Below are 54381 nucleotides of genomic sequence, written 5' to 3' on the forward strand. Positions count from 1 at the left end.
GGGCGATTTCAATTCCCTCCCCGCTCTGCCCATTCACGCCCTGCCGGTGGAAAACCACCTAAACAGGGGGCGCAGGGTATGCGTCCCCAGGCGCAGCTATCCCCTCCACAATCCACTCAGCGCTTAACTTACGAGCCGCTACTTCTATCTATTTCTTGTATTTATTCACTCCGCCATTCTATCGCAGCGCTACAAGTACATGTCGGCGGCCGCGAGTTCGCGGCCCATTCACTGGTGACGACCTTCGCGCGGTGCTATAAAATTCAATGTCGGCTGCTCGCGTACGGTCCGTTTGTTAATGTAAGAATTAAGAATGGCGGCATTTTGTGAATATCAAAGGAGTGAGCCTTCTGTACTTGTGCTATTATATATTCTGTGGCGACACATTGGCTCAGGAGCGCATTTGCTCGAAGTCTAGTGTGTGAAGGCCAAAATCTTCTTCTGGTCGCTGAGCCAGCGCAGAAAGTAAGTCATTATTTTTTTTTGAAAAGACCATTGTCAGACAGAAAACACCTGTAACATGTATTACGACACAGGTCTTCTTGCAGTCACATAAAGCAGGTCTGTGCTGGAATGCTGGGTCTTTGGAACACTCGCTACTCTCACTTGTGCAAAATTGTCGCCGATGGGGAATATCTGTGGACAAAGACACCAAGTTTTAATCTTTTCAACACCTAAAATCGTCATTATTTGTCTTGAACTCAGCACCAAGGAGGTTTTTCAATTATACCTGGTAGACTACTTGTAACAGAATATAGTGTAAATATTTTACCTCTGCCACACACTCGACGAGCGACGTGGGAAGTAGGCAGAGGCGTGGACGCGCTACTCATCATGCCGCTCGTCATGCTCCTCGTCATGCTCACCGCTCCCTATTTTGTCGGTTTCTTGGCGCGAGTCAAAGGACCGGCAACAGCCTAGTGCGATAATCGCGCGAGTAGGGCAGTGTGTGGCCGAAGAAGGCAACATCGCGGCAGCGCGAGGAGCATATTAGTATGACAATAGTACGATAGTACTCTTTATTATATTGTGGAATGCTGCCAGCGTATCATGCTACCAATTTTATCAGTTATCCACGTGGATAAAGCATCCGTTACGCTTTAGCAAGTATGTCAGTGTGAGAGTGACAGATGTCTTATCCACGTGGATAAGTGATAAAATTGGCAGCATGATACGCCGGCGTATTTAGCCTACAAGACTAATTTATGTTCATAATAACGATAATTCAGTAAACATCAAATAGTTTACAGCTACTTTTGCCGTTAAATAAGTTATTGGTCGTAAAAACAAAAGCCAAAAAAGCCCTGTTATAGACTCAAGAATTAATTTATGACCTCATGGGTTTTCGAGGTGTTTCCAGTACACTTGGAGTTGCCACTATCATTTGATCTCTAACAATAAATAATTAAAAATAGAACTAAGGTACAGCGGGGCAAATCTCGACTGGGGGCAATTGTAACTGATATTTTTTTCCATTATTACACTATAATGTACATTCTACATGTATCCACTGAACACGCCTACCATATATTTTAACCGGTGGACACTATTTAATAATGCAAACATTGTAAAACATGGAAAGAATGGACCAGTTACATTTGCTCCCCTAGTCGAGATTTGACCCGCTGTACCTTACCTCATTTGATGCAGGTACAATTTCAATGTATCATGTATGAATCAGCAATTCACATAGATATGTTTATTAGAAAATTGCCTGTGATACGGATAAAAGGGTCCAATCACGACCCTATAGGGCCCTAACCGCAGGCTTGCGCAACCGAGCCAGTGGGTCAAGGGACGAAGGGCTAGGATCAAAATAACGTGCGCAGTTGACACATAGGTAGGCATATACCTACTATTTATGCTGTACCATATGTTATAGAAATCATTAAAGGATTAGGTGTAGCTTTTACCCAGTTTTAAATCTTCAGGAGATTTAAAAACATTTTAAGCGGGTTACTCACGTATTAAGTCGATAGATTTAGATTTAGATTTCTTTATTTCATGATAAAAATTTACACTATAAATTTGTTACATGCCAAAGATATGTTTATCTTCTCATCATGATCGTCGAAAATTACATTATAAATTGAAAATAATAAAATGAATATTTTCTCCCAATAAGGATCGTCATTTACAAATAGAAATACACAAAACACAATAAAATTAAGAAATGAAATAAAATCCGAAGTCAGTGTAATCGAATGCATGCTATCACAAATTCAATTCCATGTACTCATTTACAGAGTACAGAGGGTTATCTAACAAAAGGTTTCTCAATTTGCGCTTAAATGCTTCGTCACATGGCTCATTCCTAAGATCGGCAGGTAAGTGTTCGTAGTAAGTAGGGCCGATGACATAGCGATGATATAGCGTTCGACCAGGCATGTACCCATTTCCTAGAAAAAAATATCTGGACCTGAACCCTCTATCGAATATCATCGAAGACCTTTTTGAAGAATTGATGTATTCAGCGAAGGACCAATGGTAAAGGTTCTTTGAAAAAAGTAAAAAAAATAATACTTACTGCAAACAGAACTGTTACCACTCCAACAACCATCCCCGCAGCGACATCCCACCAATGATGCCTGTGGTCCGTAATTCTGGACAGGGAGCATACAGCAGCGTAACCGATGCAGCAGATCTGGACCAGAGGGACGAGGAAGATGCTCCGAGAAGACCAGGAGAACGCGCGCCGTTGGAGGTACCACTGAAAGTGAGATAAATCAATTTAAGACACTTGAAAGACCGCCAAGATGAGAATAATTCACTCTCTGACCCGTTGTGATATCTACGGTAGCCATAGTCATTCTTCCTTGCGTTATCCCGGCATTTGCCACGGCTGATTGGAAGCCTGGGGTCCGCTTTGACAACTAATCCCAAGATTTGGCGTAGGCACTAGTTTTTACGGAAGCGACTGCCATCTGACCTTCCAACCCGAGGGGTAAACTAGACCTTATTGGAATTAGACCGGTTTCCTCACGATGTTTTCTGCGACTGGCAATTATCAAATGATATTTTGGACATAAATTCCGAAAAAGTCATTGGTGCGAGCCGGGGTTCGAACCCGCGACCTCCGGAACGAAAGTCGCACGTACTGACAGCTACGGTAGTATCTCTTCCATATTAGTACAACAGAGGCATTGGCACTTTGTGAGTTTTATGATTAAGCCGATTGATGAAATTAATATTGTATTTTTTTGGACATTGGATTTTTCCTAGAAATATTCTAGACATGTATTTTTATATATACATATACCTAATTATATATTTTTTGTTTAACGATTATTTTTATATGAAATTGTATATTATAGACTCAATATTATTATTATGAACAATAATTTACAACAATAAATTGCTCTGATAATTAGGTTAGATTAAGATCATAATATATATGTAATGAACTATTCATAAGAGCTTGTAACTAGGCCTACATGAATAAAGATATTTTGAATTGAATTGAATTGAATTGAATAAGCCAAAACCTCGGCAGGATTAGCCTTGAGCATTTAACAAACACTTGGAGATATTTTGGGAAATCTAGAATATGTCCCTTTGGAGTTGGTTCTCTATATCTGAGGATCATAGTTATTATCAGGATTTCATCAGTAGCAGTTTAACCATCTCCAATTTCTGTGTATTTTTGAAGACCGTCTAGACAGTACAGGAAGACGAGTCTTTATGATTCTGCCTTCGGTATTTCCAATCACAATCAGTTTTAAAACTTTTGTAGATTCTACATATACACTCATGGAAGCGGTCCGTCTAGAAATAATGAAGGTGCCTTAGTATTACAAGTATTACAATAACAACAACATACATACATTGTGTAATAAGTACTTACTGCGATAAAAAGTCCACAGTAGACCGACATAGAAGTGTGACCAGATGGGAAGCTGTGGTATGAGTCGTACTGCTTCCACCAGGAGTAGGATGACGTGCACTCGAAGGTATCAATATACTCGCCCCTAGAACATAGAGAAAAAATATATTCTTGATTTTTGAACCAGTAGAACTAGAACGTAGGTACAGAGGGCTTAGATTTAGTTTTGAGGAGAAACTCATTCTAACAGTACTACTGTTCTCATCATTGGGTCATTTCGGTCGGTCCTCAATCCTCCATTAAAGTCCTCATTATTTTATTAATTTTGAAGATACCCTCTAGTACAGAGAACTAAGAATGAGGAGAGGAGGAAAAGAGAAAGAAATAAAAGGAGGAGAAGACTAGAGAATCGATTACAGTTTCAGTAGGGATTAATATACTTACCATATCAAGAATTGGAGCAGCATGCAGCATGAAAAAGATACATCTACGACGCGTCAAAGAGTCATTCCGATTGAAAATTTGGCACTCGATAATTCAATTAAATTTTATAAAGGAGGCGTTGTCTATTTTGCAGGTAAAATACTGTAACATCCATCATGTGTTTACCCTGCAGCAGTGATACTTAGTAACCTTGAAAAAAAGTGCAAACAACTGACGTGGTACAATTAACACCAGTATCCTGCTTACACATATCAAAGAATATCGGCCTCGGCATCCCACTGAGACCCTTCAGGATCTCCACAACGAGTATATAGTTCCTGTACAGCAGACCGCGACTCCTGAGAGACTCTAGCGGCAGAGACCGAAGGTTCAGAGTCTAGGACGATGAGTTCCATAATGAAAACTGGAAGGAATAATCAAATATATGTAAAATTACTTACGTGGTACAATTAACCCCAGTGTCCGGCTTGCACATATCAAAGAATATCGGCCTCGGCATCCCGCTGAGGCCCTTCAGGATCTCCACAACGAGTAGGTTGAAGATGAAACCGTAGATATAGTTCCGGTACAGCAGACCGGTCCTCTTGAGAGCTTCTAGTGGCCGAGACCGGAGGTAGTTGGAGTCCAGGAGGATGATTTCGGTTATGAAGAACTGGAAGGAATAAATGAATTAATTGTTATCAAGCAGAAACTGTTTGTCAAAAAAATGTCCAAAATATAAAAATATTTATACTTAATTATTGACTGATTAAATGGACGTAGTTACGCAATAACGTTCCAATCCACATTAAATTGTCATTAAGTTTTAGACCTTGTATGAAAAGCAAAAGTCATTCATTTCAATGACAATTTCAGATGGGTTGGAACGTTTCTGCGTAACTACGTCCAAATAATGATCGAAATGTAAATGATAATATATTATTATAAATTTAAGTGTTTACGGGATTAAATCCCGTTTAGTTCTAAAATTATTAGTGCAAATCGTGTTATTTAGTTTAAAGCAATATATGATCAAAGGTAATAATTTCATTTTAGAAGACAAAATGTCTTTCGTATATCGGGGCGGGGTTTACGGAGCAGCATGAATCTCCGTTTCAAGTTAAAAAATAATTTAAAAACGTGTCCAAAGTAGTAATTATGAACATGTGTAGATAAGCATGTGTTCAGCGACGACGACGCTTTAGTCTTCATACCAACGAGCGATTTTTGGTCGGCGAAAGCCGATTCCGCGTCGATAGGTTTGGGGACACCCAGGGATACCCTAACGAAATGTCAGGTCAGATGAAAAACTTAAGTGTAAACTTTTAGTCACAGAACGTAGGGTATTAAGGAGGATTCTAGGACCCGTTAAAAGAGACGACGGCAGTTTGTTGGAGGATCCGCAAAAATGCCGAAATTGAAAAACTGGTAGCCGAGTCAATAGGTGATACCAAAGCACACCGTCTCTGTTGACTAGGTCACCTTGAGAGAATGGAAGAAGATCGGGCAGTCAAAAGGGCCTACTTGCGGAGACCGATTGGACGCCGTCCTGCTGGACACCCAAAATATCGTTGGGCGGATAGAGTGGAGGTAGACCTCCGTGAGCTCGGCGTCGGCGAAAGCTGGCGCGATACCGCTCAAGACCGAGTCAAATGGCGTGCTCTTGTGTTGGTGGCCAAAACTCATTTTGGGTTATCGCGCCAGCCAAGTAGTAGTAAGTAGTACAATACATATGTATAGTTATAAGCTTGTGTAACTTACAGCTATTAAAGGCATGAAGAAGACAGTAGTGACCAGCACCACTTCGTTGACAGTGTCTCCCTTGAACTGGAAGCTCAGCTTCGGGTCGTTGCAGAAGAACCCGCTTTTGTGGGAGGGGATGATGGCGAACTCGTACAGACCGACCACGATGACAACTAGAAGAGAAAGAAAATTGATTTCAATAAATGATTTTTATTTCACCCTGTACCTATTATTCAAAATATAATTTGATATTTGCCAGTCGCTTTTCGGTGAAGGAAAACATCGTGAGGAAACCGGACTAATTCCAATGAGGTCTAGTTTACCCTTCGGGTTGGAAGGTCAGATGGCAGTCGCTTTCGTAAAAACTAGTGCCTACGCTAAATCTTGGGATTAGTTGTCAACGCGGACCCCAGGCTCCCATGAGCCGTGGCAAATGCCGGGATAACGCAAGGAGGATGATGACCTATTATTCAATTTTTTTTTAATTAGATACTGGGTGAAATAAAAAGGACCAGATCAGTCATACTTTGCACAGTAACTTTTGCGGTCATAATGAGCAATTTTTATTATGGGACCAACGTTGAGACCACAAAAAAAAATTGGCTAATCCCACAGAACTAAATTTAGATAGAAGAAACAAGTTCATATATTTGTATAGGGGCCGAGCGTGTCAAATTTTGTACTGAAGTTGTTTCTTGCCTATAATTTTAAATATGTCTCAGGCTCTTGATTGTTCATAATTTTTGTGTTGTTGCAATTGAATATCACGTAACGAGACATTTTTTTATGTTTTGATTGACTTCAACTTACAAAAATTGACGCCCGAAAGCAGCAAGCTGCGATTAAAGACGGACAACTCAGTGGATTTCACTGAGTTCATTTGACACGCTAAGTAGATACGTTTGCTTGATCTATGGTATATATGACATCTGTGGCTAATCCATAAATTCCAACTGACGCGATGTCGCTTATTTCTACTCCTATGGAACAGCCAAAATTTTTTTTAGCTATGTAGTTCAGCATTGTTCCCATAATAAAAGATATTCACCTTCTAAAGTCACACACGCCCAAGTATGGCTGGTCCTTTTTATTTCAGTAATTTTTTTTTATTTGACACTTGGAGAGACTTTACAACTCCAAATCTAATTAGTTTTAGTATTCTGACATCGGGGACAATTTACATCCCTAAATTTTATTTTCATTATTAGCTTAACTTGCTGTGCCCTGCCCTGCAGGGTTCATGTGTGAACCTACCTTATTGTAACACCTGCTTGTACCACATGATTATTATGCAATAAATTATGAATTATGAAGCTACAGAGACTTTACACCTTTGTTATTTAGAAATGAAGCAATGTTCATTACAGTATTGTATCAAATCTCATGCAATTGCTTGCTCTCACACAAGTTTGTTTCTCTCATTTTATCAACATCACCGTTTCCTGTTTCGTCGAAAACAACTTCATCACCAAGTCAGATTTATTCACGTTAAACCGGCGCAATCATTTTTATAGATAAATCACTTGTCACTTCACAATCACTTGTAATTTTACAATTTTGAGTCGTTGCCCCTTCTCCTCGGGTCGCCTCGAGGTCGTTCTTATCGATTGAGTCGGACTTTTCTTTGATTCGTCTGTTTTGAAAATATTCTGAGTTATTAAGTGGATTAATACGATTAAGTGCTTAAGATTTTCAGAGGTTTGAACCTTGAATATTGTGCGCGCCGAAATATACGACATCGTGAATTCACTAGGCATTCAATATTTATTTAGAGGTAATTTTGTTTCGAGTAAAAGTTTTTTTTAGGGTTCCGTAGCAAAAAGGTACAAAAGGAACCCTTATGGCGCCGCTCTGTCCGTCTGTCATCAAAAGCTGTTTCTCTAAGAAACGTTACTTAAATGATACACACGACACCTTAAATATCCTTACGAAAAAGTTTTCCATGAAATGATTTTAAAAATGGTCGCTTGAGCTATTGGAGATATTTTTTAAAAATACGTGATTTTCTTTCCTTAAGAAACCCACTAACTAACCATTCTCCGGAAGGCAAAACTATTAGTCAGTAGACCCCTTTATGCGTGGTCCGACTCGCATTTGGCCAGCTATTACTGCTCTAGTGTGTCATAACACACCAATTTACCGCCCTAGTGACATTGACTTTGAACCCGCTTGTAAAATGGCAAAATGACACATCAATTGACTATTTGCTTCCCCGTTCTTAAAGAAAGGCTGAATTCATTTGGGGGAGGAAACACCTTGATTATATGGCCTTTTGCTGATTGAAATATTAGACAAGTGCCATATAAATTTTGCCGAAATAGTACAGGAAGAAGCTCGTTTTGAGTTTGGCAAGTAGGTTTGGATTGGCTTTACTACTGGTAATAAAAACAATTTTGGCTACCTTTATTTGACCAGCTCCTTCGGCAAATTGGTACTCCAGCGATAAATCATCAGGCCGTCCCAATCGCACTATTTGTAAGTACGATAGGGACGGCCCGATGTTTTATCATTTATCGCGCGACCATGATTGCCCTGCGGTGTAGCGATGTAGGTATAATGTACTGCTGACTGTGCGTCGCCCGGAGTTTTGACAAGTTGCGATGCTGATACAATCGCTTTGGATGCGAACCCAAGTCCATCGGCTTATCAAGCAATCATTATCCACTAGACCAGACTGGTCGTCAACGAGAAGGTGGAAAATTTCGCTGACTATTAAATCAAGCCAATCAAGGGTGAACAGGCATCTTCTGGGCGAGCTCACCCCATCGTAAGCCACGTCTTTGCCTTTGGCTAGTCTGTGGCCAAGAGTAGGCCCATTTATAATTTAAAAAAAACTATTAGGCATGAAGTATTGGTGGCTCAGTTGGCAGAGCGCTGAACCTAATATCGATCTGATTAAGAGTATAATAAAATATATAATACTTAAGCGTTTTGGTAAGAAAACTAATTTACAGAGTACCTAAAGCAGTCTAGATGCTTATTACTTATTTTCTCAATGATCTAGTCAACAAAACAAGTGGTAACCAAAGGACATACAATTTTTCTATCAATGTTTGACCAAGATTGAATTATATTGAAACCTATGGGTTTCGTGGATGGAATTTAAAATCAGACATTAAAAGTTTCCGACTATTACAATAAAATGTGTGCAATGATACTAATGATGCCGTACTTATTCGAATAGTGCTTGAAGTGCTTCTAAGATGTGGGTAAGATTAATTTGCGATATGATGAAGTCTGACAGATTTAAGTTGGCAAAGATTTTTATAGCCGCTCCTCCTCCGGAAGGGTAAATTAAATTCATTATTTACGCTATCTTTGACGTTTAAAATAACACTAAACAAGAGAGCCTCAACTCAGTTTGGTATGACGCTGCTGACCTGTCATTTGAAAGTAACGTTTTTAGGGTTCCGTAGTCAACTAGGAACCCTTATAGTTTCGCCATGTCTGTCTGTCTGTCCGTCCGTCCGTCCGTCCGTCCGTCCGCGGATAATCTCAGTAACCGTTAGCACTAGAAAGCTGAAATTTGGTAACAATATGTATATCAATTACGCCAACAAAGTGCAAAAATAAAAAATGGAAAAAAATGTTTTATTAGGGTACCCCCCCTACATGTAAAGTGGGGGCTGATATTTTTTTTTCATTCCAACCCCAACGTGTGATATATTTTTGGATAGGTATTTAAAAATGAATAAGGGTTTACTAAGATCATTTTTCGATAATATTAATATTTTCGGAAATAATCGCTCCTAAATAAAGGAAAAAAAAGTGCGTCCCCCCCCTCTAACTTTTGAACCATATGTTTAAAAAATATGAAAAAAATCACAAAAGTAAAACTTTATAAAGACTTTCTAGGAAAATTGTTTTGAACTTGATAGGTTCAGTAGTTTTTGAGAAAAATACGGAAAACTACGGAACCCTACACTGAGCGTGGCCCGACACGCTCTTGGCCGGTTTTTTTTTCAAACAAATCGTAACTTTTGACACTGACATCCGATCAATCGTATCTGGAGCTAATATTTGACTTATTAAAGATGGAATCACAAAGATGGAACATTCGATTTCGTGAATTTCGTTCAATGATATCTCCTACTCGCGATTTAAAGTCTACTAACAGAATCGAAAACGAGTGATCATTACCACTACATTTAAAATCGTTATTCAGAGACTTTCGAACGGCGAATTCGTGCGTTCGAAATTCAAAATCGGTCCCCAGTAATCTTTATCAAACGGATCCCTAAAATCCCTACATGACATAACTCCTATGCCGCTTCTAGAGCCGATCAGATCCACTTATGCAATCCTAGTACACACACGTCAAAACAGTCATATATTTGTATGGGACAGTATGACATACGACATTTTTCCGTACGAGTATTATAATGGTCTGTATCCTCACGTTGCGCCCCACATGCTCTAGTACACGTGTTCCGATGCATGGTAGAAAATTTATATAATTTAGAACTTTATATAGTTGGGATACGTAGTGTTAAATGAAAGGGGATAGACCAGAATATCCGTAAATGCAGTGTGAAAATTGACTTCTGTCGATAGATTCAATTGAACTTGATAGAAAAATCTCTAACGAGAACTATTTTAAATTACTGAAATGAGCATTTCTTTTTTTTTTGCCACTTTTATGAAGTGTGATATTTTCGAAAAAAATATGCTATTTCTACTCAGAATTACTAGCTCTTTTCAATCTTAGTAGTTAAAAAAATTGTCCCATACGATTTTTTCTTATTTTGTTACCATTTTCCGTACATGTTGTATGGGGTAACAAAAGAGGAAAGTAACAAAAATGTATGGAAATTCTGAGACACTTTTTGTCTCCCAGTGAGATTGAAAGTACTCGTGATTCTGAGTACAATTGACCTAAAATTCCCTAAAACAATAAAAAAAAAAATATTGGCAAAAAAAAAAGAAATGCTCAAATAATAAATTAGTAAATAATGATAAAATTGAGACCGCCTGAGTTGATTCAATCCCTTTTTAAAATTCTACCGTCAACGTATCCAGACCAAAAACTACGAAATTAAAATATTATGAGACGCGGCATAACATAAATAACAAAACAAAAAGATCCCGACGAATTGAGAACCTCCTCCTTTTTTTGAAGTCGGTTAATAATAATTAAAGTCGGAGAATGAGACCGAAGACACCTAGCAAGAATGTTGCAGCTACCACTGTACAGTCGACTACAAAGAGATTACAATGCAATAAGGTGAAAAAGTGGATACATTTCTTTGCAGTCGACTGTACAATTTTCCTGCATGTATTATTTTGTGCAAAAGTCACAAAGTGTTACATTTACAACTATGTATTTACTTAGTTACGTCAACAAGTTTGGTTTCGCTACTCGCCACTAGATGGCGTCAACAAGCACAGAATTAAAATAGTTTGCACGTGGTTTGCACTAAAGTTACAGTTCATCAGGGTAAGTATATTGAAATATAAGAAATATCGCGATGTTTTTTCAAACCAAGGTTCTTTATTGCGTAAGGTTTAAATAATAAAATATTTACGATACTCAGTAAACTTCGCTGTGTAAAAGTACCTATTATAATTCCTGTGTTGTAATCGATTAAACTATTTATGGATAGCAATTAACGTCCTTTAGTCACGTTGTCGGTGATGGATTGAGTCCGGCAATTATCAATTTGCCGGTTGAACAATGCAGGCCCACAGATAATTTCATTAGGGCATAAACGCAGCGAGCTTTTTTTATCTATGCAAGTTGCTGACAAGTTTTTTTTTTACTTTGGTATTCTTATGTGGATACAAGTGCAAATCTGCATAAAAATCATAATTATAGTTTTTTTATAGGTATGATGTAAATGCGATTATTTTGAGCCGTAAACGCAATGGTAAGCAATGGCCAAAAGATATTGTTATTCATGAGCCGGCAACAGAGTTTTAAAATTCAATCTGTAAACATCATAATCTTACAAAAATCAGATCGAATGCACGGAGTTCCGTACAATTTCGCGACTGTCCACACGCACTCTTGTTTTTAAAGATTATGAATTTTCAGATTGATCTGACAGATTGCATACAAGTCTTTTTTAAGATTATGAATTTTAAGACTGTGTGTGGCGTGCCTTATCCAGGATTCCATCTTTTTTCACCCATCTTTGAGATATATTTAGGTAAATTAATTAAGCATCCCGGCTAAATCTTTTACAGACCATACTATTTCAAACCAAGCTTAAGACTGTTCCAAGAATGCTGTGAAATAACCTAGATATTTAATTATACCTCTGGAATTCAAAATATTGTTTTGCAGCAAATTGAGATCGGAATGTCTGAAATGAAACTAAAATATAACTTTTCGCAGTTCCTTTGCGCCTTTCGCCAAGCATTGTAAAAAGAGACGATAATTTAACGAATAAAATACTTTGAACTCTTGGGGGTAAAAAACTGTGAAGGGAATGCTTTGGCTGGATGGTAGAGATTCTTTAAAGGAGCAAAACAACTCTGGAAATGAGAAATATTTGGCTTAGAATAAAAAGGAAGCCCTTGAACATTACGGTCTAGGTATTTTATAAATGAATTATTTTGGTGGAACGCTTCGCGATTAAGTGATGAAGTTTTTTATAACAGCTCTTGCCTGGATGCGAGTATTTTGAGCCAACATGTAAAGTTTTTTTTAAAACAATTGAGCTCAATCACGGACCGGTGTTTGGGATTGGCAATGCGCTTAAACACCTTTGAAGTTGCAAGCGAGTCTGCTTTTTTGTAACGACGAAATTTCACACAAGTGTTGTTGTTAACGAGTGGTTGTTAAAAGTGCCCATCGTGGCTTTTCATAAATTAAAGGCCAAAATATATAAAGCATGTCACCATTACCATTATAAATATAAGATTTATTTTTCAAACCAGTACGTTTGGAAAGTTCATTGCCTCGATTTACATTTAAAAAAGAGAGACTGCGATTGCGTGCATTCTGCCACATGCAGCGCCCCACGTGTGCCATAAACATTTTTTTCTTTTGTTTTAATGCGCTTCATGTTTTTTTTTTTAATTACTACAGTATGACTTCAGCGGCACGGCAAATGATAAAAATATTTAGGTCGATGCTAATGCTAAGTTATGTTTTATGTAGGTAGTTTATTATTTATTTATTTTTAGTATTATGTCCGTGTGAAAATGATTATTGTCGTGACTTTAAACTGTACAAACATAAAACGAAAAATGGTAAAAATAAGTCAAATTAATCTTAAAGAGACAACATATTTGGTATATTCAAAGAAGATAAGTTCTTACTTACTTAATATATACCAGTCTATTTTTGTATAATCACCATTAATCAAAATTTCATATTATTTACAAAATAGCATCAAGGCACTGGTCCCACTGCGAGCTAGTCAACTATGAGCTATCGGCTATAAAAACGAACAAAAGATAATTCACTCCCGCGTTAATAAAAGAGACACGGCGATTTTTATAGTTACTCGCCCAGCGGTGAGCTATCAATATCGCCGTGTCTCTTTTATTTACACGGGTGCTTATCTTTTGTTCGTTTTAATAGCCAATAGCTCATAGCTTACTAGCTCGCGGTGGGACCAGTGCCTAAAACACAACAATTTATAGCATTCCAAAGAGCTCACAATACAATACAATACAAATACTCTTTATTGCACACCTTGATAAAATACTACAATACAAACAACGAAGCAACACGAACATACGTAAACAACAGGCGGTCTTATAGCTAAAGAGCGATTTCTTCCAGACAACCTTAAGGTAGCTCACCATAGCTTTTCATAATAAAATCAACATAAAATTTTATTATCAACATGACTTTTAAAAAATAACCTTTGTTGTCAAACGAATAAAGTATAAAATTCCAATTGCATGTCAAGATTACATCTTTTCAGTCATATATTATGATACCAAGAACCAATTAAGTCGGTTCGATGAAACGATAATATTTTGGGAAGATATTAATTTTAAATTGATATTATAATGAGTGAAATATGTGTTTGGGTATATCGTCTCATAGGAATTTTAAAAATGAAACACTTCTGAGAAATAAAATTAAAGTTATTCAAGTTTTTTTCTTTAATGCTGCGTAAACTATGTAAACGAAATAAAATAATAGGTATAGTTACCTACTCTGTAGCACATTCACCAGCAGTAGCAATTACAGTGGAAACTGGTTAAGTGGAACCTGGGTAAGTGGAAAACCTCTTTAAGTGGACCCAAGTTCTCGGTCCCAGTCCCTTAGCAACGAATTACCTCTATAAGTGAAATTTTGGGACCTCTATAAGCGGAATCCATTTTTTCGTAAATTTCTTATTTTTACCTCTGCAACTGGAAGCAGTCGTCTCCGAAACCTCTATGAGTGGAAAAGCTTGGCGTTATAAAATTTGTATTTTTAATAAACTGCCACAATTAAGGAGGGTAGTTGGTTTCGTTAACATTATGGTTTATGTTTTAACTATATTTCAGAGTTCAGTTTGGTTTTAGCTGCGGTGCGGTGCCGTGCTGTTAGATAAGCAATTCATAAGCACCAATCAAGTGTATTCGGGATAAATTAAAAATTATAGGATTTTTTTCATTTAAGTACAATCGGTATATTGATTTATTTAACCATACTGGTTGCTCTTGCATAAATAAATATTAGGAGTGATTTTGTTTATATATAAGTTACTTCATAACAAAGCAAAGATATTGTTTTTGTATAAGTATTGTGGATTATTTACGGTATTGCTTTTTGAAGTCAGGATTACATACCTATTTTTTGTTAATGTACATCTACATGCATATTAAATAAAAGATACATATTTATTTGTTCATTATACGTGACCTCTATAAGCGACATTACTAGCATCGACAACCTCTATTAGCGAGAGCCTCTGTAAGTGAGAAAACGTTTTAATTGAACCTGGTTAAGTGGAAAACTGGATAAATGGAAAACCTGGATAAGCGAAACTAAACTGCCGGTCCCTTGCGATTCCACTTGTACAGTTTTCACTGTAATAGTCGGCAAAAAAGGTTTTTTTCGCAAAAAAATCAGTTTTGGTTCAAGCTAATAGACTCCAAGAAGTCTAATAGTATCCAAGACGATTCTAAAATCTTACTCGATGGGAGCACGACACTGACGATGGCCTTTCTGCTCCATCATCAGATCAGCTCCGTGAAACCATAATGGGTTACCCTCATTTGGCAGAATAATTTTAGTCCGAAACACACTTCGCATAACATGTTTCGCAGAGACACTTTCGGTCGAATGGTAATCTTGTAGAAAACTTAGTTGGCATTATTACTACCACGCATAAGATACATTTGGCAGAATATTGTTTTACAGAACATTACTTTGGTCGACTTTGGTTTAACATAATTGTATGTACCATAATAATCTTATAGCATAATACTACATTACCAGAATTATTACTCGCTATCAGAAAAGAAAAACTGCCCCAGAGTCACAGGACAGACAGGAGGAGTGTTAGGTATCTTGCATCCCCAGCACATCCAACTCGCTATCAAAAAGCAAATTACAACTTTATGCCGCCTAAATATTATGCACAAATATTATCTGAAAACGTACTCACTACTCATCAACATTAGGTATGACAACAGACTATTCGGTATTACAAAATTCTGCGAAATGATTTGTGCCAAAAGCATATTCTGCGTAAGGTGTTTCTGCCAAACGTGACTTCTGCCAAGAAGAATTATACGAATCAAATATATGTGTAAAAAGTTTCTGCCAGATAATAGTGAATCTACCATAATATTGCATTGTCACGTGATCTACATATGTGGGAAAAATTTCAGCTCAAACGTTTAAAGACATGTGCTTCAAAATTTAGTCGCAAGATTTCACCCTAAGGCCGTTTTCACATTATCCGATCCGATATCGGATGTGGATTCAATAGAAGAAATCCAAGATGGCGCTTGTAATGTATGGGATATCGGTCCTACATCCGATATCGGATCGGATAATATGAAGACGCACGAACACTGAAATAAAAGCTTGTAATAATAATAAAAAGAGCGACGGTTGTCCCCTATAAATTGAATTTCGCACCATCTTATACTTATCACCTACTCAAAGGTTAGAAGAAATCTCTTAAAGAGATAAGTTCGCCTTTACACTGTTTATACTGTGTCACATTTATGTTTTGTGTTTTTTACAATAAAGAGTTTATACATACATACATACATACTTATACCACAGTATAATCACTCGTAGGTATGCTTATTAATTAGGTGCGCCAATAATTATAAGGTATCGTAACCCTGGGCCCCTGGATCTTTTGCTTAAAATGTAATAAAAGGGGAGCAAGTGGTTTTCTGAAGCCAGAGCAATATGTTTTTAACTGTATCAGAATACATATTTTGCTTTTCTTGATTTTGTTATTTTTATTTTTAAAAGTTCGTCAAAAATTTCTAAAAAACGGCCTTAGTGCCAAATAATTTCTACTTGAATTCGGTACAAACACTTACCGGCTGCAATGATGGGAATGTCGAGGAACACATTCCACCAAAGGCTGTGTTTTCTCTCTGTTGAGTTAGAGGTACATTGGGACTCCAAGTCTCGTCTCTGAAAAAAAGGAAAACAAACACGTTAGTTTCTGATTTTAATTAGCACGTAGGAGTTCAGTTAAGTACTGACAAGTAATACATTCTAAGATTATTGTAATATTTATAATTATGATCAATAAAATTAATTAATTTATTTTATTTATTTAAAGTTTATTGCACAAATTATCAATAAAACGTACAAATGGCGGACTTAACGCCTTAAGGCATTCTCTACTAGTCAACCATTGGGCAACCATTGGACAAATGCGTAGTTAGTCATAAAATAAATTACATTTTGTTTTATAAAGTTTTCATATTTTTAGAAGCATACCAAAAGTGCCAAAACTAATAAATAAAAGTATTTCATTTGTGAGCGTTGTTTTCTGAAAGCAAAGTTCGGATGACAATATTCTTGATTTATGGTCTCACATTCGACAAGGAAACAACCCTTAAAAGCAAAAGAAAACTCATCAGAAAAAGTAATAAATCACAAAAGATAACCTTCGAATGTTTTCCCTACAGCGATCGATCCAAGGTCAGCCCGACCTTGGATTTACATTTGACCTTCGCCGGCAGTGACCTTTAGGCACGCAGCCGAAAACTCCGAAGGACTGATATCCCTTACTATTGGCACTTGGATTGACTTCAATTTTCAATAAATTGTCAACGTAAACAAATAAATATTTGTGTAAGTTTTTTTTTTATCGTTAAGCGTAGCGTAGCTCGGATGATGCAAAACTGGGCTAGTGACTCACTCACTCAATGTGTAATTTAAAGGTTTAGGTACCTACTTAATTCACAATTTAAAATATATTACTTTCATCATTGCAGCTGAAAATCTAATTTTTTTTTTGCATTTGGGGCAGCACTGTTTTAATATTTCAAACAGCATTTTGGCATAATGCATTATGCATTAACATTATGGTGTAATTTAATTAACTTTGTATGGATTTTGTGGTCCGATTTTTTTTTATGAAACAAAACATTCGATATTTTTTATTCGTTCTCATTGCCTATGTAACACTGTGGATATCGACTTAGTAAGTATCTAACTTAAATTTTAGTAAAACACTTTGTAAAAGTTAGACTGTAAGTTTTAATACATATATAAGGAATGATAATAAAACAATGTACTTTTTCACATCTGACATCTAACTAAAATCCCCGTGAGACCTGAGTAATAGTTATAAATGTTTAATGTACCTATAAATTAAATCTAGGTATTGCATTAAAACAAATGATAAATTAATATTAAGTAATGTCCCGGTAACAAAGTCAGGGGATTATTGCAATTACATACATATTTTAGTCATTAAAGTGCACCTCCATTGTTTATTTCGGAATAAACATGAACGTCATTTAATGTTTTTATTCTCCGGTTCAATGCTATTGAGCTACTGGAAGCATGTGAGTGGATAGGAAAACTTGGTAATTTTTTCCTGTTTATTTGCAAAAACCATGGCAGGCTCAGTAAGAATGATTATTTTGACGGCCGGTCTGGCTCAGTCGGTAGTGACCCTGCCTGCTAAGCCGCGGTCCTGGGTTCGAATCCCGGTAAGGGAATTTATTTGTGTGATGAGCACAGATATTTGTTCCTGAGTCATGGATGTTTTCTATATATGTAAGTATGTATTTATCTATTTAAGTATATCGTCGCTTAGCACCCAGAGTACAAGCTTTGCTTAGTTTGGGGCTGATCCGTGTAAGGTGTCCCCAATATTTATTTATTTATTTATTTTGTAGTGTAGTAATTCAAGCCTATTTTGTAGTGAGATGATTCCAGATTTACGTTAAAAAATAGCTAAGTCCGTTACAAGAATGTAACATATAATACGAGACTGACATAGCCCATACAAAAAAGCTTACCCCTAAAATATATGGGCTTTTTAGGCTTAAAACTAGGTGGCGCTGTTTTGCAGCTTGGAAGTGGTCAAAATCATACTGTCCCCGATTATTTTTGCTTGTTTTTATTTTTTACAAGAACAAATGACATATTTTTTTTTAGTATCATAATAATCACGTCAATACACATTTAAAAAAAAATGTTTGCATCATCAGTGTAGTTTATAATAGTATTTAACAGGTGACGCTAAAAATGGAGGTACGAAGATTGTACATCCTATTATAAATAATCCTTGGTCCGTTATTAGTGAATCCTCCACTTTTTTACACTGACATATCCGTATTTATGTCGTATCCCGGGTTAATTTCCATCTGCATCTAAGTTTGAATAGGGCATTTATTTTAGGCATGTTTGATAAAATGTCTCTCCATTTAAAGTGAGAAACGTTGGTAAAAACTGAAAGTTAAGTGCTTAAAATGTTGACCTCGGCCGCAGCCTAACGAGCTCCAAGTTCCGCCAGCCCTTTAAGTGCTTATCTATTATGTAGAACCACAGAATATATAATAGTACAAGTACAGAAGGCCCACTGCTTTGATGTTCACGAAATGCCGCCTTTTATATGCCTACAAAATTCTAACAAAGAAACGAGCCGCACGTGCGCAGCGTCGGACGATAGGGTTGTCTATGGATTAAAACGAATTAATACTCAGATAAAATGTTATACAATTATATTCCAGTCTTGGGTACTTTCTAGGTATGTATACAGTATTTATATTTTTTATTTAAGTCCCAACATCACAAGCCTTATTGAACTTTTCCGTGGGACTTAATCAATAGTAGATCTGTGTAAGATTCTCCTATTTTATTCATGATGTCTATTTAACTAAGCATTAGCCATTCACATGCGGACATCGCATATAAAACTTTAAAAAAACTCGCAACGTAAAGTAACAATAGAAAGTGCAAACGTGCGTTCCGTGAGAACGCGCGCCACCCCTGAATAGGCCGCGAACTCGCGGCCGCCAGCATTTACTTGTAGCGCGGCGATAGAATCGCCGAGTGAGCCGCCCCTGGTAGAACATAATGGGTACTGTAACTACTGTACCAACAACACTTGACTAGTCTTCGACTCTCTACGGGAGCGACTATAATTTTAACCCCCGACGCAAAAACGAAGGGGTGTTATAAGTTTGACATGTCTGTCTGTCTGTCTGTGTGTGTGTCTGTCTGTGGCATCGTAGCTCAAGAACGGATGAACCGATTTGGATTTAGTTTTTATCTGAAAGCTGAGTAAGTCGGGAGTGTTCTTAGCCATGTCTCATGAAAATCGGTCTACTACACTGAGAGAAATTTGCATTGTGAATTTAACAAGTTCGACTTGTTGCGGTTTATCCGTTTGAATCAGCCAAACGTAACGTAAAACAATAAATGTGTCAGGTTGTTTTTATAAAATCGACTTGTTGATTCAAATATATTGCCGATTCAAATGACAAGTAGCTTGTTGTTGAACCAAAGAGCACGTAGGCGCTATTTTAACCAAAAAACTTGTTGAACGAACATGAAAACTGGTTGTATTTTCTCTCAGTGTATGACGCGGCCGGGGGTTTTTTCAAAATTTTAATTTTGTGGTTAGGTTAGTTACTTTTCTATCGCCGATAGTTCATCGCTTACTTGGTTTCGGTGGAACCAGTGCCTTATCAGCACTCTCCAATTCTCCATATGTTTGATAACGAGGCTTATTTACTATTCTGAATTCCTTTGGTTTCATGTAGCCTTTTCCCGTTCTTTAATCTTTGAGATTTTCTATTATCTTTGCTTTACAGATTCTTAAGTTAAGCATTGAGAGATCATTCTAAACTGGTTCTTATGGGCTCACAAAGTTGTCACAATCACTCGAGCAACTGGACTCTTATGAATTATTCTTTGTGATTTTGTTCCTTTATAATTATTTATTTTCGTCCACGAATGTTTGTTACACTCGTTAATTCTTTAATTATTTATTGGTTTATTTAAGTATTTAAGTCGCAAAAGTTCCTAAGTTATTTCGTATTAAATAGTAGTTGAAGTTTTTAGAACTTATTTGAGTAGGAATTAGTAATGTATAATAAAGAGTTCCTAAGTTATGTTGGTATTAAATAGTAGTTGAACTTTCTAGAACTTATTTGAGTAGGAATTAGTAATGTCTTTACGTGCGTCATGTAAATGATTGTGAGGTGTATTCGGGTAGTTTCGAAAATTATTTAATCCCAATATTTATTAAAAGTCAAAGCCGTTATGATAATAATTAAAAAATATACATATGTTCCGTGATTATGCGCGATCATAATTATAATATATCTTACTCACAGAACACCCCACTAGAAGCCAAATGCAAGCGATATTGTTCGAGACGCAAATCACCAATCCTTGCGGGGTGAGGCGGGCGCGCACGGTGCTGCCATTGGTCGTTTCAAATAATGGCGCGCCTTTATGATTAGCAGTAGGGATGGGAATGGGACATGTCTATTATAGACAATGGTACCGGTACCAGTACTGTGGTGAATTTGTTTTGCAACAAATTATAATATTATAATTAAATTATAATAAGGCCTAGTTACCCTTCGGGTTGGAAGGTCAGATGGCAGTCGCTTTCATAAAACTAGTGCCTACGCCAAATCTTGGTAGTAGTTTCCAAAGCGGACCCCAGGCTCCCATGAGCCGTGGCGAATGCCGATGCCGGGATAACGCAAGGAGGATGATAATTGTGATAGCATCTCAATAAAAATCATTCTAGTAACTAATAACTAAACTGTGCATTTTTACTTACGTTTACTAAGTTAAATAACCAACTAAATATTCTAAACTAATCAATGAACTAAATACCACTACAGACTCTACAGATTCTAGATAATTATTCACTATTACAAATCTGCTTTCTTTTATATTTCATAAAATGGTAGCACATGGTACGAACGGCAGTACGAAGTTCCCGCAACAGACATAAACTAACATGGCCCCATGCCTAGTCGTTTACGTGAAAGGGATAGCATATCACATTGTTAACTCGGTAAAGAGGGACGGACGCGCCTCGGCGCCGCTCAGCACAACCATATTGACCAGTATAAATGAACTCCGCGGACAATAAACAATATTCAACAAAATAATTAATTTGACTTAACTGTGGAATGTTGTTCCATCTTTTTTACATGTAGAAGTGTTAGAAGACTTGCCACACCACTTTATGCTGTAAGAGACCATTGTTTGCAACCAAAATTGATTATTTAAGATTTTTTCCCGAGCGGACACGGACACTGTTAGCGGGTCGTATACTTGGGCGCTACTGATCGGTGTCGCACGCGTTCAAACTTTTATAAACCTGATTTGTCGTATGCTTGGTGACCGCGAGTCGCCCTGTAAGGGCCATCTTGTTGTATTGATCTGTGATCTTACTATACTTACTAGCAGGCAGTCTTCGGAGCGAACAAGGCAATTCTCCAGTCGAAGAAAATCACCCAACATCTAAAAACCAAAGTCTTTAAGAGCGCTATGACAAAAAAAGGCGATATATTGTAAAATGCACAATATTTATCGACAAAATTGTACACTTTACTCATACTAAAAGACAGTGAAAGTACTTGTTTCAGTTAGAACATCTTATTAACTGTCGGTTAAATAAAAAACATATGAAAAAAAAAGCTTTTTCAATTAGTAATGATTGTTTTTCTGATGCTCGTTTAGGAAAAACCGCGTGAAGCACAGAATTCGGAGCTCTTATTATGTACAATTTGATAAGATCACTCTCATAAATGAGGTAAATTTAAGTTCCAAATATCTTGTACTTAAGGCCCATTAAACAATATTTATCATTTAATCCTTTGAAATTGAGAAATTTAAAGTAAAACGAACTCAATTTTGTCTTGAAAATACATCGAAACAAGTGATCATTTCTCCGAAAATCTACATGTTATCGAAGTTATTTTAGTATATAAATAATCTGCACAATGTGCTTAAACTGCTGTTATCCATTTGTCGTTATAATATTTTATCATGATTTTTTGCCAATTTTTTTAAAACTAGCCTTCCTGTCGCTATTTTACCGGCGACGGACGCCTGCGATTTCAGTGCCGCGCCGGAGCTCGAGCAGGTAAGACGTATGTCGCTTTGGTCTCCGAGTTTTCATCGCAAACGTCGAGAATATTTATTGTTGTGTGGGTCGGACGCCTTGTTTCTACACGGGCTATCCTCGCATTGTGTGTGTGTAAACAGCGACCAACGAATTTGATCCTACATCCGTAAATATTTGCTTTTGTAATACTTTGTTATGTTTGAATGTTAAAGTATTACAACGTTGTGATGATGAAAATGTGAAAATTACAATACGGTCAAGATGATAAGACACATCAAGATGGTACTCGGGATCTGATGATGGAGCCAGAAGGTGGTCACCAGTACCAGTGAACCATGTAAGTAAACGACTTCGTGTTTAGGCTCGTTGGGTTCGTCTCAACAAGACCTTTGACAAGAGGTGGTACTCAGGGTCTGATGATGGAGCCAGATGGTGGTCACCAGTACCAATGAACCATATAACTAAACCCAGAGATGGGGAAATCGTAATCGATTCCGGATTACACGATTACTTGATTTTACTTTGTAATCTGACACTACTGGGTGTCAGATTACTTGTAATGTAATCAAGTGAAACCACAGAATATATAATAGTACAAGTACAGAAGGCCCACTGATTTGATGTTCACGAAATGCCGCCTTTTTAAATACCTACAAAATTCTTACAAAGAAACGAGCCGCACGTGTGCGGCGTCCGGTGATAGGGTTACCAATGGATCCAAACGAATTAATACTCACATAAAATGTTATACTATTATATTCAAGTCTTGGGTACTTTCTAGGTATATATATTGTATTTATATATTTTTGTTCAAGTTCCAACATCACAAGCCTTATTGAACTTTTCCGTGGGACTTAATCAGTAGTAGATCTAAGTAAGAATGTCTTATGGTATTTATTTTATTCAATATGTCTATTTAACTAAGTATTATTAGCCATTCCACACGCGGACATCGCTTAAAAAAACCTCGCGACGTAAAGTAACAATAGAAAGTGCGAACGTGCATTCCGTGAGAACGCGCGCAACCCCTGAGTAGGCCGCGAACTCGCGGCCGCCAGGATGTACTTGTAGCGCGGCGATAGAATCGCGGAGTGAGCCGCCCCTGGTGAAACGGTAAATTACCATTACATGTAAAGGAATCACTAATCATCTATACAATCATTACTATTACCAATAACTCGGAATCATAGTCGATTCAAAATAACTGAAATTATTGACTTGATTACTTTCAGATTACGAATATGTAGTACCTCAGATTGCCGACTGTCACTTTGACACAAAAGTCATCATGGGTGTCGTAAAATAGGTTTTAGGGGGTGCTGATTCCAAAATTAATGACCAATGTGGAATCTGACATTGCTGACTGTCACTTTGACACAAAAGTCGTCATGGGTGTCGTAAAATAGGTTTTAGGGGGTGCTGATTCCAAAATTAATGACCAATGTTCAATCTGACATTGCTGACTGTCACTCTGACACAAAAGTCGTCATGGGTGTCGTAAAATAGGTTTTAGGGGGTGCTGATTACAAAATGAATGACCAATTTGGAATCTGACATTGCTGACTGTCACTTTGACACAAAAGTCGTCATGGGTGTCGTAAAATAGGTTTTAGGGAGTGCTGATTCCAAAATTAATGACCAATGTGGAATCTGACATTGCTGACTGTCACTTTGACACAAAAGTCATCATGGGTGTCGTAAAATAGGTTTTAGGAGGTGCTGATTCCAAAATTAATGACCAATGTTCAATCTGACATTGCTGACTGTCACTCTGACACAAAAGTCGTCATGGGTGTCGTAAAATAGGTTTTAGGGGTGCTGATTCCAAAATTAATGACCAATTTGGAATCTGACATTGCTGACTGTCACTTTGACACAAAAGTCGTCATGGGTGTCGTAAAATAGGTTTTAGGGGGTGCTGATTCCAAAATTAATGACCAATGTGGAATCTGACATTGCTGACTGTCACTTTGACACAAAAGTCGTCATGGGTGTCGTAAAATAGGTTTTAGGGGGTGCTGATTCCAAAATTAATGACCAATGTTCAATCTGACATTGCTGACTGTCACTCTGACACAAAAGTCGTCATGGGTGTCGTAAAATAGGTTTTAGGGGGTGCTGATTACAAAATGAATGACCAATTTGGAATCTGACAGTGCTGACTGTCACTTTGACACAAAAGTCGTCATGGGTGTCGTAAAATAGGTTTTAGGGGGTGCTGATTCCAAAATTAATGACCAATGTGGAATCTGACATTGCTGACTGTCACTTTGACACAAAAGTCGTCATGGGTGTCGTAAAATAGGTTTTAGGAGGTGCTGATTCCAAAATTAATGACCAATGTTCAATCTGACATTGCTGACTGTCACTCTGACACAAAAGTCGTCATGGGTGTCGTAAAATAGGTTTTAGGGGGTGCTGATTCCAAAATTAATGACCAATTTGGAATCTGACATTGCTGACTGTCACTTTGACACAAAAGTCGTCATGGGTGTCGTAAAATAGGTTTTAGGGGTGCTGATTCCAAAATTAATGACCAATGTGGAATCTGACATTACTGACTGTCACTTTGACACAAAAGTCGTCATGGGTGTCGTAAAATAGGTTTTAGGGGTGCTGATTCCAAAATTAATGACCAATGTTCAATCTGACATTGCTGACTGTCACTCTGACACAAAAGTCGTCATGGGTGTCGTAAAATAGGTTTTAGGGGTGCTGATTCCAAAATTAATGACCAATGTTCAATCTGACATTTCTGACTGTCACTTTGACACAAAAGTCGTCATGGGTGTCGTAAAATAGGTTTTAGGGGTGCTGATTCCAAAATTAGTGACCAATTTGGAATCTGACATTGCTGACTGTCACTTTGACACAAAAGTCGTCATGGGTGTCGTCAAATAGGTATCCGGAGGTGTTTGAAAACTAATGACCAATTTGGAATCTGACACTGTTGACTGTCACTTTGACACAAAAGTGATCATGGGTGTCTTCAAATAGGTTTTCATGGGTACTGATCTCAATATTAATGATCAATTTGGAATCTGACATTGCTGACTGTCACTTTGACATAAAAGTCGTTATGGGTGTCGTCAAATAGGTTTCCAGGGGTACTGTGCAATGTCAGGTTCCAAATCGGTCATAACTTTTTAAATCATTTCATTAATTTTGGAATCAGTACCCCTAAAAACTATTTGACTACACCCATGATTCCTTTTGTGTCAAAATGACAATTAGCACTGTGAGATTCCAAAATAGTCGTTAATTTTGGAATCAGCACCCCCGGAAACCTTTTTGACGACACCCATGACGACTTTTGTGTCAAAGTGACAGTCAGCAATGTCAAGATTCCAAATCGGTCATTAATTTTCAAATCAGCACCTCCGGAAACCTATTTGACGACACCCATGATGACTTTTGTGTCAAAGTGACAGTCAGCAATGTTAGATTCCACATTAGTCATTATTTTTGGAATCAGCACCCCTAAAACCTATTTTACGACACCCATGATGACTTTTGTGTCAAAGTGGCAGTCAGCAATGTTAGATTCCACATTGGTCATTATTTTTGGAATCAGCACCCCTAAAACCAATTTTACGACACCCATGACGACTTTTGTGTCAAAGTGACAGTCAGCAATGTCAGATTCCACATTGTTCATTAATTTTGGAATCAGCACCCCGCAAACCTATTTGACGACACCCATGACGACTTTTGTGTCAAAGTGACAGTCAGCAATGTCAGATTCCACATTGGTCATTAATTTTGGAATCAGCACCCCTAAAACCAATTTTACGACACCCATGACGACTTTAGTGTCAAAGTGACAGTCAGCAATGTCAGATTCCACATTGTTCATTAATTTTGGAATCAGCACCCCCTAAAACCTATTTTACGACACCCATGACGACTTTTGTGTCAAAGTGACAGTCAGCAATGTCAGATTCCACATTGTTCATTAATTTTGGAATCAGCACCCCCGCAAACCTATTTGACGACACCCATGACGACTTTTGTGTCAAAGTGACAGTCAGCAATGTCAGATTCCACATTGGTCATTAATTTTGGAATCAGCACCCCCTAAAACCTATTTTACGACACCCATGATGACTTTTGTGTCAAAGTGACAGTCAGCAATGTCAGATTCCAAATCGGTCATTAATTTTTAAATCAGCACAACCGAAAACCTATACTCGTGGTATATGCACTTGAAATGTGAAAGTGAAAATGCTAGAATGACATGTAAACCACGAAGTTGTATAGTCATATTGTTCATTGGTATTGGTGACCACCATCTGGCTCCATCATCAGACCCTGAGCACCACCTTGAAGTAATTAGAATTGTATTTGTCTTATTTTATCATCATATTAATATATACTTTACTCTAATACTTATCATATAACAAAAGCAAATATTTGGGATGGGATCTACTTTTATAATTATTACTTTAATTTTTTAAATAAATTTTAACATAATTGATATTATTTCGCGCTATATTCTCGTATTTTCGTACAAAATAATGTTTATTAGAAACCAAAAGTTTATATCGAGATAGTAGATTGTGGTTGTTATCAAAATTCCATAGAAAGGATCAAGATTGTTTTGTCCATTATTGTAGTGCGAGCGAGTGATAAGACGTGCTAGAAAGGGTCGGCATATTGGGCTCGCGCGGCGGGTAAAATACCTAATTTCGCCCGACGCCGAAATGTTATAACGCTCTTAACTAGTGTGTCCTGCCCGTCTTTCTTTATGGAATGGAAACCACCACATTGACAAATAAATCGGCTGAGAAACTGCGTGTTGCACAAAGAACCATGGAGCGGTCAATGCTCGGAATCACGCTCATGCACCGAAAAAGGAACGACTGGATCAGGCAGGTCACAAAACTTAAAGATGTGGTGGAGGAAATTGGACACAGAAAGTGGAGATGGGCTGGGCACATTGCCAGGATGGACCATAGTCGCTGGGCGAGACGAACTATGGTGTGGAAGCCCGCTAACACCCGCGGTCGCGGCAAGCCCCCCCTTAGATGGAGAGACGACATCTGCCAACTAGCTGGCGATAACTGGATGCGGATGGCAATGGACCGACAAGCGTGGAGGAATGGAGAGGAGGCCTATGTCCGAAGACGGGCGCTTTATAGGCTGCTATAGATAGATATATAGATACTTACTAGCACATTATACTCAGAGAAATAAAAACGGGTCATACCCTAAACCTGACTCATTCTATTTAGTACACCTACTTGTCCAGGTATTTCCACGTTTTGACCTTAGAAATAATGTCAAAGCCTCCTGACAGTCCTGACCTTAATTAAAGTGCTTTGTAATCGTAAACGTAGTAATTTTCTCGTAAATACTACGCACTGCGTTTACAAAGAAATAGAAATGGCACAAATGCTTAGTCACACTTTGGTATGTCTAAGCAATTTCATCCTAAAATGAGTTTTGGGATGAATATTATTGAATAATTATTGTTTTGAAGTTCATTTGGATTTGATTTGTTAAGATTTTGTTTGACATCTTAGATACTTCAGTTATTTTTTTTTTTCGAGTTAATTGGTGTGATTAAAAAAAGTGTATTATTCGGGGCAAAATGTATTTAACACTTTTGGCTCGACTTGATTTGCGTCATATAATAATCTGAAATGTACCTATCTGGGGGTACGGTAGTGCCCCCGCCAAGACGAGTCAAACGAAGCGCAAGGTCTACCTACCTTTTTTCGAAGTGATTCGTCGATTTTTTTAATAATCTATGTTTAAATTTGCTTGTAAAACAAAAGTAATTCCCGGTATTACAGACATGAAATTGTCTAGATGATAATATTATTATTTATTCATTTATAACTCAAATAAAACCCAACAAATTTTCTTTGTTTTTAAAGGCATGAATTTTGTGTTTACAAAACAAATAACAATATTTACCGGCACCATTTCATATGTCCTAAAATCCATTATCAGATCTAAAATGTTCACTTTTTAACCTTATTTACAAAAAATAACTCCACACTAAAAGCCACACTACACTTAGGTAAATTACTATGTCGACTAGCACTTTAAAACTGATTCGCTTTAGTATATTATCTAGTGCTAATTCACTTATTGATAAGTATTGATAGTGAAATATTACGCATGGTAGGCCATTGGTATCATCGACTGATAATACATTGCATGAAGGCAAATGTCTGCCAAAAAACGCTCCCATGTAGATTACTTAGGTACCTACTCAAATACTCGCATCAAACTTGGCTTTCATCAAGGATTATTTTATATAGGATTTACATTAATTTTTTTCAATGGTAAACACAATTATATGATTTCTTAAAAAATACATAGAAATAACTAAACAAAACTAAATTACAACTAAATATAACTACTTAATAAACCCAAGTATAAAAAGAAAATTCTATCTAAAAGTTCCGCCTGCGGCATGGTGCCCATTATGCTGGCGGCATTTCCTCTCTGTATCGCCATACTAAGAATCGTACCTCGGTTTTTAGCGCCATATTGGGCAGTTAACAATATTGCTTTAAAAATTACATTGAATGAATACAAGATTATTAATCTGGAATAATTAAATCTAAATGTCAAAAAAGTAATGACAACAAAATACATTGAATCATCAATATCAATATTATTAAATAAACTCACTCATGGAAGCTCTGACCCAAAGTTGAACTTGAAGCTTCTGTAATCCGTGCATCGCTCTTAAACAACTGAGCTACAGAAGTCTACCAGTAACACATTTATTTATGCTGACGTTACATGTTCCGCAGTAGGTACTTTTCAGTCAAGTACGACTGTCTAAAGTAGCATTAGAGCCATTCATATCAATAGGTATCATGTTATGATCAACAGACTAGGCGATGGCATGTCTAGGTATGTATAAAAATTCAAGTGACAGACTATGTATATCCATACTAATATTATAAATGAGAAAGTGTGTGTGTCTGTTTGTTTGTCCGTCTTTCACGGCAAAACGGAGCGACGAATTGATTGACGAGTGACAAAGGCTACTTTTTGTCTCTTTCTAATGCGAGCGAAGCCGCGGGCAAAAGCTAGTATTGTATAAAATAAGAGCAGGGAATTTTAGTCCTGTGTGACACAAACTATATATTATCCAGTATTTCAGCCACGTTTGAGGATGAAAACATAATTTTTATTCATAGAATTTATCATCATTACATACATACATACATACAATCACGCCTGTATCCCATGAAGGGGTAGGCAGAGCACATGGAACCACTCAAGTTTCAGTGCCACTTTTGGCAAATAAGGGGTTGAAAGAAAACGAAACCGTGACATTGCAGTGACAGCTATCATCATTATTGTGCGAATATTATACGTGAGTAGATAACGATAAACTGAAACACTGAAAGTCATTGCTATTAAGCATCTATGAGTCATAACATGAAATAACTCACAAAAAATGTAGATATGTAATCTAACACAAAACATTATTTAGAATTAATATTTATGACACAATTGATATCATGATACAAGAATTACGAGATACCAAGAGGCTTTGTTTTGCCGTTTCTTCTCGACAGGGGGGGGGGGGTCTGTATGAGAGCATTTCGCAATTTTTGAATTCAATGCGAGCGAAGCCACGGCCAAATGCTGGTTTATCATAATAATGGTACATGATTTGAATGACTTCAGCAGTAAGTTTTTTGAAACCAACGCATAAGTACCTAATAAGTACGTAATGAAATAAAAAGAAATGAAATATTTATTTTCCAAGTAGGCATATTACAATGCGCTTATGAACGTCAAATAAAGCTACGCCGGCTCTAACCCTACGCCTCAGCCTCGAGAAGATTTCAGTCCCCCCTCAGTTGGAGGGGGGTATCCACTATGGGACCGGCAAGAAACTCGGCGGGCCACTTCTTTTCAAAACATTACATCTTATAATTAACATGCATTAAAAAACGAGATACAATTTAATCACCAAAAGTATTCATCAAAAAAAAAATTAAATTAACAGACTAGGTACCTACTCTATGGAAATTCATTTCAATAAATTATACAAAGTACTAATACGTAATTTTCTGTTTCCTTTTCAAATTGCAGCTATGGTATTTTCCAAACGCAATTTACACCTATAAGGGCCTGCACGGGAAGCATGGTCGCGCGATAGATGATAAAATAGCAGGCCGTCCCTATCGCACTATTTGTAAGTGCGATAGGGACGGCCTGATATTTTATCGTCTATCGCGCGACCATGCTTCCCGTGCTGTTTTTCAATCGCTAGATAAATATATCTATCAGATAAAGTTAACGCTATCCTTTTCATCACAAGTATAAATAACAATGACAGCTAACATTTATCTGACAGATAGGTATTATTTATCTGGCGATTGAAAAACCAGCCCTAAAGATAATGTAAACAAACACGTACCTGACTCTGTCTCCTTATTATTGTTGAAGAAATCCTTTTTATTTCCCCTATACTAGTTTTGAGAGGCGAATCGAGAACCATTTTCATTTCACTCCAACTTAAAATATTTTATTTACTGTAACAACAATACGGCACTGTGGTTTAAAACGTAATGAAGATGTTCTAATATTGTTTTGTGGTATTAAATAAATGAGTAATTATAAGGAAAAGCCCATTTGAACGTCATCTAAGCTGTAGTGGGTACTCATCAGAACTATAAGAATCGTCGCGAGATGGCGCCAATGAGTGAGTGACGTTTTTAGGGTTCCGTAGTCAACTATAGTTTCGCCATGTCTGTCTGTTCGTCCGTCCGTCCGTCCGTCCGTCCGTCCGTCCGTCCGTCCGTCCGTCCGCGGATAATCTCAGTAATTGTTAGCACTAGAAAGCTGAAATTTGGTCCTAATATATATATCAATCACGCCGACAAAGTGGTAAAATAACAAGTGGAAAAAATGTTTTGTTAGGGTACCCCCCTATATGTAAAGTGGGGACTGTTTTTTTTTTTTTCAATCCAACCCCGTGTGTGATATATTGTTGGATAGGTATTTAAAAATGAATAAGGGTTTACGTAAATCGTTTTTTGATAATAGTAATATTTTCGAAAATAATCGCTCCTAAAGGAAAAAAAAGTGTGCCGCCCCCCTCTAACTTTTGAACCATATGTTTAAAAAATATGAAAAAATCACGAAAGTAGAACTTTATAAAGACTTTCTAGGAAAATTGTTTTGAACTTGATAGGTTCAGTAGTTTTTGAGAAAAATACGGAAAACTACGGAACCCTACACTGAGCGTCGCCCGACACGCTCTTGGCCGGTTTTTTTTTCTTGAACGTTAACGCTCCATTTTCGTTGGTGCAAGTGGCTCTTAGTAAAGTTAATTGAGCATCTTTATGTTTAAGTATATTAATAACGACACGATATAAATCTGTAAATGAGTACATGGATTTGAATTTTTAATGACCAATGATATTATTATACCTATATTTCTCTGTTATATAATATTTTCTTGCTTCCTGATAATTTCATGATATTGTAACTTAATTTATTAATTTTATTTAGCTTGGCATGTGTATTTTCTTTCTTTGTAAATGACGATCCTTATTGGGAGACACAATTATTTTTATTTGCAATCTATTATGTAATTTTTGACGATCATGATGAGAAGATAAACATAATTTTGACATGTAGCAAATTTATAGTGTAATTTTTATCATGAAATAAAGAAATCTAATCTAATCTAATCTATAACATCCGCATTACTTATAACAAGCTTATAGGTAATTATAGTAAAAGTAATTAAATCGAAATTCGTGAATAGTTAATTAGGTAATAATTGTACTAATTATTCATACTTAATGAACATACATCGGGGTTTTGGGAGCGGGAATGATTTACACTAGCCCAAAAATGGTGAAAACGATAAAAGATAAACATTTCTTTAACATTTCTAGGTACATTTGGAGCCAGTTACATAGTTAAATACATATTTCAGTAATTCAGATTACTATAATACCTGCTCGCAGTCAATAACCATGGCTGTCTAGTGCAAAACCCCCCTAACTCTTCTAATGCGCCAATACATCCTATAGGACACAGCTACTACACTAAGTCGATGGCTACAGGTAAGCTATCTGTGCCTAGAGTTCATAATTATTTTGGTGACAGATCGCTAAAAAAGCGTATTCCATATCTGCTCAATAGCTTACCTGAAGCCATCCGAAGTGAAAAGCACCCAAACAAATTCAAAACTAACTATGCTAAAAAAACATTACCTAAATATATTACAATTAATTTATATTATCTATTATTTAAGAAGTTCAACGATTTTTCTTTAAGTTAATTTAATTAAGTTTATGTAATTGAGAGACTGTTGATCCCACAGACAAACTCGTTTTGTTCCAGAGTTTTGTGGGACTATATGTTAGATATAAGTTTGTCACTGTATTTTAATAACAATAAATAATAAAATATAAACAAAGTTACAAATACACGAATTATCTCTTTTTTACATGAACATATTTACATAATTATATAAGAAACTAAGACTAAACTTAAAAGCTAGCTAATGCCTAAAAAAATAAGTCCCGTTTTAATTTAATAATATGACGTAAACGTAGCTCTTTGAAATGTTCGACATGAAAAACGTGATAAGTACCTTTACAATATATTTCAGGTAAGTTGCTAGCTATCACGGAAGTTTAGTAACAAAATAATTGCGTTTACCATTTATTGACTTTAGATTGCCATTTATAAATAGCATAACATAAATCTGAAACGCATAACTTTAATATCAATAACCATAATTGCACATCTCCGGACCGAAAACGTTGGATTCCCCATACATTTGTTGATAACTTATTACTTTTTAGTTCCGTGATGGAATATTATTCACTCCTTACGCGACAAATGATAGTCGTATTTTAACTTCAAGTTACTAGTTTTGTGTTGTTTGGATAAAATAGTGGTATGCTATTACTATAGAAGAGTTGTCTGTTTGTTACTATTAGCATTTTATGAATAGTTCGGTAAGTATTTATAATGAATACAATACAATAATTCATTAATAACACCACTGTTACACGTCTGTGTCATTTCTTAAAGCACAGCTTACGCACAAATAAATATTTAAAAATATTTTAAGCGGGTTACTCACGTATTAAGTCGATATAGCGTTCGACATGTTTCGGTTCAATTTCGAGAACCTTTCTCAAGAGTAGCGACACCCCGCCTTTACATGTCGAGAGCGCGACGCATACTGAGTAACCCGCTTAAAATATTTTTAAATATGTATGAGTCTCACGGGAGTTTTATAGTTATAATCACAAATAAATAATTTACTTTCATTATCAAAGCTGACTTTAAGCTGTAGCTGATGTCTATAATCTCTAGATTGGGTTACATTTTTTAGCAATTTTTATTCTATTAAATTATTTATAACATTTTAAGACATAATGCAATTTGTACAAGACATGTAATCAGACTGGTAGACATCATCATATTTAATAGTACATTACACAAGTGCGGAAATAGTTATTTGTTATACAAGGGGGCAAAGTTGTATTTTAACGCCGAGTGTAGAATTGAAAAACGAGCAAGTGAAAGGATTCTATAGTTAAACCACGAGCGAAGCGAGTGGTTCGAGAATAGAATCCTGAACTTGCGAGTTTTTTAACACACGAGAAGTAAAATACATTTGCACCCGAGTGTAACACAAAACTTTTCCCCTCACTGTAGCGAGGAAATTACTACGCAAAATATGCGTTTATCACTGCTTCCAGTAGTTCCACAGCTGGTAAATCATCTTTATTACTAGATTCACCTACTTTTATCCATTTTAAAGCAGTTAATTTGACTTTATTCAAGGTCAAATTACTTTACCCACTAGTGGATAAAATGCGTTTTTACCCGCTGGTATTAAAGGACAAAACACGTGTTTCCGAGCTAGTGAGGGGAAAAGATATTGGAGACACCCTACAAGTGCGGAAAAGAGGGAATCCGAAATGAGTAGTGGTAAATTAAAACGACCGACGAGTTACAAATTTCCACTTCGCACGATACACGTACGACGTTTTACAGTACATATGGACATTCAAATTTTTGACATAGTTGCGTAATGAGCTTGTTACCTAACTAGTACGGTAATATTGTAAAACATAAAATTCTAATTGTGTTAGGTTTAAACTTTATTCACGGACAAGTAACTCCGCAGGAGAAAATAATGGTTATAAATAAACTCATATTTTAGCCATCCTTAGCGGTCAAAGGCGCTACGGGTTATCCATAGGTTGTGGATGATGGTATTCGAGAGTAAAGAATCGATTTTTTTTTATAATTTTTTTTTTGGCCACACCAATTGGTATAGGCCTTAGGTAGGCTCTTGATTATTTCTTTTTGATACTTGATATGATTCTACTTGATAATTTCACAACTTACCTAAAAATATGATTTTCAATCATAAATATAATTATAAATTGACAAATTTGACTTAGTTTAATGTTTTACTGTTAGTATTTTATTCGTGTTGGTGTGGTGAAAAATTGTATTATGTTTCACTCGGTGGCAAAGTTTGTTTAATCGTCGTGTCTTGAAGATTACACTTTTCGAGCCACATATTTTATACTCTCGTTTCTCAATCATACTAAAGTTGCTCAGGAAAACCATATAAAAAAAAGGAATTATAATCAAAAATCATTTATTTGAATAATGATTACCTCAATTTCCTCAAAAGCGCTAATGGCCTAGCGGTAAGACCGTGACACTTTCGATCCGGAGGTCGCGGGTTCGAACCCGGCTCGTACCAATGAGTTTTTCTGAACTTATGTGCGAAATGTCATTTGATATTTTCCAATCGCTTTTCGGCGAAGGAAAACATCGTGAGGAAACCGAACTAATTCCAATAAGGCCTAGTTACTCTTCGGGTTGGAAGGTCAGATGGCAGTCGCTTTCGTATAAACTAGTGCCTACGCCAAATCTTGGGAATAGGTAGTTGTCAAAGCGGACCGCAGACTCCCATGAGCCGTGGCAAATGCCGGGATAACGATAAGGAGGATGATGAATGAGGACTTACCTCAATTTTTGTCTTGGCTCACTTCTGCATAAAGCGGGGTCAAGTGTGCAGGATGTAACTCAAGATTAGCAAAGGATAGCTGGATACAAACACACAAAGAAAATATTCATTGCCTTAATCGCAAGCGCAAGATAAGTACGAGTTATTGCTTTCAAGTTAAAGGTATACGGAACAATACATTTACTTTCCATACAAGGGTAAAGTTGAAATGTAACTACGTAGGTACATAATACCATCCAACTCGCAAATTATTATTTGATCTGTAGAAAAATTGGCTTATATTTATTAAAATTTTATAATATCCATACAAAGTGTGTACCTTTTTGTACCTTAGGTAAGGTAAAATAAGAAAAAAAAATCATAAATATGGAAATATGAATTTTAGGATCTCTGATAAAAAAAAACCGGCCAAGAGCGTGTCGGGCCACGCTCAGTGTAGGGTTCCGTAGTTTTCCGTATTTTTATCAAAAACTACTGAACCTATCAAGTTCAAAACAATTTTCCTAGAAAGTCCTTATAAAGTTCTACTTTTGTGATTTTTTTCATATTTTTTAAACATATGGTTCAAAAGTTAGAGGGGGGGGACGCACTTTTTTTTCCTTTAGGAGCGATTATTTCCGAAAATATTAATATTATCAAAAAACGATCTTAGTAAACCCTTATTCATTTTTAAATACCTATCCAACAATATATCACACGTTGGGGTTGGAATGAAAAAAAAAATCAGCCCCCACTTTACATGTAGGGGGGTACCCTAATAAAACATTTTTTTTCCATTTTTTATTTTTGCACTTTGTTGGCGTGATTGATATACATATTGGTACCAAATTTCAGCTTTCTAGTGCTAACGGTTACTGAGATTATCCGCGGACGGACGGACGGACGGACGGACGGACGGACGGACGGACGGACGGACGGACGGACGGACGGACGGACGGACGGACGGACGGACGGACGGACGGACGGACAGACAGACATGGCGAAACTATAAGGGTTCCTAGTTGACTACGGAACCCTAAAAAACCATCGTTTTTAAATATTCATATTCACCTACAGTTCATAAATCTAAAGGAAAAAAAAGAAGCACTGCTTGAAAACCTGATCGATAGTCTTAACCGCCATCTACCGTCGAGTAGCAGTACCAACTATATTTCTTTCAAAGGAATATAGATGGCGCTAGCAAGCGTGCAGCTAATAAAGATCGATCGTGAGGCGAACGCCAAGTCTACTGAAATGAACTGTCTGCGCAAATATAAATTAATTGTTGCAGATTATAATAATTGAAGCTGAATTTCAGAAAATAAAATTAGGTAGGTGGGTATTTTTTTTTTCACCAACTGGTAAAAAAACTATAAAGGCGCTCTTGATTCTTCCAAAACGATTTGATGGAAAGCGGTCACCGTAACCTATAGACGCCTGCAACTCAAGGGGTGTCAAATGCGCGTTGCCGACCCATTAAAAACTTGTAGTCCTTTTTTGAAGAACCCCATACTGTAGTTCATCGGGAATACCTCGGCAGGGAGCTCATTCCACAGCCGAAGCGTCCGCAGGAGGAAATTCCTCTGAAACCGCGCGACCATTTAGGTGGTGATGGAGGTGCGATGATGAAAAGTGGACGTTGGCATCATGTCAAACAGTTCCTCAGAACACAACCCATTGTACAGGCGTAATAAATAAACTCGTTTTTTTACGTGAAAATGACTTATTAAACATTGTCACGCAGAGTTAACACTGTGAGATTAAAGTCATATAATAATTATTATAATCTTACATAATTATAGTATGTCTTTTCTGCTCCACATATCCATTGTGACGAATCGTCTTCTTTTCCTTCTATTGTATTATATTGTATGTCTAGCTAGTATTGTTATTAAAATACAGGTTACGGCGGAGAGCTGTCTGTTATACTTATAATATTCATACTTAATTGTAATTCACGAAATAGTACATTACGATACAAGTGCGTAAAAAAGGAAGTTTGAAACGAGTGGCTTTAAATTAAAACACGACCGAAGGGAGTGTTTTAAATCGACACGAGTTACAAATTTCCTTTTTGCACGTGTATCGTACGACGTTTTTCATGGCCCTTCGAAGTTTCGACCTGACAAGAAATGACACACTTCTCGCACTGGTGCGTAAAAAACGCACCATGTGTACTGAAAAACTGGCTATTAATGTTCGAATATGGTGTTTTTTTTGCGCACTAGTTCGCAAAGTAGGTAGCGCCATTCTTGTCATGTCGAAACTTTTAACTATTTACTCTTTTAAGGGCCATTTGTGTCATTTGTTCTTATAAAAAACCGGCCAAGTGCGAGTCGGACTCGCGCACCGAGGGTTCCGTACAAACGTATGAATTTCAACTTGATAGCTCTACGCGTTCATGAGGAAAAAAGTAATAAGTTTATATTTATTAAAAACCCTAAAAATATATATTTTGTAATGTAACTAAAAATTTAAGGTTTTCGGAATTTTTCCTTTATGTGTGCTATAAAACGTTGCTTCATGCCAAATTTCAAGATTCTAGGTCGACTGGAAGTACCCTTTAGGTTTTGATTCCCTTGCGAGTACTTGCGAGTTTCAAAATATGCAGCTTAAATTGCTGTTTCTTTTGATTGCGTTGACATAGAAGTTTGATTTTGTTACAGCTTAAAGGTATTATAGACCTGAGTATTTGGTATGAATTTCAATTTAATACCTCTACGCGTTTATGAGGAAATGGGTAGTAAGGTTAAAATTATTAAAAAAAATATATTATGTGATGTAACTAAAAATTTATGGTTTTCGTAATTTTTCCTTTATCTATGCTATAAGACGTTGCTTCGTACCAAATTTCAAGACTCTGAGTTCACGGGAAGCACCCTGTAGGTTTTGATTCCCTTGCAAGTGTCGAAAATTTGCGGCATAAACGGCTGTATCTTTTGATTGCGTTGGCTTAGAAGTTTGATTTTTTCACAGCTTCAAGGGACAGTAGACCTGAGTAATTGATATAAATTTCAGCTTCATACCTCCACGCGTTCCTGAGAAAAAGGGTCTTGACAGACGGACGGACGGACAGACGGACAACAAAGTGATCCTATAAGGGTTCCGTTTTTTCCTTTTGAGGTACGGAACCCTAAAAATAAAAAGACGCAAAAATATTTGGAGAAAATATGATTTCGGCTGCTTCCAGGCTGCGAAACAGCGCCATCTAGTTTTAAGCCTAAAAGGCCCATACATTTCATTTCGCTTTTTTGTACGGGCTGTCTGTCCCGTATTATATCGTCCTTGGTAATAGTGACGTCAAAAGGAACCTTATTTTTGATCCCATCTACCTATATCAAAGACATATATAACTCCGTATAGACAGATAAAGTCTAAGAAAAAAACGTACCTCAGTACCATACAGAAAAAGGTATGTATGGTAGCCTAGATGGCATTACACCTTTGGGGTAAGCTCAGCTAGATGGCGCTAAAATTAATATTTGACATTTTGACACATATCAAGCTTCTAATATGGGCCAAATTGTCAAAACTGAGGTTCAAGATTTAAGCGTGTCAAGAGATGGCAGTCTATACACTGTGATTACACATTTTACTTTGACAGTAACTCTCTATAAAACTCGATCCTCTTTGACCTATATATCAATCCTAGAGCTAATATTTAACTTCTTCTTCATCTAAGATACATACTAGGCTTGTGCCGTTTCGTTCGTTGATCGGAGCGCTCCGATCTCGTTCAATCGCTCCCATGAACTAGTTCGCTCTTTTTAACCGACTTCAAAAAAGGAGGAGGTTCTCAATTCGACTGAATTTTTTTTTTTATTTTTTTATTTTTTTGTATGTATGTTCCTCGATATCTCCGAGAATTGTGGATCGATTTTCAAAATTTTGTTTTTGATCGAACGGGTATAACCCCGAGATGGTCCCATTGGCACTAAGTCAGGGTCTGATGATGGGATCCTGGAGAAATCGAGGGAACTCTTCAAATGTTATAGGCACATGTAATGTTTTTAGTGTATTTTTCAAAGGTAAACCAGTATTTACGCCTGATGGTAATAATTTTATGTGGCTGAGCTGATGATGGAAGGTCAACTCCTCAATGGTTAGGAGTTAAAGGATAATTCTTTCACTAGTGTACATATATTCGGACTGATACGTATAATATCAATAGGAACCACTAAAAATCATCAAATAAATAAACTTTTTTAACAAAAAATAAAACCGCCTTCAAAAATAAGCGCGTTACAAAACACGGAGAAACTAAAAAGCAAAAAATAATAAACCTTTGAATTCAGATTTCTTATCGTATTGCAATAATCTAAACATCCAAATTATAAACAAATCAATTATTTTTGGAGTCGGTGCCAGCCTGCGTATGGTTGGGTGGGGCAAACAGGCAATAAATAGCAAGGCGACGAACAGGTCTGGTACCGACTACAAAAATAATTGATTTGTTTATAATTTGGATGTTTAGATTATTGCAATACGATAAGAAATCTGAATTCAAAGGTTTATTATTTTTTGCTTTTTAGTTTCTCCATGTTTTGTAACGCGCTTATTTTTGAAGGCGGTTTTATTTTTTTGTTAAAAAAGTTTTAGGTCTTTTGCTCATTTAGTTCAGCCAGACCAGCGACCACTGCGGTCGGAAAGATCAGAACGAATGGGACCGAATAGTGTCAAAATTATACGAATAGCCACAGATAGTAACATTCCGGGCCGAAAGGTTGTAAGTAACCGAAGTTTAATATGAAAACTTGACTTTGTTTGTTGCTCTGCTAAGTAGCTCTCGCTCTCGGTCGGCGCAGTCACACATTCATTATTTCGTTCTCGATCCAAACCGCTCGCGCTCGCCGATCCTATACTGAACTAAATGAGCAAAGACCGATTCTCAGACCACGGAAAGATTCAGTTCATTTCGGTCATTGATGGGATTTTATTCCTAACAGTTCATAGTTCGTGAACGACACAAGCCTAATACATACTCGCAATCATACAGTTTAATCGTGCTGAATGTTATTACATGGTCAGGAAGTCTGTTTATCAACATTAAACTTCGACATTTATACAGAGAATCGATTACTTTTTTTTACAATGAAATTATCGGATTTCGGGAGTCAAATTCTGTAAATAAAGCATGAGGGTCGTGTTTTCTTACTCATAATATTAAACTTACCGATTCATTCGTTGAAAATGTTGAGCAGGGAATAACCATTATAAACAAAATGATACCAAAAATGTCTTTAATTTATGTCCGGCAATATTTCAAAATTAACTGACCGGTAAAGATCACTTTCACATTCACATGTAGACAGTTTGTTTTTTGGATTTGTTTTTATAAGTTATTTCTGATCTGATAACAATATATCAATAGGAACACGTGCATGTGTGATGATAAGATTTGTTTTCAACGGAATATTATAAAATAAAAGTATGGGAACGGATTAGATAATATTTACAATACATCGCAACGTTTTGGACCCTTTAAGTACACTCTTTACTAGGGTGTGCAATCTCGGTATTCCAAGAATATCTCGAAATACCGAGATTTTGCATCATTTTTGCAAGATTAATATTTCACCCTGAATAACGCGAGATCTTTCAAGATTTGCAAGATTGCGCTGCAGCATTCGTTAGTGTTTACACACACACAAACGGGAGCTGTGGAAATCACGGGGAGAGGCTTTTGCCCAGCAATGGGACACATAACCAGGCTAAAAAAAACATTTTGCTTTTTGTTGTGCTTCCTAAACTATAATATTTTCAAACCTTCTAATGTAAAACTGTGGGTACACAACAAACGCATACTAAAATATATTTTACGGCTAATAATTTATGTATGATCAGGTGATTATTTACAGTTTAGGTATTGCATCGCATACGTAATTCTACAGTTGTTTTTAGGTGTAAATAATTAAGTATAATAAATGTAAAAAGTATGTACTTGCAGCAGGGTTAGCACATGATTGCCGCGAGAGTATGTCACCGCGAGTTAGACTATACCCATCCTTATGTCATTAATACCGTTAGAAGAAGACGTGTCATCTATCTCGCGGCGACATACTCCCGCGGCAATCATGTGCTTGGCCTACAGCTCAGAGAAAGAATCGCGGAGTGAGCCGCCAGTCAAAAGTTACGTCAACTAAACGCTTCTTATTTTAAATATTGCGAATTATAGCTTCAATTTCACGATTACAGCCTATATTTAAATGTGTATAAATTATAATATAATGCGAAACCTAGCTTACATAATCAGTTAACTAGCATATATTTTATGATTCTATGATTTTATGACTCAACTCTCTACCACGCATGATGGTTTCGACACATATTTACCTACGTTAGGTAGGGTAAAGGCAACCGTAGTCAGCCTCAAATCGAAAATTCTATTTTCAAGCCGTCTAATTTGATCTCCAAAAAACCGATTTGAATCATTAATGTTTTTATACCTCTAATTCAAGAATAAATTCTAGCAAATAACCGTTTGGGGACACTGTTTACTTCATACTATAAATGCCATTCTATCGAGTTGGAATTGTTGGAAATGCCATCGAATAGTGAAAAAACCGACTATCAGCTAAAACCGTCCGGGTTTTGACCGATTTTAAACTCGGTTTTAAATCTGCGCTTGGTTTTTCACCGAGTTCAAATCGAGTTTTATCGTTGAAAGAATACTTACACGTTAGACGCGATACCGGACCGAAACACCTTATACAAAGTATGCATAACAGGGAGTTAATGGCCGCAGCGATGGTGTTAAAGCAAGTGTTGTTTAGTAATCGGGTAACGTTTTAAACACACGGCAGCCACACTATTGTATTTTTCTGCCTATAATATCAATGATGCGTTACGTATGTTACATCAAGGTTGTTATACCACACGAAGCGTGACCACTGACCATTCTAACTGTATCATACATGTTGGATGCTGTGGCTATATGTATTAGATGCATCTAGGCCTGAGTGGTCGCTTGGAGCAAGGCACAGACCAACCCCTATAGACATCCATTACAAGACGACTCGCGGTCGCCAGCCTTCCTAGTATTTGCATTTTGCACTGATATAAGCGCGGGCGCTCGCCGTGCCCGATCAGTAGCGACCAAGTAACAGACCCGAAAGCAGCGCGTGTTTTTCGCAGTAAAAAAATTGAAAAAGGATATTTTGATGTCTTAAAGATGTCCACCTTTAGTGTGAAATGGTGTGGAAAGGTAACAAGAAGCTCAAATTTAAAAACAGACGTCATTACATTCCACATAAAAGTCATATTTATAATTTATTCAGAGCCGGCATCGGCATAGGTCAACTTACATTGGCCACTTACGCGTCAGTAGAGGGACAGTCCCTTTCATCTAGCGCGACTGCCCGCCGTCCTTGAAACGGCCAATCACAGCGCGCTTAACACATTCCCCGCCCGCTCCTCGCACCCCTGGCACTGGTGACTCGTATCGCGAACAAAATATACAAGATTGCTACTCTATAGGAGGTTCTCTGTGGAGCAAGGCATTCGGCGGGCGAGCGTGCGTCCACGCTACGCAGCGTCGAGTCAGGACACTTGTACGAGCTTCAATTGTTTGATATGCACGCCGCACGCCCCGCTACACGCCCAATATAAGCGTGCACTCCGGCCTTACACATGTCTTTTTTTAATATACTACGTCGGTGGCAAACAAGCATACGGCCCGCCTGATGTAAAGCGGTCACCGTAACCTATGGACGCCTGCAACTCAAACAGTGTCACATGCGCGTTGCCACCTCATTAGAAACTTGTACATTCCCTATTGCTGTGTTAAGTACACAGCAAAAAGGAGTTACAAGCTCTAAGGAGGGTTCGGGTTGCCGACGACTCAAAGGACAATAGACGAAATAAGTTAGTTCCGTAAGTCCTCCCGTCATCAGCACACCGCACCCTCGTTGAGCTCTGGCAGCCTTACTCACCGGCAGGAACACAACACTATGAGTAGGGTCTAGTGCTATTTGGCTGCGGTCTTCTGTAAGGCGGAGGTACTACCCCAGTTGGGCTCTGCTCTAGTCTAGATTAGGGCTCCCGGTCGCGTCCGTGTTTCGTGTACCCGTTGCCGGGTATCCGTTCCCGTGTTACACGAATCCGGATTTCTGGCCCGTTTGGAACGGGTAATTAGGGACCGTGTAATTAAGGTCCGGGTACCCGTGTAGTCCGTGTGTCCGGATCGACGGACTCTAAAAACCCGCGGGTCCGATCCGTTCTCGACGCATAGTGATGCTTGATAATCGTTCGCGTTCTTGGTTCAAGCGAATATGAAAATCAGTTTAAAGAACCAAAAATGATAAAACCTTAATAGCTAAAACGAAAAAGGGACAGCGGAGCAATTGTGACTGGGGGACAAATTTTAACTACTCGATTTTTTCCATGTTTTACATTTTAGGTATTAATATATAGGGCACGCGTTTTCAGTGGCCTAAATTATTATGATGTCAGAAAGCATGAAACTTGGTATGCACATAGCTTTGACGTGCATAAGAATAAATAGAAGGAGAAACACGCCGAGGAGTCAATCTCTTCCCCCCACTATTATATCCCATTTTTAGCGTTTTAAAATTTTTACGAATACTATTAATTAAAGGTTTTGATAAGTAAATATTACGAGTAGGTACTTACCAGAAATATGTCTAGGAGAAGTATCATGAAATTCTCTACAATATTTCCATTTTAAGTATATACAGGACCATGGATACATATTCACTTCAAAGTGGTTCCCTCCAAAATAACAAAAAAAAAATACCATTCTTAACTACAGTAGAACCCGCTTAAAACGATTCTGAGGGGACCCAGCCAAAAAAGCGTATTATACGGGAAATCGTATTAAACGTGAAAAAATTGTGGTTTTTAATCGTAAACTTTTAATATGGTTATTTTTTCTTGGAGAGATAATGCTTTTCTTCCTATTTTTGACATCACTGAACCAAAGATGGGACAAAGAATTCAGAAACTCAGCACCGCAGCAGTGATAATGAGCGATGTGTATGTAGGTAGGTACGAACTATAGCACTAACCGCTGAATTAGGACGACAAATTACAAGTTTATCATTACGGGTGGCGGTGTCGCCAGAATCGCGTAATTAGTACAGTACAATTAGTTCCGATTTTTGTCACCCGCATAAATAAAGTTGTAAAGTAATGCAAGGTGGGTGGTTTTAGATGGTGTATTAAGCGGGGACGCGAGTCATATTAACCGTGAAAAAATGTCTGAAAACAAGTCTCAAATTGTAGGGACCGGCATAAAATAGCGTAATATGCGGGAAATCGTATTAAACGTGATCGTTTTAACCGGGTTCTACTGTATAGGTATTTGTAAAACAGCGCGGCTACATCTAGAACTTTTCAAACAAAAGGTTTGTCCATGTCAAAGGGAAGGCGAGTGTGAGGTTTGAGTGTCATTATTATCAGTAAAAATCACCACGGTTATTGGTTATTGTGCCGCCCACAAGTCATTATGATTACCTTTGTCTTCTCATGCGACGTTAATTCTACTAACTTCTTAGATAAAAACTAATAACTCGATAGTTCAAATACATTTCCTTAATTTGAAAGCTATATTTATGAAATAAAACTGTGGAAACTGAGTGTCACCCGTTGTCCAAGGACGCTGTAAAGTGTTCGAAACGTCGGGATGAATAGTAAACTCAGGATACGCGATATAATCCGTTTCCATAGTTATGTATTTGTATATCGTCGTATGTATCGTCGTTGTAAGTATGTATATCGTCGCTTAGCACCCATAGTACAAGTAGGGTTTGCAATCCGGATATTCGAATATCCGAATTATTCGAATATCCGCCAATATTTTTATCCGAAAATATTCGAATAATCCAAGTGAAATTATCCGAATAAACGGATAATTTCTATAAACATTATTTTTTATTTATAAGTAATATATTTAATAGATAGACGTTACTGAAACCAATTTCGATCAATTCTTAATACGGACAATGTTATTGCTAACAAGTTAACACCTATTTATCTTCAAAATCAAACTAATATTTACAAAACAAAGAAAGCATTCGTGGACAGTAAGCAAAGTAAGCAAAATGCCTCACCCCACGCACTCAGTTCTTATCAAATATTCTATTAATTGGATGATTAAAAAAAAAAACAGAAAAACGTTCAAGTATTATTTTTTAATATGAAAATGAAAATGAAATATTTATTTTTCAAGTAGGCATATTACAATGCGCATATGAACGTCAAATAAAGCTACGCCGGCTCTAACCCTACGCCTCAGCCTCGAGAAGATTTCAGTCCCCCCTCAGTTGGGAAACGAAAACGTTACCCCAACCTACTTACATTACTACTAATAGCTAACGTGAAGTTATCTGTAAAACCGTACTTAATAAGGGAGATTTATACCTAAATTTCCTGGTCCCTTGTTTTTTTGAAATTGAAATTTAGCGCCTCACTCCGAATTTAGCTGTTATCAGTTCCATGGCAATTAAGTACGCCAGAATTCCCTCCACTTCACTAAGAAATATAAGGCATTTTCCTTTTAAGTCCTTAGTTACATGCATACAGAAAAATCGGTCTAATTACTACTTTTACTTTGAAATCTTAGTCGATCTACTGCTCAGCTTGGAAACTATAACCCATAAAATCGCTGCCGAGCAATTTGAGGCGTTTTGGATTTGAATATTTAAATAAGTTCGCCTTTGTACCTCCTCCTTCTTCATTCTTTTAAATTTTATGTCTTGTATATTTTATGTTGGTGGTCCAATAAAGAATTTACTTACTCACTTATTTATCACCTCTCCCCTTCCATTGGTACTTACCAGCCACTGTGCAACTAAGGTCTAAAATGATCCACACCTGGACTGGATAGGAAGTGTTTTCGACTAATTGGTCTTCTCTTTTTTTGGTTATTCTGTTTTGAACGAGTACCTATATCTTTCCTCATTCCTGTTCTAAGACCCTAACTAGGACGCTTTTGTTTAGAGCCTACGAAAAGAGTTTTCAACTTTTTATATTAAGTATCCGATCCGGACCAAGATGGCATCTGGTACGGGCGTAAGCATTTATGCAAATGACTAGTATCAGCATGGGCAATTACTACAGTGGTAGTATCAGCATGGGTCAATTATGCCACTGTCTTTCGAGCCGAGACATACGCAATAATTACCTGTGTACATAAGAATATAGTTAAACAAACCCAAGAAAAGAATATCTATATACTCAGCGACAGTCAGGCGGCACTCAAAGCCTTCACATCGCCCAGAGTTGACTCTAGACTGGTATTAAACGGCATCCAAGCTCTTAACAAGCTTGGAAGGCAAAACAAGCTGCAACTGGTATAGATACCGGGACACGAAGGCTTCATTGGCAATGAAAATGCTGATGAACTTGCCAAGGCCAGGTCTGAAGACAACGTCACAAGGAACCTTTAAAACGGCTATGAAATACCATACAAAGGCTAATCACCAACAAGAGTAGGATGCCCTGGTAGGTCTGAAGCATTCAAAGCTCTTTATGCGGAGGGTAGAATCTGGATGGAGCAAAAAGCTAGGAAAGCTAGGCAAAAGACAACTCCAAATTATAACGGGGGTGTTCACAGGCCATTACGGGATCAAAGGAATTTTGGCCAAGATGGGACACGCTGACTACACAGATTGTCGCATGTGCGGCGAAGAGGAAGAGACCGTCAGACATCTAATGTGTGAATGTCACGCCCTCGCCGGACAAAGAATGAAGAACTTTGAAGCAGGCTACCTAGTATCAAAGGACATCAGAGAGCTACCCATGAGCCTCATCATCCGATACGTGGAGATAGTCGAGAAGCTCCTGAATAGCTGAAGGATCTTACAATCGAAGGGGGTAATTGCACAAAAGATCCCGATGGGTCGAAGTGTATCCGTACGGGCCCCCGTAGATTTAAGATAAGATGAGTATCCGATCCGATCGAGCGAAGGACCGACTCCTATACATTCTCGAAATCTTTGATTTCTGCCTTTGACATCCTTCCTATATCCGATATCGGATCGGATAATATGACAACGCTGTATGGCCCTATAACCATCATCATGTCCAATGATGTTGTCTCACGTTCCACTCTACACAAGCCATCCTTTCTACCATCCATTTCCAAGGTAAAGGTGTTGTCAGAAAAACTTCTCGTTATACCTAACACCTAACTTATCACTACTACTAACTGTCTTATATCAACAGCTCACTATCTGATTGCAAGATTCTAGTCATAAAAGTAAAGATAGAGAGCTAGGTGTGTTTTAATTTTTTACAGTTTGCTGATTTACGCAAAAAATAAATAAACATACATACAACAACATACAATCACGCCTGTATCCCATAAAGGGGTAGGCAGAACACATGAAACTACTAAAGCTTCAGTGCAAAAATAAATAAAAATGTAGGTAAATTTCGCATTATGGCGCTCATCTATCTCAGCCATTATCAATTCCACGCTTATACGCACCTGTAACATTAATTTTGTTCCATTTAATAAATTATCCGAAATTATCCGAATTATTCGAATATTCGAATAATAAAAATTGTATTATCCGAATTATTCGAATATTAAAAATCCGTCGGATAATGCAAACTCTAAGTACAAGCTTTGCTTAGTTTGGGGCTAAGTCGATCTGTTTAATGTCCCCAATATTTATTTATTTATTTTACAACTATGAGACATAGATATAACTATACTATGGGTGGTATGGTCCCTATAGTAAGGCACCATGAACATTATAAAACAATCAAGTAATAGAACTAATATAGTATTTTTCACACAAACCAATACCCTGTTTAGACTTCTATTAGTTAACCTACAGACAAATAAAGTCCATTAAACTCTACTTTTCGCAATTGTCTTAAGCAACTTTATTGAAAAAAAAACCAGTTGACTAGTGTGCCTGGCGAATTATGGTATGGACCTATAGGAATAGGAATACGTTTGTAATATTTGTATTGAATATCACCATTTTGTCTAATCTGTACGAGTAGCCTACAACGTAACGGGAACAAGTACAAAAAATATAGTTAACACGTTATTGATCAAAATAAAACGAGTACGTATAAAACCAATTCGTATTCGTTCGCTAAATTAATATAAATTTTAAATTTCACCTATTTTTTAAATACAAACCGGCACGGCAATAAGTCGATCGGTCCGCCGGCCGCCTCGTGTGTTCAATACCCGAACGGAGCCGAAGTCCGTGCGTCCGGCCGTCCGGCCCCGAACGCCGATTCGGCACTACACGCGCGAACGGCACTACACGGGAACGGACTTCGGCGGGTTCGGGTAGTTCGGACGCTTAGCACCGCCGGGGCTAAGGGGCCGGGCGCACGGATCGGCGGGTAGTAACGAATATCCAGAGCCCTAGTATGGACCTATAGGAATAGGAATACGTTTGTAATATTTGTATTGAATATCACCATATTATCTAATCTGTACGAGTAGCCTACAACGTAACGGGAACAAGTACAAAAAATATAGTTAACACGTTATTGATCAAAATAAAACGAGTACGTATAAAACCAATTCGTATTCGTTCGCTAAATTAATATAAATTTTAAATTTCACCTATTTTTTAAATACAAACCGGCACGGCAATAAGTCGATCGGTCCGCCGGCCGCCTCGTGTGTTCAATACCCGAACGGAGCCGAAGTCCGTGCGTCCGGCCGTCCGGCCCCGAACGCCGATTCGGCACTACACGCGCGAACGGCACTACACGGGAACGGACTTCGGCGGGTTCGGGTAGTTCGGACGCTTAGCACCGCCGGGGCTAAGGGGCCGGGCGCACGGATCGGCGGGTAGTAACGAATATCCAGAGCCCTAGTCTAGATTCGAGCGAGACGATATCCGCTGTGCTGTGCCCTACCACATAAAGCGGAATATCATTCATTCGCTATGCCCTACCTCCTACAATAAGTATGTATTACGCGTCTAAGGTATTACCGATTTCTCAGTGACGAATGTGACGTTTTCAAAAATATTTTCACACTGACATTTCCGATTTATACCGCGTCTAGATCTAATATTTCAAGCGTATTTAAGTTCGAAGAGGGCCTCGAAAAAAAAGTGCAAAAAGCAAAACATTTGCGAGAACGCAGAAATATTCTCGTATGTTTCTAGAAACTTATAAGAGAGTTCTATCAGTTCTATGCAAGTTTCGGAAATATTTTGCATATAAACATCAGTGTTTAATAAAATACTAACTGAAGATATGAAAATATCGGAGGTGGCGCTAGTGTCGCATTTACCTACGTCTTAAGCGCACCTCGGACACTGGTGATCAAATATATCAAAGAGGCGCGTTTCTAGCACACATTCTAAGCTCGTGTAAGGTGAACGCGTACTATGCTTGTATGAGTGAGACATGACAGGTCGACTGATCGCGATTTTGACAGGCGGTAACTGTGAGGTAATCGAGAGGGGGTGGGGGGCACTTTCAGCGGGAAGCAGGAGTGGCCATACTGTACGATAGTACTCTTTATTATACTGTGTCTTAAGCTAAGCTAGATTACCTTTTGCTTGAAAACGACACATATTAAGAGTACCTCTTGTGACCTTCTAATGTCATTTATACTTGCTACATGCATGGGCAGATTATTATCTTATTTATGCAAATAGGATAAGAAATAGGATATTGCATTAATAAATACAGAAATAAAATACACTAGATTAGCAGAGATTAAATGTCATATAGTAGAGATCAATGTAAAAGCTAAACATACCTAATATAATAATAAAACAGATACTAAACCAAGATGTTAACCAACTACGCTTAAATAAACGTCTATACTCTGTCAAACAAGTCTGTCAATAAATAAGAACAAAGAAAACTATATTCATCTTTTTCTTTAGGGTGCTAGAGAAAAGGATACCTATAGTTTTCTTTGTTCTTATTTACTGACGGACTTGTTTGACAGAGTTTAGCAACATAATTTTTAAGAAAAAAAAAACCGCCTTCCTTTGGGGTTCTGGTGATAAATACTTTCAAATGTTGGATTATGTTATCAATTCGTCTGTATATTTTTTAATGTTTGTTATTTGATATCTCCGTCATTTCTGAACCAATTTTGAAATCTGGATGATTCTGAAGTACTTACAGATGAGAATGATTATCAGAACGGAACTCTAACCAGGGGCGGCTCACTCTTCATCAGCAGTTCCACTGCACCAAATGTCACTGTTCTGGACGTAAGTGCATGCTGTTCTTATAAAAATACCAAAGTCACTATAAGTGTGCCGTTCAGATTTGAGGAGTTCCGTTCTGACCATCATCAGCAATTCCACTGCACCAAATATCACTGTTCTGGACGTAAGTGCATGTTGTTCTTATAAAAATACCAAAGTCACTATAAGTGTGCCGTTCAGATTTGAGGAGTTCCATTCTGACAATCATCAGGAGTTCCACTGCACCAAATGTCACTGTTCCGTACGTAAATGCATGCTGTTCCTTTAAAAACACAAAAATCACCATATGTATGCCTTTCAGATTTGAGGAGTTCCCTCGATTTCTCCAGGATCCCATCATCAGAACTGGGTTCTGAGAAAAATGGGACCAATCTGTACGCATATACATTCAATCAAAAAAAAAATTTTCAAAATCGGTCTAGTAACGATGCAGATATCGAGGAACAAACATTAAAAAAAAATAAAAAAAAAACATACAGACGAGTTGATAACCCCTTCCTTTGAGATTTGGAAGGCGATTAAAAACCTAGCAAATATTGAAATTTTCAGTTTTATCTCATGCAAAGGAAACAAGTATACAGAACTACAGATTATTATAACCTGGACATAACATACACGGACAGATTATTATAAGGGCCTGTGAGGTGACGGGTTAAGAATTTCACCACCCCCTGTCTTCACGTGGGTGTCGTAGAAGGCGACTATGGGATATGGGGTAAATTGTGGTGTAGGCGAGAGGCTGGCAACCTGTCACTACAATGCCACAGTTTCGTTTTCTTTTAACCCCTTATTTGCCAAGAGTGGCTCTGAAGCTTTAGTAGTTTCATGTGCTCTGCCTACCCCTTTATGGGATACAGGCGTGATTGTATGTTGTTGTTGTTGTTGTATAAGGACATTCTTACGGGACCGCGGCGCAGCAGGCAGGGTCTACCGACTGCGCCAGACCGGTCGTCAAATTATTATGCCAGGCCCCGTAGCCGAATGGCATTTCTCCGACGCCAAACGAAAGCGATACGCCGCTGGCTCTGTCGCGCCAATACGCAAGCGCGATAGAGATAGATATCTACTAGCGCTTCGTTTCGTGAGCGTTTCGTGAGCGATTGTGCCATTCAGCTAGCCACCCTGGCCCCGTAGCCGAATGGCATTTCTCCGACGCCAAACGAAAGCGATACGCCGCTGGCTCTGTCGCGCCAATACGCAAGCGCGATAGAGATAGATATCTACTAGCGCTTCGTTTCGTGAGCGTTTCGTGAGCGTTTGTGCCATTCGGCTAGCCACCCTGGCATCATCATCCTCCTTGCGTTATCCCGACATACACCACAGCTCATGGGAGCCTTGACCCGCTATGACAACGCGAAAGCGAATGCCATCTGACCTTCCAACCCTGTTGGCACAGTATAATAAAGGGTACTATCGTGCAGTATGGCCACTCCTCCTCCCCGCTGAAAGTGCCACCCACCCCCTCTCGGTTACCTCTCAGTTACCGCCTGTCAAAAACGCGAACAGTCGACCCGTCATATTTCACTCATACAAGCATAGAGCTTAGACTGTGTGCTAGGAACGCGCCTTTTACATACTTAATTGGTAGGTACATATTTGATCGCCAGTGTCTGAGGTGTGCTATTGGCCTTATTGGAATTACTTAGTCCGGTTTCTGCCTGTGATATTTGGAAAAGAATTTGTGGCGCTTTTAGGCGAGAGTACCACATTGTTTTATTCTTTTAGGTACTAGATTCTAACACGATATCGGCACTATAGTTATATTTATTTGTTTCTAAGTGGCCAAGTGCGAGTCGGACTCGACCACTGAAGGCTCCGTACAAATTCCGTATTCCGTACCTACAAACTTATTTCTTATTATTTAGAATTTCCCGTTTTCTAACCATACAAAAGCAATTGCATTATTTATACTTATATCAGTGGTCTGCAATAAATGTTTTTTATTTTATTTTATTATTTTTTATTACTACTATGTAAATGTGCGCATAACTCTACTCTCTAGTAATAATTTAGTATTCAGAATTAAATCACGCAAAAACGGTTAATTTAATGCTTCGCTATTAGAAAATACATTTTTTGTGTGATATATTATTTATTATGGTTTTCATAACTATAAAACAAAGTTTTTGTACTCATTTAAAGCATTTGAATAAGTATTCGAAAGTGGACAGATTCTCACATTATTATCTAGTAATATTTTTTGTGAGGAATGATTTAATGAAACATAAATGTTTTTGTATGGTTTAGTTTTTTTTTATATTGGGGACACCTTACACAGATCAACTTAGCCCCAAACTAAGCAAAGCTTGTACTATGAGTGCTAAGCGACGATATACATACTTAAATAGATAAATACATACTTTATATACATAGAAAACATCCATGACTCAGGAACAAATAACTGTGCTAAGTTGTAGGTAATATTATGGATGTGTAGCTGTAGAAACTTACCGATCCCGCCATAGAAGTGTCAATCGCGAATACCTCCGTACTTTCCGTTGGCGCAGTTATTTTGAAACTGTTCGGAGACACACAATTCAACGAACGCATCATTTTGACACTAAACAAACTTTCAGTACCTCACAATTTGAGTTTCACGCGCGAAAATGTTTTCTCACTTTTTTATAAACACAAAAATTCAAAAATCGAACACTTAGTCACCAATAGCTTCGCATTTTCACACATTCAACGCTCTTCGAACGGTAATGAAACAAAAGAAGTAATCCCCTCACTTTTTTCCTCGGTTTTCGAATGCGAAAAACAAAAGACGCTCAGGCGAACGCGCGAGTCGAACAGCTGTTTGGAGTAAAACAGTTGAAGATCGCGCGTGTTATGTCAACACGGGAGCGTGTGTGAGTGCTGTTAAGAGGGCATTCAACGAAAACGTCGTAATAATGTAAAATTGATAGTTTTAGTCGGCAAAATGCTACACTTTCCGTCATCTAAAAGACTTATTAAGTTCAGGATTCGATTAGGACATCTTCTTAACTTACATGTTGTGAGACTGGATTTTTAAAAACTAACTCACTTAATTAATTATGATTTTTTTTCTGGTGCATGTTTAGGAAAACCCGCGAAAAGTGCTGACTTAGTCCGTCTAATTTGTAAAATTTGGATAGTTTTGAATGCTTCAAGTGGTAAATTTGTATTATGTATATCCTGTACTACAATCTTTTGAGACTACTTCTTTGTTATAAGGCTTTAGAATAGAGTAAATGAGGATATGATGAATCCAATTTGTTTCAGAAATCACCTCAGATTAAGTGTCAATTTCTTCGAAAACTTACGTGTTTTTGAAGTAGTTTTAATATAAAAATAATTTGCAACGCTTACTTAAACAGATTTTATGCAAAAGTTTTCTATTAATTGCAATTTAATATTTTTGACGATTTTTTAAAAATGCCTCCTTATTACCGGTTACGCGCGCTTGCGATGTCAGTACCGCGGCAGAGCTTGTAGAGGCAGGACGTATGTTAGTCCGCTCCGCACGCGGCTCGACGATCGCGAAGTTATTTTGTCATTGTGTGCGGCACCCGCCGTGTCCAAAACCGCACTTGTGTGCGTGTTTGGCTGTACTGTTGCATGTATACTGCGACCGAAAACTTTGATCCTTGGGTTGACGACTTTGGTAACTAACTAATTAACTTGACTAATATTTTTAGTAAGTATTATTTATTATTGAATATCATTTTAGGTTACTGACTCGTCTCAACAAAATCTTTGACAATAGATGGTACTCAGGATCTG

General features: G+C 37.6%; 1 protein-coding gene across 4 annotated transcripts; it reads right to left on the minus strand.

Annotated features, from left to right (window-relative positions):
* Positions 1-367: 367 nt before the first annotated feature.
* LOC125234553 (phospholipid phosphatase 1-like) lies at positions 368-53490 on the minus strand. Of its 4 annotated transcripts, none has more exons than XM_048140833.1 (7): positions 53086-53490; positions 16448-16544; positions 6008-6162; positions 4708-4919; positions 3845-3968; positions 2528-2710; positions 368-636 (listed from the first exon to the last, which is right to left on the minus strand). In XM_048140833.1, exons 1-7 carry the CDS (start codon positions 53185-53187, stop codon positions 526-528), a joined length of 984 nt encoding a protein of 327 aa, XP_047996790.1. In that variant the 5' UTR covers positions 53188-53490; the 3' UTR covers positions 368-525. The 4 variants fall into 4 exon arrangements, with proteins under 4 accessions (XP_047996790.1, XP_047996792.1, XP_047996791.1 ...); XM_048140835.1 differs by lacking the exon at positions 53086-53490 and adding an exon at positions 40632-40685; XM_048140834.1 differs by lacking the exon at positions 53086-53490 and adding an exon at positions 30875-31009.
* Between the last annotated feature and the right edge of the window lie 891 nt (positions 53491-54381).

This window comes from Leguminivora glycinivorella, chromosome 16 (genome assembly GCF_023078275.1).
Source record: "Leguminivora glycinivorella isolate SPB_JAAS2020 chromosome 16, LegGlyc_1.1, whole genome shotgun sequence".
In the NCBI taxonomy this organism is placed as follows: Eukaryota; Metazoa; Arthropoda; class Insecta; order Lepidoptera; family Tortricidae; genus Leguminivora; species Leguminivora glycinivorella.

What these genes read in the sequence shown, in the direction of transcription:
- LOC125234553 (XM_048140833.1), bottom strand. Translation starts at nt 53,187, where the DNA reads ATGATGCGTTCGTTGAATTGTGTGTCTCCGAACAGTTTCAAAATAACT. An exon ending in TCTTCATGCCTTTAATAGCT is followed by an intron (nt 4,920 to 6,007) that starts GTAAGTTACACA and finishes TATTCCTTCCAG; the next exon opens with TTCTTCATAACCGAAATCAT. An exon ending in ACTGGGGTTAATTGTACCAC is followed by an intron (nt 3,969 to 4,707) that starts GTAAGTAATTTT and finishes TCTATGTTCTAG; the next exon opens with GGGCGAGTATATTGATACCT.